This window comes from Megascapheus bottae, chromosome 13 (assembly GCF_031878675.1).
Source record: "Megascapheus bottae isolate mThoBot1 chromosome 13, mThoBot2.hap1, whole genome shotgun sequence".
NCBI lineage: Eukaryota > Metazoa > Chordata > Mammalia > Rodentia > Geomyidae > Megascapheus > Megascapheus bottae.
This window is the reverse complement of record NC_143521.1, coordinates 6,258,106-6,330,194: the sequence shown is the minus strand read 5'-3', so window position 1 is coordinate 6,330,194 and position 72,089 is coordinate 6,258,106. Positions and strand designations below refer to the sequence as shown.

The 72,089-nt window shown below is 38.4% G+C and overlaps 1 protein-coding gene across 1 annotated transcript; it reads left to right on the top strand.

Moving 5' to 3' along the window:
* The first annotated feature begins 40,102 nt into the window (after nucleotides 1–40,102).
* Gucy1a1 (guanylate cyclase 1 soluble subunit alpha 1) lies at nucleotides 40,103–70,782 on the top strand. Its single transcript, XM_090343210.1, has 8 exons — nucleotides 40,103–40,394; nucleotides 42,783–42,844; nucleotides 46,274–46,332; nucleotides 48,563–49,272; nucleotides 55,684–56,169; nucleotides 60,443–60,586; nucleotides 64,042–64,196; nucleotides 68,900–70,782. Exons 1-8 carry the CDS (start codon nucleotides 40,140–40,142, stop codon nucleotides 69,102–69,104), a joined length of 2,076 nt encoding a protein of 691 aa, XP_090199336.1. The 5' UTR covers nucleotides 40,103–40,139; the 3' UTR covers nucleotides 69,105–70,782.
* The last annotated feature ends 1,307 nt before the right edge of the window (nucleotides 70,783–72,089 follow it).

The following is a 72,089-nucleotide window of genomic DNA, read 5'->3' as shown; positions in this document are numbered from 1 at the left end:
TGAAAATGACAATCTTGCCAAGGGCTATCTACAAATTCAACGCAATACCCATCAATATACCAATGGCATTCTTTAAAGAAATAGAAGAGGCAATTCAAAATTTCATATGGAATAATAAAAGACCCCGTATAGCAAAAACACTTCTTAGCAGAAAGAACAGCGCCGGAGGAATTTCAATTCCAAACTTTAAACTCTATTACAGAGTTTGGTACTGGCATAGGAACAGGCCTGAAGACCAATGGAATAGAACTGAGGACCCAGATATTAAACCACAGACCTATGGCCACCTAATCTTTGACAAGGGAGCCAAAACAATAGAATGGAAGAAAGACAGCCTCTTCAACAAGTTGTGCTGGCAGAACTGGTTAAGCACCTGCAGAAAACTAAAGTTGGATCCTTCTTTGTCACCCTGCACTAGAATTAACTCCAAATGCATCAAAGACCTGGAGGTAAAAGCTGACACACTGAAAACTTTACAGGAAGGAATAGGAGATAAACTAGGCCTCCTTGGCACAGGCAGAAACTTTCTTAATTAGGACCAAGAATCACAACAAATCAGAGAAAGGCTGGATAAGTGGGACTACATTAAACAGCGGAGCTTTTGTATGGCAAAGGACATAGCTAGTAAATTAATTAGGAAGCCTACAGAGTGGGAGAAGATCTTCACCAACCAAACAACAGACAAAGGCCTCATAACTAAAATATATCAACAACTCAAAAAATTGAATTACTCCAAAACTAATCTCCAAAGTAACAACCATTCAATTAAAAAATGGGCCAAAGACTTAAAGAGAGTCTTCTCTGAAGAAGAAACAAAAATGGCCTATAGACACATGAAGAAATTCTCCACATCTCTGGTCATAAAAGAAATGCAAATCAAAACAACTCTAAGATTCCACCTCACTCCAGTTAGAATGGCCAGGATCAGGAAAACAAATAATAACAGATGCTGGAGGGGATGTGGCCAGGAGGGATCATTACTACACTGTTGGTGGGAGTGCAAACTCCTTCAACCACTATGGAAAGCAGTGTGGCAGTGCCTCAAAAGGCTAAACATAGAACTCTCCTATGACCCAGCAATTCCACTACTTGAAATTTACCCAACCATCCAGAAACAAGGGCACACTAAATCCACTAGCACAACAATGTTTATTGCAGCACTATTCACCATAGCAAAGATATGGAACCAACCTAGATGTCCCTCAGTTGATGAGTGGATCAACAAGTTGTGGTATTTGTACACAATGGAATTCTATGCTGCTGTCAGAAAGAATGACATCGCCCCATTTGTTAGGAATGGAAAGACTTAGAAAAAATCATATTAAGTGAAGTAAGCCAGACTCAAAGGAACTTAGGCTCAATGGTTTCCCTCATTCGTCATAATCAGTAGAAACCTTGGGCTCTACTAGCAGAGATTTGCAATAAAGCAAACTTTGATACATAAGGCCATTTAGTATGAAGCTAATTGAAAGGACCTCCAGGATATTGAAACAAAAGCCATATAACGAATGATTGTTGTCCCTAATGTACTATGTTGTCTCTCATCTCCTTTGCTGTCCCTTGGTTATCTCATATTGGTATAGTATCTCACTTTGTTATCTGATATATTGAATTTATTTGTATTTGGTTATTTGAAATTTGATAGGGAAGGGGAGAAAACCAAGACGGGTGGGGGGTGTTGGGGGGAGGGTAATGGGTACCAAGACATGTGAAGGGGTATCAATGTATGTGAATTAATGCACCTTCTATCTGGCAAATATCATGTAACCCTTTTACTAATTACAATAAAAAAAGAAAATGCGAGTCAAGAAGCAATGCACCCAATACCTGATGAATGTAACTGTACCCCTTTGTACATCACTCCAACAATAAAACTTTTAAAAATTGGGAGTCAAGCCAGTAACACAGGCCCAAGCCTATTATCCTAGTTACTTGCAAATTGAGATCAGAAGACTGCAGTTTGAATCCAGCTTGAACAAAAAGGAATTCCATAGACTATCTCAACCCATGGCTGGATATGGTGATAAACTCTTATTTCTCTAGTTATAGGGGGAACATTGCCCAGATTCCAGAAGACACATGCTTTTTTCTGTTGCTTCATTTTGTTTTAATAAGCTCCTCTTTATCGTTAAAGCCAGAAACTGTCCCTCAAGTCTGTCAGCCACTGATTTCTCCGACCCTGACTGTAATACTGAATATCTTGCTTCCTTCTTTTCCTTTCACTAGGACCCTGATGAGCTCATTGAGCCTGCTCAGATCATCACATAATCTCCCCTTTTTTTTTTCACCGTCAATTCTCCATTTGCTTCAGGCCTAGGCAACATGAATGTTTTCTATTTTCTTGTGGAGGACGTTTTATAGACATAGAATCATCTATAGTCTCTTATAACTGCATTTGTTACTTAGTGTAATGTTTAGAAGGATTCTCTACCAGCAGTATATATCAATACTTTGTTTCTTTTTGTTACTTAATCATATTCTAATATATAGATATAAACTATTTTATTTCTTAGTCTAACTAAAAAAATCTTTCAATTTTTTTTTGCCAGTCCTGAGCTTGAACTCAGGGCCTGAGCACTGTCCTTGGATTTTCTCAAGGCTACAGCTCTACCACTTGAGCCTCAGCTCCACTCCCGGCTTTTTTCTATGTATGTGGTACTGAGGAATCAAACCCAGGTCTTCGAGCATGCTAGGCAAGCACTAGGCCGCTGTTGATTTTTTTTTTTTTAAGAACTAACTTTTGGTGTTTTTATTGTTTGTTTAGTTTATTTGAACAGATACAAAAACAGTAATGTCAAAGTGGAAGACATTATTCTAAAACACTAAATTTAGAAAGATTCATAAAAACCATTTTAAGCTTAAACATATTTACTCATGAGTTTCTTAGATTAGTGCTTCTCATACACACACACTTACATATATGGTCACATATTCACATTTCTATTAGCAACAGTTAGTTATACAAGGGTATTTCATTTTGCTATGACCATTATGCATATTGTGTATCTCAATCAGGCTCACCCCTGTGTCACTCTCCCTCAAATACTTCTTCCTTTCCCAAACTTACCTGATAAATGTCAGGTCAAAGGGAACATAATACCACCAAGTCTTCATACAATTACATAAATGGCAAACCATAATTTTTGTTTTTGATTTTTGCCAGTCTTGGGGTTTGAACTCAGGGCCTGGGTACTGTCCTTGAGTTTTCTCAAGGCTAGCGCTCTACCACTTGAGCCATAACACCACTTTCAGCTTTTTCTGTGTATGTAGTTCAGGGGAATTGAACCCAGGGCTTCCTGCATGCTAGACAATCACTATGCCACTAGGCCCGCCTCTCGGGCCCCCAACCATAACTTTTAAATCCAATAGATATCTCTATATTTTTCTGTGCTTTCCTTTTCTTTTCTTTATTTTCTTCTTCCTTCTTTCCTTCCCTCCCTCCTTCCCTCCCCTCCAACTGTCTCTCTCTTTCTTTTCTTTTTTTCTTTCTTTCTTTCCTTCTCTCTCTCTCTCTCTCTCTCTCTCTCTCTCTCTCTCTCTCTCTCTCTCTCTCTCTCTCTCTCTCTCTCTCTCTCTCTCTCTCTCTTTCTTTCTTTTGCCAGTCCTGGGACTTGAACACAAGCCCTGGGCACTGTCCTTGAGCTTTCTCAGGGCTCTCCCTCTATCACTTGAGTCACAGCATAACTTCCGGCTTTTTCTTCATAAGTGGTACTGAAGTATTTATCCCAAGGCTTCATGCATGTAGGCAAGCACTCTACTACTAGGCCACACTCCTGGCCCTAAAACCCTGGATTTCTCCTCCTATGCTTTCCTGTACATGTATAAATAGCTATCCAACAGAGTCATCACCTATTCCTCCATATTTTTTTCCCACGTATTTGCTTCAATCAAAAGAAAAGCCGCTTCCTCAATTTCACCCTTTCCTGGTTATGAACAAATCCTTTAAGATGTAATGCTCCTTATGTTTTCTAGGGACTATTTTCTTCTAAGAGAGTATATCTCCTCTTCTTTGGAGCACACATATCATTTAGTTTAATTCAAAAATAACAGGACTGTCCCGTTGTCACAATGAGCAATTTTCTCTGTGTTTGTCTTGTGTTAAATCTCCAGTACTCTAAAGACAATTTTTTTAAGATCATTAGTGGAGGACCAGAATTTTCTGTCAAGGCAGAGAAAAGACTGAAGATGTGCAATTCCAGCTGAGAAGTTTTGTTGTACACTAAAGAAAAAAAGTTCTGATATGTGTATGTATATGTGTATATCATCTGATATATGTCTTACATATAATATATATATATATGTATATATATGTACTGAGGTCAGCAGAGGCAGACCTCGCTAAAGGCATAAAGTTTCTTTAACCTTAGAACTATATTCTTCAAGGAGAAGCTTGAAGTCAAACTTGAAATGCAGGAAAAGAAACCCATCTCATCAGCTATCAATTTGCCAATTAAAAAAAAAGAAAGAAAGAAAAGAAAAAAGGTTGCTATTTTAATTATGGAAAACTACAGTGTTATTGTGAACCAGAGCATACTGGAGGAAGAAACTATTTTTGTTTGTCTTTCAAATGTGTCAAATGTTCCTCGAATCCCCTGCCTTTCTCTTGACCCCTCCTTTGACCCCCTTCCCTGGTATCTGTCACTCAGGAATAAGTTCTGGGATGGCTATTGGGCTGGCAGCAGACCTGGGGATTCAGTTCTCTGGCACTAGGCTAGGCTGGAACGAGTGGGAGGGACCCAGCGCAGCCAGTGTTCCACAAGCAGACTTGCCAGAGGCTTTCCCACACTTTCCAGCGCTGCAACCCCAGGGCAGTGGACAGCCTGCGGCCTGGGGCTGCTCCCTGGGCCGAGGACACCTGCGTGGGAGGACGCTGCTGCAGCCCAGTGGCTCGGGCCTCGCGTGGCCTCCCGGTGGTGGGTTTGGCCACTACTTTCCTTTTCGGTTCAGGAGGGGGGAAAAGAGATCTAGGGCGGCAGAGAAAGAGAAAGGAACCTCAGGACATCCTGAGGGGCGGGGGTGGTCATCACAAGGAGCAATGCCCACAGACCTAGGCCAGGATTGGCTGGGGGGGGGGGGTGGGAGGTGAGGGGGGGTGGACTGGGAGCAATTGGCAATCCCTAGCCGCATCCCGCCCAGCCTGTTGAGCTGGCTGGTCCGAGTGAGCTCGGGTGTGAGCGCGGGCTGCATAAGCCCAGGTGCCTGGGAGCGGGAGGGGAGAGGAGACCCACAGGTGCCACCGCAGGAACCCTTGTCCCACCTCCGCCCGCCGCCGACGCCCTCTTTCTGCCTTTGCAGTGCCAGTTTGCGCGGCGTGCCAGGGAGCCGCCGGCGATCGCGGGGCGCAGTCGGGAGGTCTGGGAAGCCTTGGAGTAAGGGGTCTCGGGGTATTCCTGTGGATCGCGGCGCCCCTGCCCGGCGACCCCTCTCCCCGGGCCTTTGGCTGGGCCTCTTTTATCTTCTCCCATCCTGGGAAGAAGCTGTTCCAGTGATTCCAGCTGCCCAGCACCGAGGAGAGCAGGGGCGCGGTTCCCACGCTGCTGATCTAGGAAAGCTGCCCCCCCCCATCCTCCACCCCAACCCCAGGGCGGAGCAGGGACGTGGAAGCTGCGCCCGCGACGCTGCGCCTTGAGAACGTGCAGGGTGCACAGGGCTGCAGGACGCCCACAGTGGGCACCAAGATCCAGCCCCGACACCACCAGTCGGCTTGGCGCCACTGCCTCCCGCTCCACCGCTGGCGATCGGAGGTGCCCAGGCACCTAGGGGGACCTTGGAGACCCGCCGCGTCCTGTGTGCTGCCAGGGGTGGGTAAGCAATTTGTCGTCCTCCTGGGCAGAGCCCAGCTGCTGTGGTCTCGGGATTGCCTGGAGGAGAGTAGCCTGAAAACTTCCAGCCAGCTGCTGGGGTGCCTGCAAAGCGTCACTTTCCTAGCTTGGTTTCTCTGTTTATTTTGGGTGTCCCCCCACCTTCTGCGCACCTCTTGTGTGGCTGCACACCCTGCACCCTGTCCAGGGAGCTATCTCTAGGTGGCATTTGGGTGAAGGACAGCCTGGCAGAATGGTCATGTGACTCCAGGCTGTGGCTTCCCTGAGCCTTTCCTTTGGTTGGTTTTCTCATGGTTGCTCCTTCCTTTTGCATTTGATAAACAGTTAACATCTCCCAAAGGACGCAGAGGTTCATTAAGCAGCCCTCTTCATTGTAGGCATGTTGGTTTCCAACATCTGGCAACCTCACTAGGTCCAAGGTACTTTTTATTTTTTCATTAGAATTGTGTTTGTAATCTATTGGTCTTCTAATAATCTAATCGGTCTTCTAGTCATGATTTCATTCAATGTCTCTATATCAAAACTGTTAGCTTCCCTCTAGTTATGCACCCATACTGAAATACTTTATCATAAGAACTTTAGTAACTTGGTTCAGAAGGTAGCAGTAAACTGCGGCTTTTTCCTGTGGTGGTTATGAATAGATTTTTCCATGTCTACCTCTCCTTTATAAAGGTGGTAGAAAACAATGCAAGCAACAATAGAGTTCCAAAGCAAAGTTTACTTGTCAAGATATAGTGAGTTTTTCCTCAGTGGAGTTAAAAATGACCAGTCTTGAAAATGTGAATTTGCTCCTGATTTAGAGGATAGAAAAGACTACCCAGATAGAGAAAAGAAAGCTGTGATTCCCAGAGAACTGTGGAGTTCAAAATATGTAATCACACATTCTCCCCAAAACACCAGGCTGTCCACATGAGTTTTGCTGTTTTAGTAACTTGTAGGAAATTTTCTAAAGCCGTGTTACAACAATTAAACATTTTCTATAGTCCAAAGTAAGTTCTGTAAAATTTACTTAGTGGAACTGTAATGGCTGTAATATTTTTTTATTTTTTTAAATACTGGAAGATCTTTCTACAATATGACAAAACAAAAATAATTTTCCTGAAATATAAAGTACTTGTACCTGGCACAGTTTTTCTAGGGAATAGGATATAAACGATCCCTTGTTTGTAAATATTCAGATATTAAATAACTCATTTAAGGTGAATTTCTGTCTTCTGAGAACAAGGACAAACTGCCATTATTTGATTTGTATCTGGCAGCCTAAAAGAAAATAGAAGTTTAAAAATCTTAAAAATACAGTGCTGCAGCCCCTCCCTGGGTCTTACCCGATCAACAACATAAACTTTATATTATTATGAATGATACATCAATAGACATTTGGGAAACAAAATATAGTAATTTTTTCACATATATTTTCTCAGACTTTCAAACACATGTCTTTTAACTATTGTCACTTTTATCATATATCCCACTAGGATATGTATAAATTTGAAAGTTGCCAAACACCATACAAATAATTAATCTACATTTACACATGCTAGACATGTGGATATGTGAGCATAAAAACAGAGTTTGTTTACAAGATAGTTTAAGTTAGCATAATAGGTATCCACCCAAGTCCATAATTATTTTTTTTCCAAGCAGAAAAATAGGCAGTCATAGGAATGAGTATCTGCCTGTAAAAATAAATTGAAAGGTACAGCAATATTTAGATAAAACAAGCCATAAAATATTATTAGTGGGAAACCTTTTAGGGAAAGTGATTGAGCTAACTCGCCTCTATGTCAGATTCATTTGGAAGTTGCTTGACTTTTCTTCCCTATTCTAGGATAATTAACTTTCTGGTTCCGTTTGTTTGTTCGTATTTATTTATTTATTTATTTATGGTGCCTTTACTAGAGATGAAATTAAAGGCTTCATGCTTTTGCTTGATGATTTCAAGTCTGTTGTTTTACCAATACTTCTAGCTTGTAGGTGGTTTATTGGAAGTAAGAGTTTCGGGGACTTTCCTTTTCTGGGCTACACTCAAACCTAGCTCAGATGTCAGCCTAGCCAACTAGCTAGTTTTACAGGACAGAGTCAACAGTGAGTGACGATAGCATTGCTTTTATGGCACTCAATTAGAAATGTGGGTCCAAGTAGATTTTACTTTCTCACACTACAGAAAGATTTGTTTGTGTATTTTTCTGTGTGTGTGTGTCTCGGGGGGTGGGGCTTGAACTCAGGACCAGGACATGGTCTCTGAGCTTCTTTTGCTCAAGGATAGTTCTATACCATGTGCTGCATATATCCACTTCTGTTTTTTTTGCTAGCCAATTGGAAATAAGAGTCTCATGGACTTTCCTGCCCAAGTTGGTTTTGAACCTTGATCCTCAGATCTCAGACTCCCAAGAAGCTAAGATTATAGGCAGGAGCCATCAGCACATGGCTAGAAACATTTAGTCTTTGTTTAACAGTACTAATTGCAACACTCTCCCTTTGTTGATCACCTGGATTCATTGCTACTTCTAAGTGATTTGTTTTGAGTGTCTCCATGTTGACTTGATACAATAAGAGCTTTTTTGACAATTTTGAATTCTCTTTTTGAGTCAGTTTCTTTGCCTGTAAAAGCGTTAGTTGATTTACTGGGGGTGGAGTAATTTCTTGGTCATACTTCATTTTCTGGGCAGTTTTGAAATACCTTGTCTATTCATTTTGTCTTCCTCTCCACTGGGATCAGGCCCAGTAGATCTCATCTTCCTGTAGCCTGGGGGGTTAGCAGGCAAAGGCTTAAAGTATATGATCAAATTTAATTTGGAATTTAGTGCAGGCATCTCTGTCTCTGCCCAGCTTCTCTTTCAGACAGAGAGTACTACCTTTTAGAACTGAACAGGCTCTGGGGCATGGTCTGTCTTCCCACAGACAGGGAGATTCATTGCTTGTCGTTTCTGGCCTCTCTTACCTGGCATGCTTTCTTGCCATGAATAAAATGTGCATGCCAACATACTTTCCTATTTTTATAAAAGCAAATCAAAGTCTAACTCATATTCTAGTTCTTTTGTCTTACCATGCATGGGAAGAATGAACAGGAAGTTGAGGCAAAAAAAAATAGCCTTAGAAATTAACTCTCCAGGAAAAGGAGGGAGAACCCACTAGCCTCTCAATATCTTGCACTATACCACATTACATTAGTCGTGACTACATAAAAGTCCCAATCTTCTGCCAATTTCTCTCTCCCTCCCTTCCTCCCCCTCCCTCCCTCCCTCCCTCCCTCCCTTCCCCCCCCCCACTCTCTCCCTGTCTCCATCCCGAAACTCACCTTGCTGCAATGATTTGGTAGATGTCTAACCTCACTGCTTCCATCCTTGTTATCACTGTCTTAAGGACTTTGCGCCTTGATGGCGTAAGTAATCTTTATGATGTAAAGGGCAGCACTTGTTAGACAAGGACCTTGCATTATGGTACTGGCACTCCAGTGCTTTTTTTCTGACAGATTTTGAACCCTGTTCAGACCTGCTTGAAAACTGGTGTTTCACTCACTGATTATTTACAACCATCATTTTGTGTTCCTCTCTCTAACGTTGCCAGTGTGTACTGACATCTCAAATATTTCTTTTTTTGAGACTCTAAAATTGTAGGAGTGTTCTTTTTGCACTTTGACAGGCCATGCATGTTCAGTATTGACATGCCATTAGTGTTCAGGATTTTTATTCTGCACAATCAAACCTGTGAAAGATTTGACTTCCATATATCTGACTCTGAGTCCTCTCTTCAGGTAACTTTCCACCCCTGGGCCTTTGCAGCAATTCAGATCCCCAGTAGAATCATCCTGACAGCAGTCTTCTCATCTTCTGACATATCACTTTATATTCTAACTACTCTCGTTTTCCTAACACTCCTCTCTTTATCACACTCATTTGGGGCAGTAATTTCTACTCTGACTAACCTTAGGTATGTTCTTTGGCACAATAGACCTCACTTTTCCAACCTTAACTCTTTTCCTCAGTGACAAATAGGCCATCTTCAACTATGCTTTAAGGGCTAATCCACAGGGTTACAAAGTAATTATATTTTTTCCTTCTAGAAATTCTGTATAAAATTCCGCATAGTAAATATCCTGAATATTTACTGGTTTATTAATCTGTTTATACTCTTACATGATCTGTATATCATCATCCAAATTAGGAATGGTCGGGTCATTTTCTCCTTCTGGAGTGCTTATACAAAATTCTTTCATATTTAATAATTGCTGTAGATGCTAATAAAAATCAGTTATTTTAACCCATTTTTTTCTGTCTGTGTGTGTGTGTGTGGAGAGAGAGAGAGAGAGAGAGAGAGAGAGAGAGAGAGAGAGAGAGAGAGAGAGAGAAAGAGAGAGAGAGAGAGAAATATAACATTCAGATCTCAGCTTCCTATGTAGCTAGGATTACAAGTGGGATCTGCCAGCACCTGGCATTTCAACCCATTTTTATTTGTTATGGTTTAATGGCTTCTTCAATCAAGAATTTTCTCTTTTGGGTGGACTTCTGTTTTTCATTAAGTGTGGTCTCTATCAGTAAACATACAACACCATCTTGGGGCCATGGGTTAGTGGGATTATCTTCATTTGATAATATATAGAAAATCAACCTTTTCCCCTTCTCATTTCTAACCTTCCATATTTTTCTATTTTTCAGTCATATTACAGTAAAGGTCTCTGTACATTTTTCAAATATATTACTCATCTCAATTTTATGTTCAGCTTGCTTATTTATTTACTTTTCTTTTTTTCATATATTTTTTATTGTAATTAATAGAAGGGTTACATGATATTACTTTTCTGTACTGAGGCTTGAGTTCAGTATAAAAGAAGACTTGAACCCTTGAACTCTAGCTTGGCTTTCTTGCTCAAGAATGGCACTCTACCACTTGAGCCACACCTCTCTCTTAGGCTTTTTGATGATTAATGGCAGATTAAGTCTGGCAAATTATTTTTGTGCAGGCTGGCTTTGAATTGGTATTCCCAGACTTCAGCACTCTGAGTAGCTGGGATTACAGATATGCACCATTTATTTTCTGCCCAAATCATTTTCAAATGATGCCCAACCCAGCTTTGTTTGGCTGTTTTTGGCCTTAGAAAACCAATTTGAGTTTTTGAGACAGTGGAGTGTTATAGTCCAGGCTACTCTTAAACTCATTATCCTTCTGTCTCAATCTCCCGGGTAATGGATTAAAGGTATATGCCACATGTTCAGTTCCATTTGGAACTTTAAAATGAACTTGCACTCAACCTTTTCCATTAGTTCATTTCTTATTCTAGAAAGTTGTAGGTCTGGGTGATTTTGGTTCTGTAAAACAGATTAGCCATTTCCTGAAGATTGGAGGCAATAAGAGAGTTTTTCAGTTTAAAATGAAGATTTCATTCAAATAGCTACAAGACATGGAACTGGAAGACATTTGGCAAGATTTTTTTTGCTTTTATCCAACACATGACTTAATATTCTTTTGAAGGCTGTTTTATATGATGCATAGTCAAATACCTTTTTTTGCCATTAGAGTTTGTTCCTTTGTGTGGCCCAAGAGTATATGGTGTGATGTATTTTTTTCACTCTGAAGAATAGACATGAAGCAAGCAACCTTATTAAAAATAAGAAAATAGGGCTGGGAGTTTGGCCTAGTGGGAGAGTGCTTGCCTAGCATGCACAAAGACCTGGGTTCCATTCCTCAGTACAACATACATAGAAAAAAGCTGGAAGTGGTGCTGTGCCTCAAGTGGTATAGTTCTATCCTTGAGAAAAGTCCAAGGACAGTGCTTAGGCCCTGAGTTCAAGCCACACAACTGGCAAAAAAAAAAAAAGGAAATAACACTAGGTTCCTTTATATGATATTTGGCATTTCATACAATCCTATAACTGCTCACTAGAATAAAATAATACTACTCCCCATTTTAACTGCTGATACTACATTTTAAAGAATGTCTTTTCAGTAGGCCTGGACTTCATGTCCAGCTCCCAGGGTCAACGTGCTAAAGTTTGTGCATCTCTACTTCCTACTTTGAAAACTGGGTTACCTGACTAGGTTTCTCACACTTTATTAGCCCTCAGATTTATAATAATTGTGACTTTTTGTGTGTGCTGATACTCAAGGCCGAACTTAGGACCTTATCCTTGCTTGACTGTTGGTCTAATGTTGAAGCCACACCTCCCCTGCATTTTTGTTTGTTAATTAGAGAAGGACTTTGGGGATTTTTCGGCCCTGGCTAACTTCAAGCCTTTATCCTTCAGGTTTCACTCTCCTGAGAATATTTAATTACAGGCATGAACCGCCAAAACCAAGCCAATCACTATGCATATGTACATATATGTAATACATACACACACACACACACACACACACACACACACACACACACATAGGTATGTATGTATTTTTTTCCATCCAGGTACTTGAACTCAGGGCCTGGGCCCTGTCCTTGAGCTTCTTTTACTCAAGGCTAGCACTCTACCACTAGGCCACATTCCCAGCCTGGCCACAATAAGGATGATTTAATGAACTTCTTTGTTCACAAATACTTTCAGTACTTTGTAGTCTTATTTTTCCCTATTAATGTATTGTTCTCATTTAGAATATTTTATGTCACTTTGTATCCTGAGTATTATATTTGTCACTTTCCATTCTTTCTTGTTTTCAAATCAGTGAGGTTATTACTTTCCTAAGGAACAGAAATGAACCACAGGAGAGAGTATTTCAGCCTGTCTAGTCATGTCCCAACTATTTGAATTTCTGTATCACAACTCCTGGCCCCTGACTGGCAGGCAGAACACTTCCTATAATATCTAATGAACATGCCATTGTTACCACTTTATTTGGCAGTCACTGCAGAGATTAAAAAGGTCTTTTGTACTTTTTCACAATTTTAAAGCTTTAGCTTAATTTCCTGTTTAGTATTTACCATGTTATTTTTAGCACATCAGTCTCTCTCTTTGCACTTTTCTCAATACAGTTTATTGTAGATTATACTTGTCATTGGAGTGATACAAGCTAAATTAGACAATTCCTGACTTGAAGAATTTTGAGTCTGTGCAGGGCAGATAACACAAATAAGAAGAGTCTCAGAGTTCTATATGTCAGAGCTAAAGCTCTGTGGAAAGTTTTCATCAGCTGCTTCTAAAGATCTGAGAAGAAGGGATGCGGTTGTGTAGCATAGAGAAACTGAGGAAACAATCCAGAGATGATCCAGGACTCAGATGCAATTTAAAAAGAAGTCCATGATGTTGGAATCCTGGGATTCAAATGTGAAAGGTAATGGGGAGAGGTTTCTAGGCAGAAGTTGCAGAGCACTGTAGGGAGAAGGTGAGTGGCTTGTGGCCATTTGTACTTTGGGGAATGAAGAGGTGGAGACAGGAAGGAAAACGCTGTGCCTTTGTAAACCACAGCTCTGACATCCTCTTTTTATTTTCAGGTCTCATTTCTCTTCTTGATTTTTTTTCTGGTGCTTCTGGAGCTTGAACTCGAGGGTTCATGCTGGCTAAGCAGCTGCTGTCATTTGAGTCATGCCCCTAGCTCCTTTTGCTTTAGTTTCTCAAGTAGGGCCTTGCTTCTTTGCCCAAGGCAAACTTCTTATTTGTTTTTGTTTTTTTTTACTATTATGAAACCTTTGTTTCAGACTTATCTGAAACCCGGATCTTCTTATTACTATCTTCGAGATGTGATATGTCTCTCTGTCAATTTCTGTCACTTTTCCTTAATATGTTTTGAAGAGATAAAAATGGGTTGGATTGTCCTCTTCTGCAAGAGGGCAGAGCTGTGTGACTATTTCTCTGTGTTCTTACTAGAGAAATCGAGTTCTAGTCTAAACACAACTAGCATTGGTGGTTCACCTCTAATCCTAGCGATGGAGAAATTTGAGAATTGAGGATTCAGGTTCAAAGCCCGTCCAAGCAGAAAACTCTCAGAGACTCTTATTTCCAATTAACTTGTAAAAAGCTGGAACAAAACCATGTTTCAAATGGTAAAGTTCCAGCAATGAGCAAAAAGACAAATGAGAGAACAATGCCCTAAATTCAGACCCTGCAATGGGCATACAAATTGTATAAATATACACATATGTGTGCACATGCGCATATACACACACTCACAGAGGGAAGCATGATTAGCTGCTTATTCTCTATTGTTGATCATGTTGCAACTTCAAGTGTGTGCTACACAGGTAAATAAAATGCTTTTTATATAGAATAATCCCCCTCATCTATGGTTTTGCTTTCTGTGCTTTCAGTTACCTACAGCAAACAGGTAAAATTGAATACATTACAGTGGAACTTTTCAGCAAGAAATAATTTTCAAGTACTAAATAGCATTTGTGGCAATATATTGTTATCTTTTTTGTTGACATATTAAAATCAAAGAAAGAGTTTTTGTTCTGGTAGGTGCATATATGTATATAATGCAATTTGATCAAACTTAATCCCTTCTATTGCTTACTTATCCCCACTCATTTTTTTTTTCTACCAATCCTGGGCTTGAACTCTGGGCCTTGGTACTGTCCCTGAGCTTTTTGTTCGTGGCTAGAACTCCTCCACTGGAGCCATAGCTCCACTTCTGGCTTTTTGTTACTAATTGGAGATGAGTCTCAGGGATCTCAATCAAATTTCAGCCTCCTGCGTAGCCAGAATAATAAGCATAAGCCATTGGTGCCAGGCCCATTCTCCCTTCAATAAAAAAATTTCTACAAGCTTCCTTAATCATCTCCATCCCCCTTCACCATCTCCTAAGCCTTTCACTTCAGGCTGTTTTCCACCCAAAACCGTCCCACTTTACACTTTCATCATTTATGTTTTTAAGGTCTAGATTCCACATATGGAAGAATACATATACTTATGTTTCTCAGTATAGTATTCCTCAATATGATGATTTCCAGCTCTATCCATCTTCGTGAAAATGGCATAACTTCATTGATGGGTAAATAATATACCATTCTGTGTGTATAGTTCCATATATTGTTATATATATATATAGTTGGATCTGATCTCTCTATATATGATATGTATATGGGATCTGTATATCTACAATGCATATGTATATAGAAAGATTTGGTTTGAATATTGTGTGCCAATACTGAGATCAAATCATCTTAACAGGGCCTTTCCTGCCTCTGAGCAGAATCTTTCCTGCCTTCTGCCCCTGAGCTGTAACTTCATCTTCCCTTAAACTGGTTATGACCTGCAGCATACTTGCTGCTTTGGCCAGGAGCAAGCAGGCCATATATATGAGTCCACCAGTCTATCCTCCACAAGTTTCTAATCATGGTCCTTCCTTAACTTCTTTGGACTGGTGATTTTTTGTGTGTGTATGGAGGTGGCTCTCTTGGAATTCATATATTAATTGCATGTGGTTCAATATCAGAAAACACTTTTATTGAATTACATTCTACCTGCAATCAAAAATATGCAACTTAGAAACAGATTTTTGAATTAATTTAGTGGTGATACAAATTAGACTCTACAGTAAAAATTAATTATAAAACTTGGTGTGGGTGGGAGGGAAAATCTCCAATTAGCCACCATAATCTGGCAGTGGAGCTGTGGCTCAAGCTGTGCCTTAGGTGGTAGAGTGCTTACTTAGCATGCACGAAGACCTGGGTTCAATTCCTTAATACCACGTATGTAGAAAAAAGTCACAAGCAATGCTGTGGCTCAAGTGGTAGAGCTCTAGCTTAGAGAAAGTTCAGAGTGCTCAGGCCCTGAGCTCAAGGACCAGGACTGGGGAAAAAAAAAAGCAGGGTTAATGCCTAAATCTTGAGTTCAAGGTTCAAGCACCAGGACCAAAGTGTGTGTGCGCGTGCGCATACACACACACACACACACACACACACACTAATAAGAAGCTGATTTAATTCTTGTCTGATTCACAGAAATAACCACAGCATTAGGATCAGTAAAAGATCCCAATTATCCTCAGGAATGAAGAAAATCCATAGCCAGGGAAAGTAGGAAAAAACATCTTTATGCAGGACTTCTGTGTTCTCTTTCAGGATGTTCTCTGATTTCTCTTTTCCTTTCAGAACTTTGAGTTTTGTGATATTGTTGCTTTAAGACCAAGTATTGCTTTGTAGCCAAAGTTAGTTTCTAACTCTTCATCTTCATCCTCAGCCCCCTGAGAGCTGCGATTACAGGAGTGTATCATCATGCTTAACTTTCTCTTCACCTTTCCATTCCTGTTCATGGAACATATTGTGCTCACTCTTCACTGTGTGGACCTACCTTCTTTATGTACAACCTCAATATGGTAGGCTTTTCATTCTCCCTTTGTCTTAACTTTATTCTTTTAATTTATTTTATGATAAAGATGATGTACAGAGGTTACAGTAATATAGGTCAGGTAATAAATATATTCTCATTTTGCTTATTATTTGAGTTCACTGTCCATGATAAATGACCATAGGTCAGTCTACACATATCTCTACAATGTGTGGTGCACACTGTGGACTAAGAAGCATTTTAAGTGGTGGAGGAGTCATGTGTAACTCCAGGCTGGCAATCTTACAGTCCTATTTTCCCATTATCTCACAGGAATACAATGTTGCAGACAATTGTTTTAGGTATAATTTGTTGACAAGCCCTTTTTGATTTTTCTTTACTTTTCTTGTCAGTTGTGGGGCTTTACCTCTGGATCTCTTTGTGCTCAAGGCTAGTATTCTACCACAAGCCACAGTGCCATTTCTGGCTTTGTCTGAGTAGTTTTTTCCTGCCCAAGCTGGCTTTGAACAGCAGTCCTCTGATTTTGGCCTCCTGGGTCGCAAGGATTATAGGTGTGAATCACCAGCTCCCAGTTGCTAAATTGTTGTATTTATTAGCATACATTTACAAGAGAGGTTTCATTGTGACATTTATTAAATATATTCTGATCAGCCTCAACCCTTCTATCATTGCAAAATCCCATTCCCCCTTTTTAGAACAAATTCAGCAGATTTTGTTGTTTTATTTTGATACATGGATGTAATCTGTTCATCATATTTATCATTATTCATCTCTTCCTTGGACTTCCTACTTCTTCAATCTCCTATTGAGCAACAACTTCCATTGAGGTTTCTTATGCTGTCATTATCTATATTTGAAAGATATTTCAAAATTACTCACTGTCTACCTCTCCTTTTTCTGCTTCCCTTCCCCTCATCCTCCAGTATAATCCCATAATTAGAATAATGTTCTATGAATCCAAATCAATTCATGTGTGTAAGTTCATATACCTATGCAGCTATCCATGAATGTCTTTTAGGCTTTGCTTCCACATATGAAAAAAAAAGTGACATGATTTTTGAGCCTGCTTTGTCTCAAACAATATTGTTTTCTAATTCCATCTCTTTTTCTATAAATAATACAATTTTATTTTTTAAATTACTGTGTAATATCCTATGGTAGATATGTATAATATCTCCTTTATCCATTCATCTATTATTGTCACTTCAACTGATTCCTCTATTTGGCTACTGTGAACATCATTGCAATAAATGTAGGTGTCCTGGGATCTTCTTTGTGTACTGATTTACATTGCTCCAGATATATACCCAATAGTGAATGGCAGCCACCAAGAAAACAAACAACAAATGCCTGCGAGGAAACAGGAGAAAATGGGAGTCTTCCATGCTCTGTTGTTGGGAAGGTAACCTAGTGCAACCATTATGAAGGCAATATGATGGCTCCTCAGAAATTAAATCTGGATCTATCTTATAAATTGCCAAGTCTTTTTCTGCCTCTATGACCTCGGCTTTAGCACATACCTGTGTAGTCTTAGATTGCCTTTTTAAAAAATTTGGTCTCCCTTGTTCCTAGTCCACACAACTCAGATTAAATATTGCCTTTTTGTTGAAAGTCATTACCAATATGCCACATGGACTGACGCAAAGATTCTTGATGTCTCCGTCATTTTAGCTGAATTTGTATAGTTTTAGTTTCTCTACCCTAAATCTTGACTTCAAATGTTTTTGTGAGGGTTTAAGATTTACTTGTTTTATATTAAACTCCTGAAATTCTTTTCTATTTAAAAAATTGTATTTTATTGTCAGGCTATATAGAAAAGGGTTACAGTTACCTTCATCAGGTAGTGGGTACATTACTTCTTGTACATTGATATCCCTTCAGATATTTTTCTCCCAGTTTCCCTTCCCCACCCCTCCCAATCATCTTGTTTTTCCTCTTCCCTTCCTTATTTCAAATAAACAAATACACATATATACAATATACCAGGTACCAAAGTCAGATACAGTGATAACATGAGATAAACCATAACAAACAAAATGAAAAAACAACCAGAAGAAAAAAAAAGGAGGGAGGGAAGGAGAGAGGGAGGGAAGAAAGGAGAGAGAGAGAGAGAGAGAGAGAGAGAGAGAGAGAGAGAGAGAGAGAGAGAGAGAGAGAGAGAGAGCTAACCTTACACAGTAGGTTGAGAGCAATAACATTCCTTCTCAAACATTGAAACACTGAAACCCTTTCTCATGATTTTGTCCCCATTTCCCTTCCTCCCACTCCCTCCCAATCATGTTGTTTCCCCCTTCCCTTCCCTATTTCAAATAAACATATATCCAATATACCAAGTAACAAAGTCAGATACAGTAACAACATGAGATTAACCATAAGGTACAAAAAAGAGAAGAGACATAACATAGTACATTAAGAACAACCATCACATAGGATAAACCTTTTTTTTTTCCAAATCCTAGAGTATATTTCGTTTAGTCTCATCCTATATGACCTTATGTACATAAGTTTTGACCTATTGTAATTCTCTAAAGACCTAGAAATACAACAAATTAAAGAAAGTTTGGACAAATGGAACTGCATTAAACTGCAGAGCTTCTGTATGATAAAGGATGTAACTAGCAAGTTAAATAGAAAGCACACACAGAGTGGGAGAAGATCTTCACTAGCCATACAACAGACAAAGGCCTCATATCTAAAGTATATCTACAACTCAAAGAATTAAACCTCTAAAAAACAAGTCCTCAAAGAACCATCCTATTAAAAGGTGGGCTAAAAAGTTAAAGAGAGACTTCTCTGAAGAAGAAATAAGAATGGCCAGCAGACACATGAACAAATGGAAGACATGTCTGGCCATAAAAGAAAGGCAAATCAAAAACAACTCCGAGATTCCACCTCACTCCAGTTAGAATGGCCAGGATCACGAAATCTAATAACAACAGATGCTGGAGGGGATGTGGCCAGGAGGGATCACTACTACACTGTAGGTGGGAGTTTCAACGAGTTCAACCACTGTGGAAAGCAGGATGGCAATTCCTCCAAAGACTAAATATAGAGCTCCTTTATGACCCAACAATATTCAAAGCAGAGCATCAAGTATAATATGGAGGAAAAGAGCACCATGGGTTCAATATCAGTGGGAAGGACTAGTTTGCAAGTACAATGTGGCCATGCAAGAACTAAGTATTGCCTAAAGAATGAATGATATAAATGTAACACTTTAAAATACTAACCACTAATTGTGTTTTGGCAAAGGAATCACAATTATAATATTATTCGAAATAATTTTAAAAATATTTTAGCACTGAGCAAATGAGGGCTTTGGGGCAGAAATGCATGACAAAATCTAGCTATCCATTGACACATAGTTGAGAAAGGAAGTATGGTATTTTAGCATACCTATCAGAAAATTATAGATATTCTCTAGCATAACATCAATCAAGGAGTGCTCATTTTATAATGGGGAACTGCAATATGAGGTATAAAATTGACAATACCCATTGTTCTACTAGATTTTTTAATGGGCCCATTATTAATCATCATGATTATGTTATGTGATAGTCATTTGGAAAATATATGCCCATTAAAATTGCAAATTTCCCATGTGTGTCCCAACTCACGGTGTATTAATATTAAGAAAGAGTCACACTAATCGATATCATGATTGTTTCATTAGGAACTTCTGAGTTTTAAGAAGCAATGGAAACAAAATAAAAGGGCCGGAACCTGGCCTAGTGGTAGAGTGCTGGCCTAGAATTCACAAAGCCTTGGGTTCAATTTCTCGGTACCACATACACAGAAAATGCCAGAAGAGGTGCTATGGCTCAAGTGGTAGCCATGATATAACCCATGAACAATGACCAGGCCCTGAGTTTAAACCCTAGGACTAGACACAAACAAACAAAAACGATATGAGTTTCATCATGATAGATGTCCACACATCTGTGGTTTGATTAAAATCTTTCATCCTACTCTTTCTAAACCAAAAATACCTCTTTAAATATAAGAACGTCCTTTACATATTCAAATATTTAAGACTAATTTAAATGGTCCTTTTTTGGTATGTACTGCTACTAGAGCTTAATCTCAGGGTATAGATGTTGTTCCATAATTTTTACATTCAAGACTCTCTATCACTTGAGCCACAGCTTTACTATCAGATTCTCAGATTTCTTTGTCTTTTTTTTTTTTACTATCAGATTCTTAGTAGTTAATTGGAGATAAGAGTCTCATGAACTTTCCTGTCTGGATTAGCTTTGGACCATGATCCTAAGTTCTCAGCCTTCTGAGTAACTAGAATAACAGTTATGAGTCATTGGAGCCTGGAAAAGGATAAAAATCTTAAAGTTAAATTAAATTTTTCACATTTAATATTGCTACAAAATAAACAGCTCAGTGTACTTACCTCTCGTACACACACTGAAGTTTGAGAAAATACAAGATTCTCCAACTATTCATTTATTAGATAGAAATGAGATTAGAGGTTAAACTATTATAATGATAGCTAGGAGGAACTGAAGTTCTGAGATAAATTATGCTAATCTCTAAACCTACTAATTTGGAAATCTTTACACAAGCATGCATTCCATTAGCATGACTAGATCGTCACATGTAGTCTCTGGACTAGCTCACTATATTCAAGACAAATCAGATGGAGAAAGACTCACAGCATCAGGATGTTGCCATGGAGACATTTTGGAAGGTCTAGATTACGTCACTACTTTTGATCAGCTGTGTCGTGGACACAGCTGTGGTAATGACTATGGGAATAGAATCATATTCAGCTAATGATTAGGAACAGTTACTGATCTATGATCTAAGCCCTGACTTGAGTACATTACTTCATCAGATCCTTAAAGCACTATTCCTTTCCCATGGCTATTTTTCAGATGAGGAAATAGTGTACATCATAGGATAAACTGGAGTAGTGGCACATCCCGTATCTATAGACATAACAGATCCTTCCTTTTCATTACTATTTTGCCTACATCCAAGTTAATACCATAATACAAACTCTATAGTATATGAATTATAGATCAGTTTCCAGGTTTCAAGATGAAATTCTAGATAAATGCATAAAGCAAGAACAAAATTAAAACATTTAGAAGGACTTCAACGAAGTCTAGTCAAATTAAAATAAACAAGTAATCTTTAATACCCCCCTTGACCTATATATCTCTTTATAATTAAAATGTTTGAAAAACTGTTTACATTTTTTGTTTGATATTTGTTTTTGCTTATATGTTTGTATAATTAATTTTATTTTTGCCAGTCCTGGGGCTTGAACGCAGGGCCTGGGTACTGTGCTTGGCCTTTCTCAAGGCTAGCACTCTGCCATTTCAATCAAAGCAGCAATTCTGGCTTTTTCTGTGTACGTGGTACCGAGAAATTAAACTCAGGGCTTCGTGAATGCCAGGCAAGTACTCTACCACTAGGTCTTGTTCCTGGCCTGTATAATCAATTTTGGGGGAGAGGGTTTGGAGGAAAATACCTTGCTATAGAGCTCAAGCTGAACTCTAACTCATAATAATCTTGCCTCAGCTTTCATATTCTTAAATACTAAGGTTATAATTGTGCACCACTCTATCTGGCTCATTAAATATGTTGTTAAATGTAGTAGTTAAAGTAGAGAATTTTTTTGTTTTGGATTTCTTTATACTCCAAGTGGTTTTGATAAATTCTTAGTCAAAAATCTTACCATTTTCCATTTCTTCATTATGTCTTTTCTCCTTCCCTCTTTGGCTGGCAAGGGGAGAAGTTTGTTGTACTAATTGTAGTTTTGTGAAGTTAGATCTTTATATATCACTCTGCATCAGAGTCAATTCCAAATGGATCAAAGACCTCTAGGTAAGATCAGATATCCTCAAAAGATTACAGGAATGGATGGGGGATACACTAGGCCTCCTTTACACAGGTCAAAACTTCTTAAAGACACAAAACTTCCCAAAACACAACAAATCAATGAAAGGCTGAATAAATAGGAGTGCATTAAACTGTAGGCCTTCTGCATGTCAAAGGACATAGCTAGCAAGATAAATAGAAAGCCTGCTATGGAAAGCAGTATAGCAGTTACTCAAAAAACTGAACATAAAGCTCTCCTATGAGCAATTCCTCATCCAGAAACAAGGACTAAATCCACTAACACAACGACGTTCATTACAGCATTATTTACCATAGCAAAGATATAGGACCAACTCAGATGCGCCTCAGTATGTGAATGGATCAAGAAAACATGGTATATATACACAATAGAATTCTCTGTTGCCATGAAAAAGAATGGCATTGCTCCAATTGTGAGGAAATGGAAAATCTTGGAAAAAGTTGCATTAGGTGAAGGAAGGCAGACTCAAAGAAGCATAGGTTCCATGGTTTCCCCTATTTGTAATAATTAGTATATGTCGAGGATAGTCCTCATAGAGGTTCACTATAGTCCAATAGTTATGTACATATGATCATATAAAATGATGTTAATCAAAATGATTTTTATGAATGGAAAGGAGGTTATTTTTGTTTGTGTGTGTGTGTGTGTGTGTGTGTGTGTGTGTGTGTGTGTGTGTTTAGATTTTGATTTCAGTTCCAATACCAGGGCTTGAACTCGGATCCATATGCTCTTGCCTGTTCTTGGCTGATTAATTTGGAGATGGGCTCCCATGGACTTGTCTACCTAGACTATCTTTGAGCAATGATTCTGTGGATTTCAGCCTCCTAAATCGCTGGGATTATAGGTGTGGGGCAAAAGTGCCTGCTACTTTATTTAACACAGCTTCACATGCATGATTTCTGAGGAATGCTGTTAATCCTGAGCTTGCATAAGCTTGTCTAGCTTGCTGTCATTATGATGGATGGAATTCCTATGATTTTTCTACAACCTGAAAATATATATATGGTGTAACAATTATTTCTATACAGAAAGCTACCAATAGAAACAAGAATTGAAGATTTCCTATCCTCAAAACCCTTGCTTTCAAATTTGCTGCACCTTAATTCAATGAACTCCACATAACCTGTAGTGGATCTTGGCATCGTCGTATTATTGTCCTCTAACCCCTTATTCTCAAAGCTCACTCCACTATTAGCATGGAGGTTTATCTCCAGAGTGTCATCCATTTCCTTCTACTTGAAAACTGAAATTTGTGTTGGTTCCCCCACCCTCTCCCAGAACACATGTCTTTTAAAACATATTTCTTCTCAGTTCATTCCCATCATACTTTTCTGGTTGCTGCTTCTATCTCAATCACAACATCCTTCTTTAATTCCTAAACCTAATTATTCCAGAGAACACTAAATTTGGACATTTTCTGTTTCTGCTTATACCACTGAGACATTGACCATTAATTTCTTGACTTTATTGTCTTCCTTCATGGGGTGAACTACAAATTTATGTCAGTTGTGTTTTGAATTAAAAGTTATAATATTCAACTAAGACTCTATATGTAATTGCCTTTCTGATAGTTAAAAGCACACACAGGGGCCGGGAGTATGGCCTAGTGGTAGAGTGCTTGCCTAGCATCCACAAAACCCTGGCTTCAATTCCTCCTTACCACATACACAGAAAAATCGGGAGTGGTGCATTGGCTCAAGTGGCAGAGTGTTAGCCTTGAGCAAAAGAAGCTCAGTAACAGTGTCAAGACCCTGAGTCCAAGCCCCAGGACTGCCAACACACACACACACACACACACACACACACACACACACACACACACACACATACACACACACACACTATACCTTTGGACCTACTGCCATCCTTGTGTTACATCTGTCTAGTAATGCCACGGTTATCATAATATAAAATAGGCTAGAGTCACTGTGCTCTTATGTGTAGTGAGCTGCCACTTCACGCCAGTGTTAATTTTGTAATATCTCCTTTCCTGCCTCCTCCCCACATCCTCACAGCTTCCTTTGTCCCTTCCTTTCCCTTGGGGCTATTCTCCTTTCTTATCACCAACTTTTGCCACAGTCTTTATGTTCAAACCCTAGTCTTCAATGTAAGCTCAAGTTCTGTACATTCCAAGGAAGCTTTCCTAGCATCTTTTTGCGGTCACTGCGATAAAATGATGTTTCTTATTAACTTTGCTCACTGCCTAACTCTGCTCACTCCTCATTTTTTTTATTAAAGCCATTCTGCCTTTATATTATTACTACTCAAGAATATTCTCTCTTCCATATTAGACTTTGAAGAAGATTAAAGGGTAGTTAGTGTTTTCAGAAGCTCAGTAAATTCAGAACAAAGTAAAAGTGAAACATTTTGTTTATTTTTATTTTTCTCCAGTCAGGGGGCTTAAACTCAGGACCTTGGATCTCTTTCTGAGCTTGTGTACTCAAGGCAAGTAGTCTATCATTTCAGCTTCCAAAGTACCCAGGATTACATGCATGTGGCGCTACAGAAGAGCTGTTTTCATTATCTATTTTTATTACCTTTAAGGAAATGAATAGAAGAGGAAGGGTTGACAAATATAATCATAATATCCAATGTATGTATGTGGAAATGGAATCTGGGAATGTGAACAGTTAGTTGATGTTGGGAGAGATATAGAAGAGAATGTAGGAAAGGTGGCAGTGATTAAAATGTATTATATTCATAAACAGATATATTGAATTAAGCAAACTTATCATCTCACTTTAAAACTTATTACCAAGAAACAATGTATGAGCCAGAGACCACCAGTGGCTTTATGCCTATAATGCTAGCTACTCAGGAGGCTGAGATTTGAGGATCATGGTCCAGAGCCAGCCGGGTAGGAAATTCTGTGAGACTCTTATCACCAATAAACTACTCAAAGTTGGGGTTGGCCCTGTGTCTTAAGTGGTAGAGGGCTAGACTTGAGTACAACAAGGCTCAGGGATAGTACCCAGAGCCTGAGTTCAAGCCTTAGCACATGCAAAAAATGTATTTTGTAGACTCTGATCTAGCTTGATTTTTCTTGTATTTAACAATTTTTCTTGCCAGTGTTTTGTCCTCTCCATCACATAGAATTAGTAGTTTAACCTTAATATGTTTTATTGTTATTGAATTACTAACAAGGCATGATACTGCACTAAGAGCTTCTCAACAAGCAATTTTCACTAGAAAGCACCTGTGATTTATCATGCAGATGACATCACAGTGAAACCAGAGAAAATGATGGGGAGTTAAATTATAATTACATTTAATTTTTTTTCTTTTTCTTTTTGTGCTTGCGCTTAAGCTTGACCTCAGTGCCTGACCTTGAGCTTTTGTACTGAAGTCTGGCACTTTAACACCTGAGTCAGAGCTCCCTTCCGGCTTTTTTTTTGTGATTAATTAGAGATAAAGGTTTCAAAAGTTTCCTGCCTTGAGCTGACTTCAAACCTCAATCCTCAGAACTCTGTCTCCTAGGATTACAGGCATGAGCCCTCAATGCCTAGCTCAACATTGTTGAGCTGGTTTGTTGGCCCAACATTTTTGAGCTAAGTTTGCTAAAGATAGCAAAACATAGGCCTTAATGATATTAGTAAATTTTTATGTATGGTGAAATGTCACCTTTCAAAAAATAACTACAGCAAAGAAAAATACAAGAGACAAGAAAATACATAAGAAAAATTAAAGTTTCTTATCTCACATCCTGGACCATTTTATGTATGTTTGTATGTGTTATCTTATCCAAATATCTAGGGAGGGCTGAAGTTCAAGTGACAGAGTATTTGCCTAACAAATTAAGGCTCTGAGTTCAAACTTATGTACTACTAAAAATTAAATTTAAAGAAACAAAAAGGAGAAAGATTGAGTTAATTAAATCCCTTTATATGCATGCCAAATGACTTGGAACCAAAAATCCTGACTTAATTTTAACAGAAAACTCACTGGTAGTCCACCCATGTTAGCTACCAGTCAGGTTCTGGTTCACTTCTGTCACCTTAACAACTTAGGAGACTGAGATGCATAGAGTTGAGTTACAAAGCCAGCCAGGACAGAAAAGTCTATGAGATTACCTGCAATTCACTGGGGGAAAAAGCTGGAATTGGAGATATGGCTTGAGGGGTAGAGTTCAGCCTTGAGAGGAAAATCCCAGTGAGATAATAAGATCTTGAATTCAAGATCCAGTACTAACACACACAAAAAAGTCGAAACATGTATAGTTGTGATCTACACTGATTGGTTAGATGAAGTGACCAATAGAGGTCAAGAAGTAAGGGTAGATAGAGATTGTGTTTGGAGAATTGAAAAGGGATTAAGACAGCTTCTGGAGAAAGTGAGAAAGTTAAAGAGAAAAATTACACACACACATACACACACACACACACATAATGAAACTATATACCGGGAGCTAAAATAGTTTTGTGATGTGTGCTAGTATTTTAGTATTTGTGGGATATATAAATGAAATATAAGAACCCTCTGCACAAATTGAAGTGAAATATTTCTAAAACTAAAAATTTGCTGTGTATTCAACTTAAAAGAAGTGGGGGATTAGGATAGCACCTCAATGGTAGAATGCTTGCTTAGCAGGTGCAAAGTCCTTACCAATAAAGAAATAAATAAACTGTCAATGTTTCTTAAAGCAGTCTCTTCAAGGGGTGGATGTCCAGTTAAGATGAGAGTTTGTCCATATTTCAGTTGAGGAGGTTATGAGGGTGACTGAAGGAGCATGCTCAAACCTTGCTTGTTCCAGGCTCACCTCTGGCCCTGTGAGCTTTGGATTTATATTCATCTCTACTCTGGGAATTTCCATCATCTGCAAGGGCAGGAGAAAGCAATAAAATCATCTCTAAAATCTCTTCCAGTTTTAACTGTCTCGTTGATCGATATTTGTGTTTTGTCATTGACTTTTATGTAAGCAACACTGAAATAAAGGAATACTGGGCAGATTTCTTTTAATTCTTTTTTCAACTCAAGGATAGAAGGAATCTAAAAGCTGAAATTATGGTTTGGGAAAAAGGCTTAGCCTTTCTCAACATGTGCTTTACAAGTATCTAAATATATATGTTAAGTACGGGTTCAGAAGTCATAATTCGTGTCTGGTAATGATATTTTCCAAACTAATCATTATGTAAAAAGTCAGAATGGATTGAGTTTGTGTTGAAATTGGCTGAAGAGCTTTTGCTAAACTGAATTGAGCATAAACATCAAGAGTTTGTTCTAGTCTCAGTGTTGGTGATAAAAGATCTTTTCTCTTTCAAGAATCAGAAATCACTGTGCTGCTCATTAGAACACTTAGAAGATCAATGATGCCACATCAATATCCTTTCTCATGAATACCAGCCTCTCCTTGCCCCCAACCAAAGAAGCATCATCTCCTGGATCCCCAAAGCTCCATAGAGCCTCCCCTCTTTCCATCCACATTTTTAACTTGTCCCTCTTGGTTTCTGTCCTTGCTACTCTCTGTTGCCAGGCTTGTCCTTCATGATTAATTAATTCTTTTTTTAATATTTTTATTGTAATTAATAAAAGGGTTACATACTATTTGCCATATAGAAGGTGCATTAATTCATATACATTGATACCCTCTCACATGTCTTGGTCCCCATTACCCTCCCCCCAACCCCCACCCCCGATTAATTAATTCTTAATCAAGTTTACTAAAGTTGTTTCTAATAGTGAAAAAATGCTTATTTCATAGCTATATTCATTTATGGTACCTTTTTTATTATCCACTGCAGAAAACTTCCAAAGTCTAGATTAGAAGAAGCATGGGTGTCACCATTTTCTCTTACTCTAGAACTTCTGTTTCAAGTAGAACAAGTTAGAGCCCAGATAATTTGGTTCATTGTTTATTTATTTTAAACTACTGACTTTGTAGTTTGGACTGCCACTTCTGCCTTCCTATCAAGAATCAACTGGCCTTGAGATGATGTTACTTCTCAAAGATTAATTCAAGAGTGTCACAGGTCTGCTTATTAACTCTAATTGACTCCCACTTTGTCAGGGATCCCAGTATTTCCTTCCTGGTCCTATTGAATATTGGATGATTTTACAAATATGCAGAAATGAACATGCTAATCAATGTCATGTCCTCCTGCCTATCATCTCAACCTTTCTAGAAAATAGTCAATCTTCAAGAAGTAAGTATATAAAGGAGAAAACACTAAATTGATAATGGATACTGAAAGGAGGACTTAGAGAAGCAATGGTTAGACATGAGATTCTGTGCATAATAAAAGTAATCATTTTTCAGTCTTATCACTGAGTTTTTGTTTAAGCTTAGTCAATATTATTACATATATATACATATACATGTATATATAATTTCCACATTGGATTTATAGAAAACTGTATTTCAGTGTCATAAGATTTTCATGATTTCATGTTTTTAGTTTTATGAACAGATAAAGGTTTGAAAATTAAGCATGATCCATCGGTTTTATGTACTGAGGCCTTATTAAATGAATTTTTAATGTATTATTTAAGAATATTATACGGGATAAAATCAAAATAGAATTTCCAGCTCTACATTTAATATGAGGAGTTGTGACTATCCATATGAATATTACTTTTGGTATTCATTCAAGTTTTCCAGATTTGTAGGATACCAATTACTTGGTACATATTCCTTAAATAGGTTTTGGTAGATGATAAATTATGTAGTTATAGGTATTCTATCTTCTTGAGAAAATAGAATACATTTAATAACATGTATTAACATGGCTGTCAGGTAGAATGTGGTGGCATGTATACTTGGTTGTATGTGCTCAAAGTAAGGATTGGATGTGATCAAAAGTTATATACCATTGATAATTGGTTATCTCTGTTATAATTTTCCCACATATCTAGTAAACGAGATATCATGTCTTTGTGAAGCTTAAAAGTGGCTCCTTTTCTCATGCTAATTTGTTGATCTGAAGTTGAGCAATAGTAGCTCATACCTGTAATGTTTTACCTACTTTGGAGACTGAGAACGGGAGGATTGCAACTTGAGGCCAACCCAGGAAGTCTAACATAGTTGAATCTCTCCTAGGCAGGAAGAGAAACCCTATCTTAGAAATACCAAGAAACACCAGGACTGTAGGTGTGGCTTTAGAATAGGAGCATGAGCCTAACAAGTGCCAAAATAAGAGGGCAGAACCTCAGTACTACGAAATCAAATAAATAAAATACATTTTTAAAAAGTGACTAAAACAATTGTGGATCCATGGATGCCAATCAAGGCTAGACACTTGCACATATATTTTCTCTAATTTCTTACTTAGGCCCACTTATCCAGTGGAAAGATAAAAAACTCACCAAAGTTCTACAACTTGTCCAACACCGAGATGAAGTAGTGGCCTAATGGGAAGGGTCACATTGTGTTCCTCATGTACTTGGCGCCAGCATTTTTCAAGTGCCTTTCATTTATTGCTTTGTTTAATCTTGTAACACTTTTATGTGATTGTTGCACTAGTGTTTTCATTTCCCAGGTGGAGAGAATTGAGACATAGGTTAGTGAAGACCTTGACTGTGGCGCCAGACCTAGGACTTGACAGAAGGCATCCAGACCTTCAGACTGAGCTCTAACTACCACATAGCTCCACTGCCTTGGGCCACAATTGGGCCTGGCACCACCTTCCACAGACCCTGAGACTCCAAGTCATAGAGTCTGACCCAGAGTCTCATCCCAATTTCCAGCTTTCATGAGACACATGCACAGATCCTTTAAATGGCCGCATCCAGGCACATAAAAGAGTACTATCAAAAAAAAAGGGAGAAAACAAATGCATATATCCAAGTGTATGTATGATGCATGCAGTTGTATTTATGCATGTGTCTTTATGTTTGTATATGTATATATGTGTCATATGATAAAACACATTTAAAAAGATGTAAATAGTATAATATCTGCCTTCTTGACTGAATGAAAGTTTAAAAAGTTACAATTACCTGTAACCATTTATTTCATTAAATCATTTCAATGAAATGTGCCAGTCATCCCAGTTGCTTAATGATAAAGATTTGTTTGTATTTTAAAAGCCACATAGGGCTACATCATCTAGATTACAATCAAATGTGAGGGAAATGCGATCTTATGTAATGTTTTGCCAGGGAGCTTAGTCAGACTTTTTCCAACTTTCAGATCTCAATACAACATTGTGGAGGGTAGAAGAATTTGTGACATGACATGGTACACACCCAATAAAACTATGCCCTACAAGTAAAATGTCTAACAGGCAGAAATGTGTTAGGTGAAACCTTCGAGTACCTCGGAATACTAATAAAAGCAATACCAATTCTAAAACTTACATAAGGTCAGTTAAAATATATTTAATTTTAATGAAAACTGCCATGCAGTAATTACAGACCTTGACTTAAGAAATGAATTGAAGGTATCAAGTTCTTTAGGAAATAGTTTAAAAAACAAAAACATGCAACATATGCTTCAATATGGGAGCTCTGGTCACTTTGAGCTAAGAGAAAGAGCACGGGACTGGGGAATCCAGCAGACCTTTACTCTCAAAGCATTCCATATTGACAGATGTATCTGAGCCGGTTCATGCTGTAGATGTACACAGTTAATTCATAAGTAAAATTAAAATCTCCCCATAAAATTGTGTTTTTTAAAGTAATAAGCATCGCTATATTTCTCTTTTATCCCATTTTATGATAATTAGCCTGTTTCATTTTGTTTTAGTCCATGTACTCAGATTTATGCAGGGCTTCATGTTTTCCACTCAGACTGGTGCCTTGTACGCTATTTGAGCCACACCTCTACTTCCAGCTTTTTGTTTTGTTGACTAATTGGAAATAAGTCTCTGGTTTTCTTTGTGAGCTTGGCTTCTAATCAACATTCTCAGAATTCAGCCCCTGAGTGGATAGCATTATAGCAGGATATTTTAAGTGGCCATGGTAAGGCAATTCTAGGGAAGATCTTCAGAGAATTATTCTGTACTTTTCAGGAATGAAATCTTGAGAAGATTATCCTGTTTCTTCCTAGGCAACAAGACCCACCACAAGTAGTAATATTACTCAATTTCAAGAATTTTTAGTTATATGCTAATGAAATAACTTTAGTTATTATCACACGAAAAAGTTTTAAACATTCATGCACTCAGTATTTATATTCTCAAGGATTTTGTTCTTTCATTAGTTATAAAGCATTGTGCAAGGGCTGGGAACGTGGCTTGGTGACAGAGTGCTCGCCTAGCCTGGATGAAGCCTCAGGTTCTATTCCTCAGTGCCACGTACACAGAAAAAGCCAGAAGTGGTGCTGTGGCTCAGATGGTAGAGTACTAGCCTTGAACAAAAAAAAGCTCAGGGATAATGCTCAAGCCCTAAGTTCAAGCCCCAGGCCTGGCAAAAAAAAAAAAAAGCAAACCATTATTTTTATTAGTCCTAGGGCTTGAACTCAAGGTCTGGTCACTCTCCCTGAACCTCCCTTTGTGTTCAAGACTAGCACTCTACCACTTGAGCCACAACATTACTTCTGTTTTTTTCTGAGTAGTTAATTGGAGATAAGAGACTTACAGACTTTCCTGCCTAGCTGGCTTTGAGCTGTGATCCTCAGATCTCAGACTTCTGAGTAGCCTGGATTACAGGCATAAATTATGGCCAGCTATTCCCTCATTCTTAACATTCTTAAGTCTTTTTTACCTCCTCATTTATTGGTAGTCCTCTGTCCCCAATTTTGTTGTTAGATGAGATTTGTTTTATCATTTTATCCTATCTGCAAGATGTATAGCCTCAGTTCCCTGACTGGTTATTTTTGCTACTAATTTGTATAGATTTCTCCTATGTTTTAGCTTTTGTAGAAGTAGGAGAAATAACTTTCCAAATAAAAGTTTCTGTTCCTTTTTTTCCCCTTTCTTTCGCTTTTCTTGAAATAGTGTCTCACCACTATGTGGTATAGGCTCGCTTTGAACTCCAGTTCTTCCTGTTTCTATGCTCTGAGTACTGGGATTGAGATTGTAGACATGTGTGGGAAAGATTTTTACAGAATTGAATTGCTCCAACTCCCACAAGGTTTATATAATATCAAAACCTCAACATCTGGGTTTTGTAATGATCGAATAAACCAAGTCGTGGGAAATGTTTTACTTGCTATTTTGATGGCTCCTTATGGGTCCCAGAGTTTTTCTTTGGCTGTGGTATTGAGGGTGATGTTACAGGAATGCAACCTCTAAGCCTCATGGCTATTCCTTCACCAAGGCCTCTGGATTCCCTCTCTAGTGGATACACACATTTGGCACTTTTCTTTCTTTTTTCTTTTTTTTTGGGGGGGAGTCGGTTGTGGGGTTTGAAAACAGTACCTGGGCTCTGTACCTGAGTTCTTCAGCTCAAGGCTAGTGTTCTACCACTTTAAGTCACAGTATCACTTCTGGTTTTCTGGGGGTTAATTGGAGTTAAGAGTCTCAGGACTTTTGTGCCCAAGCTGGTTTTGAACCCTGATTCTCAGATATCAGTGTCCTGAGTAGCTAAGATTGCAGGCGTGAGTCACCAGAGCCCAAGTTGTTCCATTTTTCACCAGTTCCCATTTCCTCTCCAACCAGCTCTGCCATCTGCCCAAGTTCGATCTGTTTTTCCTTCTACATCTTCAATAGTGCTTCAGCTGTGCAGTATCTATTCAATCCTTGTTTCTGTTTAGTCAGTTAGTAGCCCATAAGATAGTTTTAGCTTGCTCAACATGCTTTCAGCACCCTCAGGTCTGGTTATTTATCTTACCACTCCTACTTAGTTCTCCCAGACACCCTTTACCACCTACTCTAGAATTAATTTCATCCTTAGATGACAAAGTTACGTCAGTCATCTGGCTTAGCTCAGACTAGGTTTGAATCCCTGGTTTGCATTTCTAGGGTACTATGTACTTTTTCTTGAATACATCTCATATTTGGGACTGATTTTACATATTTAGTTTAGATGGGACCCCCAGTTCCACGAGAGCAGGATATGGGGCTGCCTTTCACACATCATTCTGTCCCTTTATCTAGAGAATATCTAGCACATAGAAGGATATCTGCAAATATTTGTGGAAGAGAATAAATAAAGAGGATGAACCAGTAATACCAAAGAGTCAATGAGAGTCCAATTAGAAAAGGAAAAACACAAATGAAAAGAGATTTGAACATGAAAAGTTCAAAAGGTTTTTGAGCTTTGATATCTAGGCCTCATTAAATTTAACAAAGAAGCTTAAGTTACATGCTGGGAGAAAAAGCTGGATAGCTGTAGACTTTGGAATCAATCTGATATTAAGAAACAAAGGCTTGATCTCTCAAGAAGTGACAGTAAAGAAATGACAGTGAGACTTAGACCCCAAGCCTAAAGTCTAGGAGTTCCACATGTCACATCCAGCGACGACTCTCCCCTGTATGCTAAGTAAAGAGACATGGTAAAGGGTGGAGAAATGAGATCTATAATTCACATGGCACGAGCAGCCATCCTCAGGGTGCAGGTATTCGTATAGGTTTGAATGATCAAAGAATCAGTGGCAGAGGGCAAAAGGTAAGCATTAATAGTGTCAGTCACAGGTGTGTTCCTGCATCCAGATGTGGTAGCAGAGGTGTTCCAAGTATCCACTGTCTCAGGGCTGGTCAGGGGGCTGGGAGTCTGTTACACTTTTGCCAGGTATCTGATTCTCCTAGTGTTCCAGTAGGGCTGTAGAGTGAATGCGGGAGAGAATGGCCCAGGACAAAGGACCCAGAGACAAACCAGAAGCTGGGATGTCTAGTGTTTATGCTGCTTTCAGTCAATTTATCGGTCCAAGGAAGGACTCAGTGCTTTTCCACAAAAGTAGTTTAAGTTTACGCCTTTAACAGCTTGGCTAAAAGGGGAAGATGTACCAAGGATTCTGAAGTCTTCCTACTTTATTTTGTTTTCCTACAGAAAAAATGAAAACAAATACCTTTCAGAGGCTAGGTTTTTTTTTTTTTTTTTTTTTTGCCAGTCCTGGGCTTGAGCTCAGGGCCTGAGCACTGTCCTTGGACTTTCTCAAGGCTAGAGCTCTACCACTTGAGCCTCAGCACCACTTCCGGCTTTTTTCTATGTATGTGGTACCGAGGAATCGAACCCGGGTCTTCATGCATGCTAGGCAAGCACTTTAACCACTAGGCCAAACTCCCGGCCCCGAGGCTAGGTTTTTTTCACTATATATATTTTCTTTTTTAGTGGTACTAAGATTTTAAATCAGGGTCTCATACTTGTAAGGCAGGCACTCTACCACTTGATCTATGCCTCATTTCTTACTTACTTTAGTTATTTTCTGGATAAGAGGTTGCCTTTTGTGTGAGGCAGGTCTGAACAACAATATTCCTGCCTCAACCATAATAATAAATGAGATCACAGGCTTGCATCAGCATTGATTGAGATAGAATTCACTAACTTTTTACACAGGCCGAACTCAAACCACAATCATCCCAATATCTTGTGTTCTGAGCAGCTGGGTTTACTAGGCTTCAATCTCACCAGGACTGACCCTTGATGCATTTTCATTATTTTTAAGGCAGAAAATCCTAGTTTTCTAGTCTAACTGAAAATTTAGCTGCTTTCTTTATTTCTTTAATTAATGAAAATGGCTGTAAAAATTTCTGCTGGGGTTTGCAAATTTTACTCTTACCAAGGCAATGAGTTTTTAATTTTCTAGTCTTCTGGCTAGTATTAAAACTCTTTGGCATTTTACATGAAAACATTTAGCTCTGATAGGCATTGATTATCCAGTCTGTCAGACATTGGACTTTGGTTAGAACTATTTACTCTTCAGATGGACACTTAGTATTTATTTTTCCCATCCCATTCAGACAACTTAGAATTTTTTTAGATTGATTGATTGATTGATTGATTGATTGATTGCCAGTCCTGGGCTTGAGCTCAGGGCCTGAGCACTGTCCTTGGACTTTCTCAAAGCAAGAGCTCTACCACTTGAGCCACAACATCACTTCTGGCTTTTTTCTATGTATGTGGCACTGAGGAATTGAACCCAGGTCTTCGTGCATGCTAGACAAGCACTCTACCACTAGGCCAAACTCATGGCCCCCACTTTGAATTTTGAAATATGCTTCATAAGTGCTTCTGTAGTAAAAGAGATAGATATTTATTGTCACAGAGTACCTAAGCAGTCTTTAAACTCAGGTCTTTATGACAGGATCAGATATAGTAAATACGCTGTTGGTGCTTAAATAAATCTCACAGTTTAAATGAGGGTGAGGGTCCTTACCTGAACAATGATTTATCTGGTTCATATAAGATGGCTGGGGCATTGTCCTCTCTAGAGAAAAGTTAGTCATTCACTTTCTAAATGGAGAGAGCATTCAGCATGCTTGGGGCTATTCAGTTATCAACTGTGGGACACCATGCACCTGTCCAGATTTCTGTGAACTATTATCTCACTGCGCGCCAATGCCTGGTCACTAGATTTGTTATTTATTTGTCTTTTCTTCAACACGTTACCTACTTCTAACACCAGCTTTGCATTGATTTCATCAACTGATCAAAGTATTTGAGAAGTGAGAATGTGGGTAGGCTTGATGGGAACCCAAGACAAACTAGGGTAGCCATGGAGGTACCCAGTTCCTGGTACAGTGTCACCAGCAGCAGGTGAAGAATGGCAGTTCCCTGGGTATACAGATAAGACTTGATGAGGCTAAACACTTATTTAATGAAGCACCACTTGTTTTCCATTGTTTGCAAGTTACTAAGAAGGAATGTATAAGAAGCAATGTTAAGTACATTTCTGAGAATTAGAGCAGTGTGTCATATGGGAGGAAAAGGGGAATCTAAAGAAATTTGACTGGTCAGCTATAAAGAGCTGTAGCCAGATCGGTAGGAGATAAGAACTAAATCCTTGAGACTGAGTTACCAGGGTTGGAACCCAAAATGGAAGATGAAGTTTAATAGTAAGATTTATCATAAACAGAATTATGACAAATCTCTATGTCCAATACTAAATAAAATGTATTAGCAGCTGAATGCTGGTGCTCATGCGTTTAATCTTAGGTACTCAGGAGGATGAGGTCTGAAGATCATAGTTCAAAACCAACCCAGGCACAAAAGTCCATGAGAATCTTACCTCCAATTAATCACCAGAAAACTGGTAGTGATGCTATGGCTCAAGTGCTAGAGTGCTAGCCTTGGGCTGAAAAGCACAAGGATAGCGCTCAGGACCAGAGTTCAGGCCTCATGACCAAGCAAAAAAATAACTGTACTAGTTAATTTTAGGAATCTGTCCAATCAAACTGATAATTTTTCTCAATCTTCTTTTATGTTTTTGAGTAGCCTTTTCTGTTTTTATATATTTTTTGCCAGTCCTGGGCTTGAGCACTGTCCTTAGACTTTCTCAAGGCCAGAGCTCTACCACTTGAGCCTCAGTACCACTTCTGGCTTTTTTCTATGTATGTGCTACCAAGGAATCAAACTTGGGTCTTCGTGCATGCTAGGCAAGCACTCTACCATTAGGCTAAACTCCCCAGCCCTGTTATTAATTTTTATATTTTAGGATAATAGAAACTATGACGATCAGTTACATGTAGTTTTTCTTCTTCATACTAATATAAAATAGTAGTATATATAATAGAGCATGCATTCTATAGTCTAACCTGATATGCATTATCTTATATGACCCATAATACCTAACACATTATGCAATTATATACTGTATATATTCTATACAAATTATTTAAGATTATCTACTACACTTTTGATTAATTTCAAGTTCTATAAAACTGGATCTATGGCTGGTGGTGTAGCATGCAACCCCAGCAACCAAAACAAAAACAAAGAAAGCCCCAAACACTGCAGCTGGATCCACATAGAAGGCTATTTTTGGAGACAGGAGGAAAGGGCAGCTAAGATACTGAGTAACTGACTCAGAGTCAAAATTACATTTGGACTAAAATGTTTTGCCAAATTTATGCAGCTTTATACATCCAAGCACTGGCAAACATAGGCTCAATTCACAGCCTGCTTTGGCAGATAAGGTTTGGTTAGAATATATACATGCCCATTTGTCCTTATATGGAATATTACTGTCTTCCTTCTGCAATAGTAGAACTGAGTCGTGGTGATCAAGGCGCGCGTCCTTCAATACTGAAAATAACCACAGTTCTTTACAAAAAGTAAAGTCTGATTATGGATTTAAACTAGGAATCAGAGCTGAATTTACTAAGGAGTGACAGGTAGTGAACACTGAGACATAGAGTTTTTCTGAATTGAACCTCCAAAGAAACTGAGGTGAAAGTCATAGATCTTCAGGTCTTTGAGAATCGACATCCCCATTTGCCGTGGTACCTTATGACCCTTGGGCCAGTGAGTGGGCTGTGAGGGAAACAGGAAGAAAGCACTTCTAGTTCATGAATATATCAATACTGCTTTATGTCTTCGTGAAGATGCCTGAATTATGGATAATAACAGATTTGGGCGTAACTTTAAGTAATAGACCATCTGGCAACTTCTGCCTGTGGTCTATACCTCCATGTCCCTTGATACGCCCATTTTTGAACTTACCTGCTTCAGTTAGAAAATAAATCATCTGGCTGGGTGCTGTAGCTCATGCTTATAATCCTAGCTACTCAGGAGGCTGAGATCTGAGGATCGTGGTTCAAAGCCAGCCCAGACACAAAAGACCATGAGACACTTATCTCCAATTAATCACCAGAAACTGGGAAGTGGGGCTGTGGCTTCAGGGGTAGGGTGGTAGCTCAATGGTGGAGCTCAGGGACAAGGCCCAGGTCCAGAGTTCAAGCCCATGATCCATAAAATAAAAGAAGAAAAGAAAAGAAATCATCTGTTCTTCTAACCTGATTAGTCAATGCATTGATTAGATAATTTGCAACCAACTGCTGAACCTATTGAGAATGTGTTACAGCTACTAGGGAGCGGAGAAAAGAAAATAATGGTATTATATCTATCTTTCCATCCTGCCTTAAGGATGACTGAGCATGACTTTCAGTTATAGATAGCTGTAGCCATACTGAATAGGAGATAAGAATTAAAACATTGAAGCTAGGCAGCAGTGACTCATGCCCATAATCTTAACTTCAGGAGGCAGAAATCTGAGGATTGTGATTTAAAGCCAGCTCAGAAAGGAAAGTCCATGAGACTTATCTAATTAACTACCAAAAAGCTAGAAGTTGAGCTGTGGCTCAAGTATTAGACGGCTAGCTTTTAGTAAAAAAAAACCTCAGGCACAACAGCTGGGCCAAGAGTTACAAGCCCAAAAACAAGCATTAAAAAATGTACATCTAAGTACCTAATATTGAAATTGAGTACTAAGATGAAAATTCAGTGAAATCAAAAGTGAATATTAACAGTAGGATAGATCATAAACCATGTTATGACAAACCACTAAGTCCGAAACTAAAATTCTACCAGCCAATGAGTAGGAGTTTTATATCTTGATTAACTTCAATATCAATTTGCAATCCATATTTTCAAAGTTAATTAATTCCTTCTCTTTAAATAAACAGGGTTGGAGAAAATGATGAATTTTTCCTTTTTTCTTTTTTTTTTGGTCTGTTGTGGGACTTGAACTCTGGGCCTGGGTGCTGTCCCTGAGCTCTTCAGCTCAAGGGTACAGTCCTACCTCTTTAGCCACATTGCCACTTCCAATTTTCTAGTGGTTAATTAGAGATAAGAGTCTCACATTCTTTAGTATCCAGCCTGGCTTTGAACCATGATCCTCAGAACTCAGCCTCCTGAGTAGCTAGGATTACAGTCATGAGCCAATGCACGAGGCTAAAATTATGAGCTTTTGAGGCTCAGGCCATTTAGAGTGAAGATGACCGGTGTCAGATGTTATCTGTGAGGACTGAGTGCACAGCTAGACTGCCTAGTTCTATATCAGCCACAGAGGAAACAAATCATAGATGCAGATGCTATAGAGCTCATTTGTGCATTTTTTGTCTTTGTTTTCATTGTTGCTTTTGGCAGTGGGTTTTTGTTTTTGAATTTTTCCAAGAGTAGGAAATAATTGATGGTTCCAGTCAATCATAATTATTAATTAGTATTGTTGATGAGCTGAATTCACATCAGACAGTTCCAATGACAATTAGCAATAAATGGGATGTGAACTATGAGGATTTATAACCTTGACATCAACACAGACTGACTGTGTAGGGAAAACATGCAGAGTATCTGATTTCAGTGCGTGCTTGCGTGCTTGTATATACAGATCCAAGAAATTCTGGGATGTATTCCTTCAGATGTTCTTTGAAAAACAATTAACTTTTATAGTAGCATTTTCAAATTACTTTACCATTTATAGTAAAACACTGTGTGTGTGTGTGTGTGTGTGTGTGTGTGTGTGCACGCACGCATGTGTGTGTGTGTTTGCTCTCTGAGTTTGAACTTGGGGCTTTGTGCTACCTAGTATGCAGTTTACCACTTGAGCCACACCTCTAGCCCTTTCCGCTTTGTTACTGTTTAGGCAATTTTGTGCGTTTATTTTCCCCTCTTCAGACTGTGATGATTCATCTCTATTTCTCAGATCACTGGACTATGGGCATGTACAACATTCTGGCTAGTTTAACTCAAATCACAATCTGTGCCACCCCAGTAGTTGGGATTACAGATGTGAGCATTGTGCCTGGTTGAGACACTTTCATTGCTTTGTTTATTTTTATTTTTTCTATCTAAGGCAGTTTCACATCTGAGAGAATATTCTTTAGCACCACTCCATATGTATATTTCCTTCAAGTATTTCTAGGACACAATGATTTCTGCTATTCTATGGTTGATAAGGACAGGATAGTGGCTTATAGGGGAATTAGCACTAGAAAATGTAAACTTAAGCTTGGCTCTGTCCTGGTTTTTATTCTGGTGATGCCTAATGGGCCAAGTAGAATCCACAGTTTGGGCTAAGACATCTTAGTGAATGTATTTTATCTGAAAATGTAGGAGGAATACTAAAGGCAGTACTCTGCCTTTACTCTGACAGTACAGTGGAAAGTGTGCACATGATGCTCTTTACTAGCAGTTCTGGAAATAGCCACTTGGAGCAGAATTTTCTTCCACATGAAAATGACATAGGACTGTATGCTCTCTGTCTTTTTGCAACTGTATTTTCATCTTCATAAAGGTAAAAAGTCACGTTGTCACGTTGTAAAAAGTCACTCCTCTTTCTGCTCTCATTCTGCGGTCTGTAGACATCTGGGTGCCCTGTGATCTTGAACTGGTAGCAGCTGCCAGCCCCACTCCAGACAACAGCTGTTCTCGAGGAAACCAGAACACCACATCGAGCACCAGCGCGGCATCATGTTCTGCACAAAGCTCAAGGACCTCAAGATCACAGGAGAATGTCCCTTCTCCCTGCTGGCCCCTGGTCAGCTTCCTCAGGAGCCAGCAGAGAAGATGGCCGGAAGCTCAGAAAGCTGCAAGACAGCTTCACCCATCTGCCAGGACGTCCCTGAGAAGAGTCCACAGGGGAGTCTGCCTCAAAGAAAGACGAGCCGGAGCCGTGTCTATCTTCACACACTGGCCGAGAGTATTTGCAAACTGATTTTCCCAGGAGTGAGTACCTGCCCATTTGAGATATTGGTGACAACAAAATGCTTTTCTAAAGAAAATGCTTTGGGGCCGGGAGTTTGGCCTAGTGGTTAAAGTGCTTGCCTAGCATGCACAAAGACCCGGGTTCGATTCCTCGGTACCACATACATAGAAAAAAATTGGAAGTGGTGCTGAGGCTCAAGTGGTAGAGCTCTAGCCTTGAGAAAGTCCAAGGACAGTGCTCAGGCCCTGAGCTCAAGCCCAAGACTGGCAAAGAAAAAAAAAATGCTTTGGGAACACTTGCTTTCTAACTTGTAGGAGTATAACAAGTACAGAATATTTCTTTGGAATACATGAAAGCAATTTCAAAAACTGTTACTCTGCATTGCATTCAGCCTTGAAATGATTAATATTATGAATTCTTTCAAAAGTGTCTCGTGCTCAGAGAAACTACTTAATTTTGGGCAATGCTGCTTTTTTTGTATTAGCCTCACTTCTCTCCTTTGTATTATGAAAATAAGAACTCACCTTCCTCCTGGAGTTTCAATCAGTTCTTGCAGGAGCCCAAGTGTTCAGCAGTTGTGAGTTATTAATGTTAGCTCTTAGCTATTATTTAAAGGTAAGTATTCGTTGAGGAAAAAGGAGTATTTTCTGCCAGACTTCTTCCTTCAGTTCTAAAGTACATTGTATATTGCTTGACAATTTTTTGTTTTAGTCGGTTGTGGGACATGAACTCTGGGCCTGGATACTGTCCCTGAGCTTTAGTTCACTAATTCTTCCATTTAAGGAAGTCTGTATTTAAAACTTATTGTTGACTTTTTAGTTCAGTTCAATTATTTTTTCCACTGCAGAATTTCTGTTTGGGTCATTTTTATGATTGTATCCCTTTACTTGTATTCTCATTTTGTTCATAGTTTTCTTGGCTTCCCCATCATATGTTTCTGATGGTTGTATAACTAGGGATAGAGTGCTTACTTGCCTAGCAAATACAAGGAAGGTCCTGAATTTGATTCCTGACAACAGAAAAATGAAAGATTCTGATCAGAACAGCAAGTCATGCAAAAAATGGAATTCTTAAGTAGTTTTCTTTGGAAGCGATTAGTTATTAAGCCAGTTAAGAAAGTAACATCTATAGGTCTGATTATACAATACTTTTTTTGATTAAACAATTGCGGATTAAGCCTTCAAGGCTTTGAAAAGCCAACATAGATAAGTTTGTTTATTTTATCATTCACTCATTATGTATGGACATTTCTTCTAAGTAGTTGTTTCAGGTAGTGGCCATATAAGGTACTTTCTGTCATATAGGAGCTTCTACTTTCATGGAGAGAAATAAGAAGAGGTAGCAATGTTATGAAGTTTGGGTTATACTCAGGCTCTATATTAAAAATGCCAAAACAACTTTGCCAAGTAGTTGAATTTATTTCTTTTTCATACTTCCTGACTGATAAGCCTCTTCTATTGATTTATCAGGTAAATTCTGTTCTTTTCCTTGATGTGAAAACCTGCTAAGAAACATGTCTTTCTTATCTTGTTCCTAGCCTGTCAGCTTTTCTGCCCTTTGTCTTTACATATTCCATTAGGACAGGCCCAGAATCCACTGTCACATGGGGACATGTCTTTCATGTGCCTTTCTTTCCTCCTTTGGCAAATGCACTTTTTCTCTTTCTTCCTAAGGGCCAGGAAAAAAAAAAGTTCTACCCTGTATATTTAAATGATCTTTCTTTCCTGGGATTGCAGTCTCTTCCAGAACATTTTATTTTATTTTTTTCATATATTTTTATTGTAATTAATAGAAGGTTTACATTATATTCACCAGATAGAAGATTCATTACTTCACATACCTTGATACCCTTTCTCATGTCTTGGTCCCCATTTCCCTCCCCCACACCTCCACCCCTCATCTTGTTTTCCCCCCTTCCCTATCCAATTTCAAATAACCAAATATTTTTTTTTCTTTTATGGGTCATGGGGCTTGAACGCTGGGCCTGGGCACTGTCCCTGAGCTCTTCAGCTCAAGGCTACCGCCCTACCTCTTCAGCCTCGTTCCCACTTCTGTTTTCGAGAGGTTAATTGGAGATAAGAGTCTCAGGTCCTTTTGTGCCCCGGTTGGCTTTGAACCATGATCCTCAGATCTCAGCCTCCTGAGTAGCTGGGATTACAGGCATGAGCCACTGTACCTGGCTTTAAATTTAATTTTGTTGTCAAGATAATGCACAGAGGGGTTACAGTTACATAAATAAGGTAGAGAGTACATTTCTTGTTAAACATTGTTACCCCCTCCCCCATTTTTCCCCCCCCATTCCCTCCCTCCCCTCAGTTCTATCCCAAATTGTAAAGTTCATTTCTAACATATCATCTTGCCAGTTATCACAGTGGCAAATGGTTAAAACATTTCTATTTCATTTCCAGTTTGAACAGCTCAACCTTGCCCTCCAGAGAACATTGGCAAAGCATAAAATAAAAGAAAGCAGGTAAGTTAAATCACTTTAGTTGGATGAGTTCACCACCATTTTCATAACCAATATTGATTTAAAAAAAAACAGATCAAAGCCCCACTTCCTCAACAAGATATGTTCCAGCTTCCTGAAATTCATTTTGTTATGTAAATTAGTTGTTTAGTGAGGTCACACCACTGGAATTCTCCTCTGAATATAGTGTATTTTCATTAATGTTGAGTATGTATGTAAATGATCCTGTTCTTCCCTACTGTGGGGTGAGGTCTACACTATTCATCAGCTGACAAGGCATGAATCCCCCCCGTGTCAGAACTTATTTCTTGTCTGAAGAATATTACCAGAATCTAAGGAAAGTGCCAGCAGGCACTCTATTCTAACACCCACACCTCTATATGGGGAGCTTTCAGCTACCTGGTCAGGAAAAAGGGATGAGAGAGGAAGACTCTGGGACTACTAATTTTTACAGTTTTAAATTTTCCTCTAAAAGGGTTTCTAAAGAGACTTCATGTAAAATGATAATTTAAAAAGATCTGATTGTATGGTTAATTTTTCCAATATAATTTGGCACTTTTACTGTTCGATAATGGACAACTTGATTGGCTAACGACATAACTCAGTTTCCTAAAATTGCAAAAATAATTAATTTCTGAATGATAGACTACATATTTGCATTCAAATCTATAGACTACAGCAGTAGAAAATTGCACATCTTTGCCACCATTCCTGTATTTTACTGGTTTTTTTCCATATTAAATTTCAATTTTTGTTAAGCATTATATTCAAATAATTATACAAAAAGGTTCCAATTCAACATGCCAATTTGTGGGTACAGTACATCTTGATCAATGTCATCCTTTTGTTCGTCTCCCTAGACAAATTGAGGGAAGGGTAGGGTTGGAAGTAACTACCGAGAATGGGTGTATTTTATAACTGGCTTCTATTCATAAGTAAATAATCTGCCATGGAGATTATCTGTGCTGGATTTTCCTTGCTGACAAACTGGTCCCAGACGTGCAAGCAGTAGGACCAGTCTAAGAAGGGGTCATGGCCAGAAGGAGGGAGTGTGAATTAAAGTCTGACAGGAGCTTTGCTTATGGGACTGATAGTGAAAGCCTTCCAGATCCCTCTGACCTTATTTCTCAGCCAGGCTGATAAGATAGCCTCAAGTCACTCTTGCTGGGCTACTGCTCCTGTCCTTGGCAGACAGTTCACTCAACATTTATTCTCAGACCTTTATGTGTTCTGGAATGTTCCCACAGTTACAGACTGATATGCAGTAAGGATGTTCTCAGTGTGTAGTTCTTAAAAGGAATGTCAAAAACAAATCACTTTGGGAGTTCGGGTGGAGGGGGGGGCGGTGCTCATGGAATTCCTGCCATTTCCTCATTTCTGAAGGAGTAGATAGTACTGGTTATTTAGTATTACAGTGTATGTGTGAGAGAGAGAAAGAGAGAGGGGCTGAGGGGGAGGGAGACTGCATTGCTCTTTGTTTGGATCTGGATATCACTATGCATTTCCTTAGCTGGTTGGCAGCTCAGCCACTGCTGAAAGCTTACAGCCCCTCTGTGTGCTGCATATTAGTTTCTGGGACTTGGAAAGCAAACAAACAACAATTGCTAAAACAATATATTAAACATCGTCCTTGGTTAACAAATTGAGGTCTTCCCTACTCATTTAACTCTTTCAGTACCCACTGCTATATATCTCTCCAGTATCTGGTTGATCAGATAGCTTCTTATATTTTTTAGAATTATTGAGTAACCTTATTACGTGTTCATACGCATACGTGTGTGTGTGTGTGTGTGTGTGTGTGTGTGTGTGTGTGTGTGAGAGAGAGAGAGAGAGAGAGAGAGAGAGAGAGAGAGAGAGAGAGAGAGAGATACAAACATTTACTGTTCACACACGTGTTCACACATTCCTGTGTTTTCTAAAGGCAAGGACAAGAAACTGGGCAAGTTTGCTCTCTACTCTGCTGTTCAGAAGAACTTACTAAGCTCTGCTTTCTATCATGGATATAGGAAAATGGCAGCCTTAGAGTAAAGAATTTGTTCCTCCAAAAGAATAGCAGTTGCTTAAATGAAAGAAAAAAAAAACCCTCTAAAATGTATTAATATGGGTAAATATCTCACAAAGGATCTGAGGATCTCTGAATTCTAAACTGGATAAAATATCATTTAATTATCTTCAGCCCCCTTACAGAATATATATTTATATGCCTAGTGTTTTATATAACTATAAACATAATACCTTTATGTGATAAAACAGTCTGCTGAACAATTTTTCTTTCTGAAAATACTTTCTTATGAAATTTAGCATGTATCACATTTTACTAAAATTTTGAAAATTTACATGAATCCTTACTATGAGTATAGTTTATCAATGACAAATTACATGACAAAGAGTACGTTAGATGACTTTTAATAGACTTGGATACTCTGGAAAATAGGGTAATTATCAGTTATCATTAATAAAAAATAGGCAAAATTGGTTCTTCATCTTGTTCAGTTTAAATGGTTGAAACCTGTCAGTCAAAATATATTGCATCCCATTGCCATTTTCCAGGCTATGAAAACAAGCTCAGTGATTTATTAAAGAACGTATTTCTTTCACTATTAATATTTTTACACAAAACTAAAGATAAAAGCTGAAGGCAAGTGATATCTGATAGGTAAATATAAACTCCCAAATTTTTATTTATTTTATTTGTCATCATGGGGCTTGAACTCTGGGCCTGGACCCTGTCTCTGAGCTCTTAGCTGAAGGCTAGCACTTTACCACTTGAGCCATAGCACCACTTCCAAATTTCTGGTGATTAATTGGAGATAGGAGTCACAAGGACTTTTGTGCCTGGGCTGGTTTTGAACTTCAATCCTCAGATCTCAGCCTCCTGGGTACCTAAGATTACAGGTGTGAGCCACTGGCATCTGGCTTAAAGTCCTAAATTCTTTAAAAAGCAAAATTACTATATTTGATTTAGAGAAAAAAAGTGTGTTTTTAATTTGACTTGTAAGGTAAATTACATTATGCAGACCTTTTCTTAATTGGATGATCGGAAAACACTTAGGATTTGGAGATTTCTTGTCATGTTCTATTTTGGTTTCTTGAAAAAATATTGATGCTGGAAATAGAACCCTGGGCCTCAACCAGTGAGATAAGTACTTTACAAAGGAGCTATTTCTACCTAGAAGAGGATTGTTTCCATGTAGTTTAAGTAAAGTAAAACTAAGGCATGAATGCATTTCTGATGATGACTATACATTGTTTCTTGTCTATTTGATTTTTTCCACATTGATTTAGATTGAACAAATCCTGTGTCTTTCCTTTATAACTGCTGGTCGAGATTTGCCTCTACAAAACTACCTAACATCATTGCTATATAGATATGAGCTGACTTATTAGTATTTCTTTATCAATTTACAATGGAAACTATTGGATTATTTCCAGGAAACCCTTGGAAAGAGAAGATTTTGAAAAAACAATTACCGAACAAGCAATGGCAGCAGGTAATTCAATTTTATAAGTATGTGTGGTTAGAAAATATGTCTCATGCCTGTAGAACTAATGTTCTCCAAAAATATTCCTATTTACTTGTTAGTGACTGCCAGTATGAAGTGTTCAACATATATATTATGGTAATGTAAAGAGAAACCTCATTTTTATACTACATGTTTTTGTGGGACCTCAAACATTTCCTCTTTGAATCATTGTTTATTTGCTAAGAAGTGGCTAAGCCTGAATGGGTATCTGTCAGACATTCACAGGCTTTGGTGTTGAGCTAAGTGTTCCTCATTCAGATATGAAAAATTCTGCTCAACAAGATAAAAGATGATTTTGAAAGGTTGAACACAACCATGGGAAAAATGATTAGCAGTGTTCTCACATTAATAATTACCTTGAGAGAAAAACAAATCGGTGAATGACTTTTCTGTGCCCACTCTTTAAATGTCTGGGTAGAAGGACCAAGCAGAAACATGCTTTTGAAAGTACCCTGTGCTAAGAATTACAACTAATCAGGTATTTTGGGCTCATTTCTGAACTCTGAGGTGGTCAGGAGGCTGAAATCTAAGGGTTGTATTTTTATATTAGCTTTGGCAGGAAAATTTGTGAGACTTTTACCTTGAATTAACTAAAATGCCAGAAATGGAGTTGTGGCTCACCTGGTAGAATAACATTCTTGAGTGAAGAAGCTAAGGAACAGTGTCCAGGACCCTGAGATCAAGCCCAACTATTTGACAAAAAGAAAAGTACTATAACGGTAACAATGGCTAATTTATATGAAATACTCCTGTCTCCACATATTACAATACTACCATTGAGGATTGTATTATTTTCCTCTATCTTATAGTGAAAAATGTGTATCCAGAGTGTAAAGAGAAAAAGAAGTTTGGAGTCAAGAGCAGTGGCCCAAGCTTGTAATCCCAACTACATGGGAAGCAGAGATCTGAGATTTCAGTTCTATGCCAGCCCTGTATAAATGTCTGAGAGATTCCTTTTCATCCAGTGGATGGGTGTGGTAGCGTGCACCTATCTCGGCTACAAGGACGAGCATGGTAGCTAGAAACAATTGCACTCCTGTCCTGTCTAATAGCATGAGGAAGCACAAGTAGGAGGGTTGCAGCCTAGCTGTCCCAGGCATAAAGCAAGACTCTACCTTAAATTGATCAATGAGAAAAAGGGGTTGTTGATTAGCAAGCTCAAGATCATGAGTTCAATTCCAAGGTGGGGGGAGGAGAAGCTGTATAATGTAAATACTACATTTAAGCCAATATTCATACAGAATGGGAAATAACAAGAACCCCATTTTACTCAGAAAACTGTCTCAAACTTGATAATCAACTCTAAACACAATTGGGTTTTGACAGTATTGATTTTAAATTGATTCCAGTAAGTGAAACAGATCCCTCCAGGCTCTGATAAGAGAGATGCCACATGAAGATGTATTGTTTCCTTTGTTAACAGAATGGCAACAGAAAGCATAGGACTTAATTCTGGAATTTTAAGTATTCTTTGATAGTCAAAGTTTAGGAAAGATAGTAAAAGAAAGCAGTGTGTTAATCATCTTTAAAAATTAACTGTGTATGGGCCTGGAGTTTGGCCTAGTGGTAGAGTGCTTGCCTAGCATGCACGAAGACCCGGGTTCGATTCCTTGGCACCACATACACAGAAAAAAAGGCAGAAGTGGTGCTGAAACTCAAGTGGTAGAGCTCTAGCTTTGAGAAAGTCCAAGGACGGTGCTCAGGCCCTGAGCTCATGCCCAGGACTGGCAAAAAAATAAAAAAATTAACTGTAGTTTGTTGGATGCTGGTAGCTCATCCCTGTAATCCTAGCTACTCAGGATTTTGAGACCCAGGGATCGCACACTCAGGAATCGGAGACCCAATGAATCATGTTTCAAAGCTCACCTGAGCAGAAATGCTGTTAGCCTGCAAAAATAATGGGCTAGAAATGTGGGAGAGTGCCAGCCACTAACAAGAAAGCCAAATAAGAATGAGATGTCCCGGGTTCAAAGCCTTATGCTGGCATACACAAAATGCAATTGCCTAAGCATCTTTACTCAGAAGTTTAGCGGCTTGTCTAGGTGGATAACTTCAAAATATTGGTATTGAGTTTGGCTTGGAACTCTACTTATAATAAATAATGAGTCTAATAAGCCACTAACACAACTGAGAGCAGGCGAGGCACGTTGCTCCCAGCTGAGGTGTTTCATGTGTGAGGGTGTGCTCTTCCTTCTAGGAGTTCCGGTAGAAATCATCAAAGCATCTCTGGGAGAAGAGCTCTTCAAGCTGTGTTATGAGGAAGACCAGCACATTCTGGGTGTGGTGGGGGGCACCCTGAAGGACTTTCTGAACAGCTTCAGCACTCTTCTGAAGCAGGGCAGCCACTGCCAAGATGCCGAGAAGAGGGGCAGGCTAGAAGATGCTTCCATCCTCTGCCTGGATAAAGATGATGAGTTCTTAAATGTGTATTATTTCTTCCCCAAGAGAATCACATCCCTGATTCTCCCAGGCATCATTAAGGCTGCTGCCCACATATTGTATGAAAGTGAAGTAGATGTGTCTCTCCTGCCTCCTTGTTTTCGAAGCGACTGCACGGAATTTGTCAACCAGCCCTATTTGCTGTACTCTGTTCATGTGAAAAGCATCAAGCCATCCCTGTCTCCAGGCAAACCCCAGTCCTCACTGGTGATCCCCACATCACTCTTCTGTAAGACGTTCCCGTTCCATTTCATGTTTGACCGAGACCTGACCATCCTTCAACTTGGAAATGGTATCAGAAGGCTCCTCAACAAGAGGGACTTGCAAGGAAAGCCAAGCTTTGAAGAATACTTTGAAATTCTGACTCCCAAAATCAACCAAACCTTCAGCGGGATCATGACGATGTTGAACATGCAGTTTGTTATACGAGTGAGAAGATGGGACAACTCTGTGAAGAAATCTTCCAGGGTAAGGAAAGTAGAACAATACCTCTAATGTGAGATAAGTCACTATCTCTAGATAAGTCATTATCTCTAATGTAAGATCAGTAAGAACCTGAAATCAATTGTAAAAATATATGTGTGAATCAAGTCACATTCTTTGATGAATAAAATAACTCTAGAAGGGGTGATCCTGCCCAAGATACACTACACTCATAAGTTGACATGTTGAATTGAAACTCCTTTGTACACTTAAGGATAATTTATAGTAATAATAATAATAGCAACAATAAACTCACTGTAAAATTAAACTATGATAGAATTAAGACAAAATCATTCCTGTGTTTGCTTGCTTACTTATTTAGCTGATTATTTCACAAATCTTTAGTGAACATAATTGCCTTTAAAAATCCTAATGCATTATAATTAAGTTAGATAAATGTTTATATTAAAAACTCAATTATTTTTATTGTGATTAATAGAAGGGTTACATTATATTCACCAGATAAAAGGTGCATAACTTCACAAACACTGATACTCTTTCTCATGACATGGTCCCCATTTCCCTCCCACTCTCCCCCCATTTATCTTGAAAAGTAGAGAAAGGGAGAGGATAGACAAAGGAAAAGAGGAAGGGGAGAGTATAGTTATAATATTCAAGGCATATATCCTATAAAAGTAGGAAAATTGAAGGGTTGGGAAGGATGAGGAGGAGGATGGAAGGGGTGATATTGATTGAGATGCATTGAACTTCTGATTTGTTGAATGGCAAATTGTTTACACAGTGACTTTATTTTCAAATAGCTTACTTTTTTGAATAAAAAAGGTATTGCTTTGCAATAAATGAACAAAACTGCATGTTAAAGGAAATAACTAAATGGAATTTTAATCAGTATTGATTACTATAGAATGGGGGTAGAGAGCATGACAGAGAAGTTTGGTAATCATTATTTCGTATTATAACTCTTTTATTGAAAACAAGGCTAGGAGAGAAACTCTAGAAATGTATGACCCTAGCAAAAGCACAATTGGTTCTAAGAAAATGAATAGATCCTAGTAGAATGTGATAGTGAATCCTGTAATCTCGGCCAGTCAGAAGTCAGAGATACGAAGATCTCAGCCCAAGGTCTTTTGGATGATGGCTTGAGATCCTATCTAGAAAGAACATCTATAAAGCAATGGAACAGGGGTGTGGCTTAATGGCACAGTGGGAGCCTAGCAAGTTTAATATTCTGAGTTGAATTCACACCCCCCCAAAAAAAAGAAGAAAGATGTTTTATTATTTTTATTACAAACATTTTCTAAATATTTTAAGGATTAATAATGGCAGAAGCATGAGCTTTCACAACCACTTCTGTCATTAAATGATACATTTTAATCTTCCTTTAATCCTGGTTTATTTTTTGTTCTCATTTTGTGTCAGCTGTTGACTAGGTGCTTAAAGCAAAATTTATATAGGAACAAGTCCTCTTCAGTGAAGGCCCAGAGAAGTCAATTATATAACATCTGGAAAACAGCTTTGTGAGCCACTCAGCACAAAGAAATCAAACTATCTTTAAAGTTGGATATCAATCTATTTCCATTTCTGGAAGCTGTGCAGGATGCCATTTTTTATTGTTATTGTAAAGATACTGTACAGAAGGGTTATAATTACATGAGTCAGGTAATGAACACATTTCTTTCTGAACAGTGTCATCTCTTCCCTCATTTTCTCCCAGTTTTTCCCTTCTGCTCCCCCCTCTGTAAATTGTAGAGTTCATCTTCAACATAGAGTCTAGTGAGTATCACTGCGGTGTCTATCACCCTTTGTCCCATCATTTCTCTCCTCCCTTCTTACCCCTCACAAAACAGAAAAAATAATTTACAATTGAAACAAACACTATAGAAAACAAAAACAGTGACACAGGGAAAATGAAAACAGAAACAAATAGAAAATCGAAAACAAAAACTGTGACAAAGGAAAAATCAAAATAAAACAAAACAAAACATAAACCTTGTTCGACCACTCTGGCACCATTTCTGTGCATTTATCCACTAGACCACAAATATGGCCCTACTAAAGCATCCAGCACAAACATGTTCATTGTACTATCGTGAACCTTAGCCAAGGTATGGAATCAACCCAGATGCCCTTCTATGGATGAATGGAGCAAAAAATTATATGTCTATATATATAGACATATAATTATGTATATAATTATGAATATACATGCATATATATTGCATATATGTATATATGCATGCAATTCTACTCCTCCATCAGAAAGAATGGTATTGTACCATTCATAAGGAAATGGACAGACTTGGAAAAAAATTAAATGAAAAGAAGCCAGGCTCAAAGAAACTTAGATTGCATGGTTCCCCTCATTTGTTCTAACTAGAATGTGCCTATAAGTCTACAGCAAACATACTGGATGGTAAAAGAAAAAAATATGCTTAGACATGATAACTTATACAGGACTCTAGACAGCCACACAGGGAGACCGAAGGAGGATATTGTTAGGACAGAATCACAAAGCCGTACAAATAATTGCATAAAATGATGTTTATTGAACTGAATTCTAAGAAATTTTGACAAGAGGTTTTTGATTATTTTACTTTGGGGTTCTGTTTTTTGTTGTTTTGTCTTTTCTCTTTTGTTGTTTTCGGTCATGTGTGTAAGGTTTGTTTCAGGGAGGGTTGGGGGAGCACAGAAAGGTGAGACCAAGGTGAACAGATGCAGCAGTGACACTCACTAAGTTAAAAATGAGCTCTGCAACGTGTAGGGGGACGTGGGAGAGAAAAACTGAGAGAAAATAAGCAAGAGATGACTCTGCTCAAAAAGAAAAGTACTCAGCACCTGACTCACATGACTATAACCCCTCTGTACATCACCTTTACAAGAACAATAAAAAAGAAAAAAAACAACCCTCAATCCTCTTGTTTCCATTTCTTGGAGTTCATCACTAGAAACACCATTTTATATGATCACATGGGCATAGCTATTGTGCCTTTGTGACGGTGGCACAAAGTCCTGCTCCACTTTTATTTAACCAGTTTCCTTATATGTGGGATCCCCGCCCCACACCCCCCACATGTGTATTTCTTACTCAGCTTGATTGTTGTTTAGCTGCTTAGTAAGTGCTCTATCACTTTAGTCACACCTCCACCATGCTTTTTGCTTTGGAGATGGAGTCTTCTGGACCTCAATCCTTTAGATTTCAGCCTTCTGAATATCCAGGGTTATATGCATGAAAAATGGGCACCTGGACATGAGTTGATTTTCTTCATAGCTATAGAGAACACCTATGCACACATGTTCTCACAGCTGCCAGTAAATCTACTGAGCAGGAAAAGCAAGCATTTGAAGCCTCATGGCTGTCAATCCCCCCAAATACATCTCTCTTCACCAGCTTATTTGTTCATTTGTTCCAGTGAAATTGAAAAGTAAGGACAAGGCCTCTCCAGTCAAGGCTCTGGGAAGTACCTTGTAAAATGACTTCTGAAAGACAGTTCTGTTTGCCTCTCAACACAAAGACAAAAACAAAACAACCGCAAAACAAAACAAAACCCTCCACAATACTAGACAAATATTTGAAGGTTTTTTTTTTTTAATTTTCCACATATGACAGAGGAAAAGAAGGGAAAAGAAGAGAAACTTGATAACAATAGAGCACAGAAGAAGAAAAGAGAGACAGTGAAAACGAAATAAAATTAAAAGTAGGCAGAATATAAGGGAAGAAGAAGAGAGAGTGGGAGTATGGAAGGAAGGAACAAAAGGAAAAGAAAGGAAAAAAGGGAGAGGGAGGAAAAAGATCAAGAAAGAGAAACAAAGAAACAGAGAGAGATAAAAGAAAGAAAGGGAGGTTGATAGGGGAGGAGAGAACCCTTCCCCCCCAGACCTAATAATTACCAAACATCTCTATCATGCAAAGATCAAGGAAGGAAGGAAGGAAGGAAGGAAGGAAGAGAAAAGAGGGAGGGAGGGAAAGAAAAAGGGAAGGGAACTGGGTGCTGATGTCTTACACTGATTTTCCTATCTACTCAGGAATCTGAGCTCCAAGGATCACAGTTCTAAGCCACATTTCCAGTTAACCACTTTTTTTCTTTCTTTCTTTTTTTTTTTTTTTTTACAATTAACCCCAAATACTAGAAGTGAAAGGAGTGGATGCACTGGTAGAATACTAGCCTTGAGCATAAAAATTCAGGGACAGTGCCAGGCTTTGACTTCAAGTCCCACAGATTGCTATAAGTGACTTTTTCTTTCTAATTATTATTTTTTTTGCCAGTCCTGGTGCTCGAACTCAGGGCCTAGTCACTTTCCTTGGAAACTTTTTGCTCAAGGCTAGCACTCTGCCCCTTGAGCCACAGCACCACTTTTGGCTTTTTCTGAGTATGTGGTACTGAGGAATCAAACCCAGAGCTTTGTGAATGCTAGGTGAACACTCTACCACTAGGCTATGCTCCTGGCCCCTGCAAGTAACTCTTTTTTAAAAATATTTTTATTGTAATTAATAAAAGGGTTACATGATATTTTCCAGATAGAAGGTGCATCAGTTCACATACATTGATACACTTTCACATGTCTTGGTCCCCATTACCCTTCCCCCCAAACCCCCCACCTGTCTTGGTTTTCCTCCCTTCCCTATCAAATTTCAAATAACCAAATACAAATAAATTCAATATATCAGATAACAAAGTGAGATACTGTAACAATATGAGATAATCAAAGGACAGCAAAAGAGATGAGAGATAACATAGTACGTTAAGGACAACAATCATTCATTATATGGCTTTTGTTTCAATATCCTGGAGGTCCTTTCAATTAGCTTATGTATCAAGGTTTTGCTCTATTGCAAATCTCTGCTAGTAGAGCTCAAGGTTTCTACTGATTATGACAAATGAGGGAAACCATTGAGCCTAAGTTCCTTTGAGTCTGGCTTACTTCACTTAATGTGATTTTTTCTAAGTCTTTCCATTTTCTAACAAATGGGGTGATGTCGTTTTTTCTGACAGCAGCATAGAATTCCATTGTGTACAAATACCACATCTTGTTGATCCACTCATCAACTGAGGGACATCTAGGTTGGTTCCATATCTTTGCTATGGTAAATAGTGCTGCAATGACCATCATTGTGCTGGTGGATTTAGTATGCCCTTGTTTCTGGATGGTTGGGTAAATGCCAAGTAGTGGAATTGCTGGGTCATAGGGGAGCTCTATGTTTAGTCTTTTGAGGCACTGCATACTGCTTTCCATAGTGGTTGAACGAGTTTGCACTCCCACCAACAGTGTAGTAGTGATCCCTCCTGGCCACATCCCCTCCAGAATCTGTTGTTATTAGTTTTCTTGATCCTGGCCTTTCTAACTGGAGTGAGGTGGAATCTTAGCATTGTTTTGATTTGCATTTCTTTTATGACCAGAGATGTTGAGCATTTCTTCTTGTGTCTATAGGCCATCTTTGTTTCTTCTTCAGAGAAGACTCTCTTTAAGTCTTTGGCCCATTTTTTAATGGGATGGTTGTTACTTTGGAGATTAGTTTTGGAGTGATTCAATTTTTTGAGCTGTTGATATAGTTTAGATATGAGGCCTTTGTCCGCTGTATGGTTGGTGAAGATCTTCTCCCACTCTGTAGGCTTCCTATTTAATTTACTAGCTATGTTCTTTGCCATACAAAAGCTCTGCAGTTTAATGCAGTCCCACTTATCCAGCCTTTCTCTGATTTGTTGTGATTCTTGGTCCTTATTAAGAAAGTTTCAACCCGCCGCCATCTTCCTGATTCTCTGCAAGTAACTCTTAAAGCAAGATGTTTGCATTCATCACAAACAATCTCTGTGACACTGGTCCGAAATGCAAAAGCAAGGTTTATTGCGGGTTACATGCCAGGCAAGGAACAATGAAGGAGTTCCCAATTAGGGTCTACACAGTCTTTTTAAAGGCAAAAATCACAGATTTACAGTCATGGGGGGGGGGGGTCGGGTCCGGTGAGATAAGGTAGGGATTAGGGAACTCCCTGGGCTAATGGCCCATTCAACTGTCAGAGAGTAGTTTTATGGCTTAGAAAACAAATGCCATCCCTTGAATTTACCTGAGTTTTGGTTAATTTTAACACAGACAGGTCAGTTCCTCGGACTTAATGGCAGCACAATTCTGTTTCTTTAATGTATGTGCCCTTTTGGGTCACTCATAGTTTATATAAACAGCAAGATGGTTACTACCTGGGGATGGGGGCGCTTTTTTTTGGCTCCTCAACGTGTATGTTTTAATATATTATTTAAATGCATATTAGAACTCATAGCAAACTGATGCAGATCAAAAACAAAAATAAAAGCATGCTTCTTTAGCAGGTTGGGAAAAAGAGGTTAAGCATAAAGGGCCACTGTCTCTAACTCCTTCTCCCATCGGAGAAAGTTGTTGGGAACTTGCAAAATCCACAGAAATTGATTTTGCTTTGCTTTACAGGTTATGGATCTCAAAGGCCAAATGATTTACATTGTTGAATCCAGTGCCATTTTATTCCTGGGCTCACCCTGTGTGGACAGATTGGAAGATTTCACAGGACGCGGCCTCTACCTGTCTGACATCCCAATTCACAACGCACTAAGAGATGTGGTCCTGATAGGTGAGCAAGCTCGAGCTCAAGATGGCCTGAAGAAGAGGCTGGGAAAACTAAAGGCCACTCTTGAGCATGCTCACCAAGCCCTGGAGGAGGAGAAGAAAAAGACCGTAGATCTGCTCTGTTCCATCTTTCCCTCTGAGGTGGCTCAGCAGCTGTGGCAAGGACAAGTTGTGCAAGCCAAGAAGTTCAGTAATGTCACCATGCTTTTCTCAGACATTGTGGGGTTCACAGCCATCTGCTCTCAGTGCTCACCCCTGCAGGTCATCACCATGCTCAATGAGTTATATACTCGCTTTGACCAGCAGTGTGGAGAGCTGGATGTCTACAAGGTAGGAGAAGGCAAAGCAATGACAATATGATAAGTAGAAGTCACTGGGGAAAAAATTATTAGGCTCTGACCCTGCACTGCTATGCAAATGCAAAGCTTTCTCTGCTGGGTAACTTGGGCTATATCCCGGAACAGGGATTGTGTACTAATTACAAGGGTGTTCTCCAGCCAGAAATAGCTCTGAATCTGCTCTGAAACAGAATTGTTTCAGGAAGGGACAGTGCTATTATCTTCTCAAAGAATGAGGATAGAATGGAGGGGAGATAGGCTGAATAGAAGACCCAAGAAAAGGTAGTGTTTAGCAGTCAATGGACCAGCCATTTCACTGTGGTAACTGAGCTGGATTGTTATGCATGAGGAAGTACTTCAAGTGAAATACTTTATTCTTTGAATCTTTAAAAATAAAGAAGCAAGGCTATTATAAAGCCTCTTTTCAAGTAGATTCAATGTAGAGTTTACATGATAATATTCATAGCCAGTTAAGATAAATCAAAATCACCTACTTAAGCCATTTTTTACAGCTTTGCCAAGTGCAGAGCCAATTTTGAATCTTGTCCTTTCCTTGTTTTGTAAACTGAGAAAATGCAATGACATTTCTAGAACAGAGAAAGCAATGATCAGAGTTTAAATGTATGAGTGACACACTGCATCCTATGTTTCACAAACAGGATTGTTGTAAAGATTGTAGTAGGTGATACACATTGTAGATCGTACAATCTTCCTAGACACTGAGATAACGTAGGATCTTTAGACACCAGTCATTGTATGTTCTCTCTCTCTCTCTCTGTCTCTCTCTCTCTGTTTCCCTTTGTCCCTCTCTCTCTCTCTCTCCCTCCCTCCCTCCCTCCCTCCCTCCCTCCCTCCCTCCCTCCCTCCCTCCCTCCCTCCCTCTCCCTCCCTCCCTCCCTCCCTCCCTCCCTCCCTCCCTCTCTCTCTCTCTCTCTCTCTCTCTCTCTCTCTCTCTCTCTCTCTCTCTCTCTCTCTCTCTCTCTCTCTCTCTCTCTCTCCCCCACTCTGGCCCTCTCTGTTTTAATGTAGCAATTTTTAGGAGGAAAGCTAAGTCATTTTAAGTTCTACCCGAGTCCTTAAAATTAAGTTTTAAGCATTTAAGTTCTACCCAAGTCCTTAAAATTAAGTTTTAAGCCACACATGGTGGCTCAAAGCAGAGCTTGGTGGCTTATGCTTGTAATCCTGGCTCCTCAGGAGGCTGAGATCTGAGGATCGTGTTTGAGAGCCGACCCAGGCACTAAAGACTGTGAGACTCTTATCTCCAGTCAACCAGTAGAAAACCAGAAGTGGTGCTGTGGTTCAAGGGCCTTGAGCTGAAGAGCTATGGGACAATGCCCAGGCTTAGAGTTCAAGCCTCATGACAGACAAAAATAGTAATAATAATAATATTTAATATTAATAATAATTTGTTTGCTGAATGCTCATGGCTCAAACCTGCAAGTCTAAGTACTCAGGAGCCTGAGATATTTTGGTGTTGGTGGTCTCACACCTGTAATCCTAGCTACTTGAGAGGCTGAGAGCTGAGGATCATGGTTCAAAGCTAGCCTGGGCATGAAAGTCCATGAGACTCTTATTTCCAATTAACCACCTGAAAACTGGAAATGGTGCTGTGTCTCAAGGAGTAGGGTGGTAGCCTTGAGGTGAAGAATTTAGGAATGGGATAGCATCCAGGCTCAGAGTTCAAACCCCCACAACCACCAAAACCAAAAAAAAAAAAAAAAGAAAGAAAGAAAGGAAAAAAAGAAAAGCAAAAAGCCTGAGATCTGAGGATCGTGGTTCAAAACCAGACTGGTAGAGTGACAGACTTAACAATAAAGCCAAAGGAGAGAGCACGAGACCCTGAGTTCAAGCTCAAATACAAGCACCACACGGGAAACATTTTGCCTTGTTTTATAGGTCATGGTATTAATTGCATGGCACTCATCTCATTGGTCAGACTTAAATCATCAGCTTAATTCATCACATAGCACTCTGTCACGCCTGAGTTTAGCCCAACAAGAACTAAATGAATTATTGAGGAGGAAACAAATGTAATTTATGTTTTTATTTCATTAGACATGCTAAAATCAAAATCTTCTCTTTTGAAATTTCTAACAGGAAATTCCAGACAGAGCCATGTTTTCCCTTGGGGAGAAGAAAAAAGAAATCCCTGTGTAATTATAGATAAAATAATTGGCTTCAGTTAGGTTAAGTACTATGGCCTCCTGTGGAATTTACTATGTTTATTTGTAGTCCTTTTTTTTTTTTTGGTCTCTTGAGAATGTCTCCTCTCAGAACTGTAAGAAGGAAGTTACTTTTTTTCTTCATTGGGAATTGCTGTGATTGCTAAACGAGAAACAATTCTGCACTCTCAAATACCCTATGAATGATTTTGAAACTGCTCCATCCTACAACGATGAAGTTATAGAGCTCTCTGACTAACCAACTTCATCTAGCTATACAGGATAGCTAGACAGGACAGAACCTTCCCACCCATACTTCACTTCCACATTTTGACTCCACATTCACACCAAAATGCCTAGAGACTGCGGAAAGTAAACAAGGAAGAGCCTTGTTCATGGATTCTGTCTAATTTATATAATGTATATAAACAGCATTGAACTGATGAATGTTGTAGTATAGAAGGAATCATCAATCATATTCCTTTTTGAATCTGATTGTCCCAGGACTTTATTTGATTTCAATTTTCTTCCTATCAATATTTTGAGTGCCACCTTACTATTTGATTGGCTAGCATGAGTGGGCCCAGTTTGCAGGAGGGTGCCTCCACTGGTCCCTGTGATGGAAGTTTAATTCTATTCAAGTATGCACAAGATATTATAAGCACAGAGAAAATCAATGCTTACTCCAAGTAGTTATGGATGGTAGGACTTCTCCTATATAGAGATGTATGCAGATGAGCACATCTTTGAATTAGTTGCTGGAAAATTACCCAGAAGGCATCACTGCCTGTTTATGAATAGGCAGTGGCTATATGGAAATGAACACAAATATCCACTCAGAGTTCTTACATATATTTAGAACACACACACACACACACACACACACACACACACACACACACACACACACCAAGAGCCAAATTTACAATAACTTAGTGCAAGCAATATTTTGGAGTTAAAGAAGGTCAAGCATGAGAAGAAATGCAAATGTTTAAAGATGATAGCTCCTTGCAGGAAGTGGTCCAGTAGAGTTTTCTTAAAGGTGATGGTCCAGTAACTAAGGGAAACCAGGGAAAAGCCAAATGTTTATTGGACAAAATAATAGCAATGAGAGTAGGTGTGGTTTGTTTGAGGAATATAGCAGGAAGATTGAGACAGTGAATCAACATGACAAAAGGAAGACTTAGGAGATAAAGGCAGAAATTAGGAGGAAGACCCCTTGAGGCCTTTTAAAATCCTTGGCATTTCCTCTGAATGATTAGGATATCGTTACAAGTCATTACTTAAAGTTTGCTGACCTCACCTTGTTTATTTTTCTTTCTTTCTCACCCTCGTCTCTTCATAATAGAGTCCTATGACAGATAAGATCCAATAAGTTACAATACATATCTGAAGCAGAAAAATGCAATTGCCTCAAAATGTGCTGATTTATAGATTTTAATTAACATGTTGCTCTCTGTAGTCAGTATCACATATGGAAAGCAAAGATGGTCTGTAAAAAGGATAATTTGTGTAATGATTTGATATCCTATAGCCTTCCAAGTACATTGATTTCCTCTGCTGGTTTAACTTTATTTCTGTCCCTGTAATTAATATCTCCGTAGATTAATTATTACTGTAAAAGGCCCAAAAGTCCATAAGAAAACAATATTTTATATTCTGATGACATTTAGTGTCTTAGATTTACATTACACATTTTTCCACACTTATGTGTTACTTATTGAAGAGATGATTTCATACAAAACCCTCCTTTTTTTGGTGGGTAAGTGATTCTACTCTCTTAACATATTATAAAAGATGCACAAAGATATATTATTATAACATTTGTGCTGTATACCCTATTTTATATAATTAAAAAGAAGAAGATAATGACATGCTGAGCCAGTGGAAGTGTAAGGAAAAGCCACTTGATGTTGTGTTAACAGGGCTGTGTTGGCCTCATGAAGTCCTGAAGTACGAGGGCGGTGGAATTCTTAAAAAGGGAAGTCACTACTAAACATATCAGGTTTTCCCTATGATTCCTACTGTGTGATTATTGATTGCTGCCCAGTGATTTTTTTCCTAAGCTTTCTTCATAATATGTCCCAAATCTTATGTGTCCAGGTGGAGACCATTGGGGACGCGTATTGTGTCGCTGGGGGATTACACAGAGAGAGTGATACCCATGCTGTCCAGATTGCCTTGATGGCCTTGAAGATGATGGAGCTCTCTGACGAAGTCATGTCTCCTCATGGAGAGCCTATTAAGGTCAGCAGATGATAGAGGCTCTAGGAGGTATCATTAGAGCAAGAATTTATTAGTAGAGTGCCGAAAACACTAGATTATTCGTTATAATTTAACTGTAAACTCTTCTCCAACTTGTTTAATCAAAAAACACATTTGCTATAGTCTATCTAATGACTTAAGGAAACAATATGACTGGGGAAGCCATTAATAACCTGGGCTTTCAAAAAAAGTCTCCAGAAGTTACCCTGCTAGACCCTTACCTATTCATATGGTCTAGAAACAGTCCCATTTCCAAAGTCAGGACAAAAAACCATGCTCAGAAAGCTGCTGCTTTGAATCAGCAAGATAGAAATCCTTCATTATAAACCATCATTCTAAGATATGTGCCTGAAAACTGGACTCTGTTCCAAGCATTCTATAGAAACCCCAGAAGTTCACTCACCAATGAAAGCAACAGCATATGCATTAACAACAGAGAAGCTAGTCTTCCAAATTCCATGCAAGTGCTTCTGTTTTATCAAATCTATATGCATCTAGAAAGTGCCAGATGGTTTAGTTTCATCACTTCCGGTACAGGACTTTATATTAATATAGATGTGATGGCTTTGAATTCATCAATATTTTCCAGGTCCGTGATATGGCACAAGTTTCATGTTAGTTGATCCCCAGATAATGCTGTAATGATCACAAATAATCAAATGAACATTCTAGGCACTGATTTAATAAACTATGAGTAAATTCCACAGAATGGGCTTTCCCCATTTACTGAGAATCTTCCCTTATTAGTGTAGTACAATCCTTAACAGATACCTTTCAGAAAGTTTTAAAGTGAATGTAGAATCTGATTTGGAGAGCTATAGCATTCATAAAATGTATATAATCATTTCAGTTTTAGCACTGGCTTCCCTTCACCTTAACAGAAGCCATTGTTCTAAGCTGTCCTTTTCTAAACCAACTGTGCAATAGTCTTCAAATTTTGTAGTGTGAAAGCACCAGCCTCTTAAGTCATTATTCTGAATATTAGGAATTTGAATACATTTAGGAATGCTACTGTGCCTTTAATCCAGAATATCTAGGATCTTAGCTGGGAATTTTTAAGTAGTTGAAGGAACTTACAATAGCTGGGATTGTATCACTCTGAGCAAGACACATTCCAAGATGGCTACCTCTCTTAGTTGCATAGTTCTTTGATGAGTATGAGCAGACATCTGGGACTCTACTGGTGTTTTGCATCTCAAGGGCCACAAGATGAAGCATGCATTCTCAGAGTAGTCCCATTTCTTACATGGGGACTGAAATCCAAGTGAATAAGAAAGGGTACGGCTGCAAAGCCTTTTATGACATAGTCTTGGACAGTACAGATCAGTGCTATCCTAAATCTGGACAGGGAAAAATGACTTAGACTCCATATCTAAAGAAGAAGTGTGAAATCATTTGCAAGTATATTTTAAAAGTATCACAGCATCTCACTTTCTCAGACTTCATTTCTGTAATTGCATTTTTAGGCTAGGAGAATTATATATTTCTTTCTAACTTTTTGTAACAGAATTCAGAGCCATGAATTAAATATATCCAGTTTATCAACAATAAGACCAGTTAATTCTTTTTTCCATATATTTTTATTGTAATTTATAGAAGGGTTACATTATATTCACCAGATAGAAGGTGCATTACTTCACAAACATTGATACCCTTTCTCATGTCTTGGTCCCATTTCCCTCCCCCCACCCCTACCCCTCATCTTGTTTTCCCCCCTTCCCTATCTGATTTTAAATAACCAAATAAGTATATGTACAATATATCAGATAACAAGATAAAATACTGAAACAATATGAGATAACCAAGAGACAGTAAAGGAGATGAGAGATAACATAATACATTAAGGACAACAAGCACTCATTATATGGCTTTTGTTTCAATATCCTGGAGGTCCTTTCATTTAGTGTCATACTATATGGCCTTATGTATCTAGTTTTTGTTCTGTTGTAAATCTCTGCTAGGAGAGATCAAGGTTTCTAATGATTATAACCAATGAGGGAAACCATTGAGCCTATGTTCCTTTGAGTCTGGCTTACTTCACTTAATATGATTTTTTAAAGTCTTTCCATTTCCTTACAAATGGGGTGATGTTGTTCTTTCTGACAGCAGCATAGAATTCCATTGTGTATAAATACCACATCCACATCTAAGGTGGATTCAATCATCAATTGAGAGGCATCTGGGTTGGTTCCATATCTTTGCCAAAGACCAGTTAATTCTTAAAAAAATTAATTTTATATTTAAAAAGTGTATATGTATTGGTGAGGAAGAAATGATGACATGACCATTGTTGTTTTTGAAAATGTATTTTTAAATTTTTTAATAGCTTTGAAGTTGATATCAGAGGAATAACAGGTTAGCTTTAGTAGTGTTCAAGTTGGGATATTGAATATAGCTTTTTATGGGTCCTGGGAAAGATCTGAGGGAGTTATAAAAGCTTATAACATCTCAGAGAGAGTGGAAGGCATGTTGACACCAGGAAAGCATGCATGTACAGTGGACATGAAGACTCATATAACCCTGTATTTTATAGAGATGATAAAGACACAGAAAGACATATAATCAGTTTGTCTTTGAACATGCATCTCCTAACACCAAATGTATTATGGAATTCATGACAGGACATATTGAAAACATGACTCTGCGTACATGAACCTATCATCCCAAACTGCATGGGATTCTGAGATTGGGAGGACAATAATTACAGGCCAGCCTGAGAAAAGTGTTTACAAGGGCCCATGTAAACAGGAAAGAAGACAGGTGTGCTGGAACACATCTGTTATCCCAGCTCCCAGCTAAGGAGGGAGGTATAGAGGGGATAACAGCCAGCCTCAACAAAAATGTGAGACCATCTCAAATATTCAGAACAGGAGGGGCTAAACATGCAGCTCACTCAGCAGTACTACAACAGTGTAGCAAGCAAGTAGCTCTGAGTTCAAATACCAGCATTGCCAACATTGTCTTTTAAAAACTTATTTTTTTGTTGTTTCTTTTCCTTTTTCCTGTTCTGGTATTTTTTTTTTGTTTTGTTTTCGTTTGTTTGTTTGTTTGCTTACAGTACTAGTACTACTGGATCTCTGAAATCAAAGCCTTATGCCCTCATTCAACTTCCCCCCTCCACCCCCTGTTCATGGCTGGGCACTTCCTTACTTGAACCTCTACTTCCAGTCTACCTGTTTGGTAGTTAATTGGAAATGAGTGGATTTATCGGCCCAGGCTGGCTTCAAACTGCAAACCTCACATATCAACCTTCTATGTAACTATGATTACAGTTATATTACACATGTGAGACTCTTGCATCTGGCTTTTCTTTTTCTTTTTTTTTTTTATAAACTAGCGTGTTGAAAGTTACTGCTAGAAGTATTTAGATAAGAGTTTCAGATGGCTGGAAGTGATTTTCTAAAGATGTTTAACAATGTGTTTTTTTCTGCTTTTAGATGCGAATTGGACTGCATTCTGGGTCTGTTTTTGCAGGAGTTGTAGGAGTTAAAATGCCTCGTTACTGTCTTTTTGGAAACAATGTCACTCTGGCTAACAAATTTGAGTCCTGCAGTGTGCCAAGGAAAATCAATGTCAGTCCAACAACCTACAGGTATGAAACTGCACTAAACATCTGAAATACGGTTTTATTCATGCACATTTTTTCTTTCTATCTATTAGTTTGTTGATTCTCCCTCACTCTCTTCTACATTGATAATCATATAAGAAAATGAAAAGCAGTTGCCTTTTATCATCCTCAAACAACCAGTCTCATCCAGGTGCCAGTAGCTCACACTTATTCATGAGGCTGCCATTTCAGAATTATAGTTTGAAGCCAGTCTGGGACAAGAAAGTCCATGAGGCTCTAATCTCCAATCAACCACCAAAAGGCTTGAAGCGGAGCTGTGGTTTTAGTGGTAGAGAACAAAACCTCAGGGATAGCACTCAGTACAGTTTATCAGTAAACATTTGATATATGGTATCAGCTGATATACTGAGGTACAATCCTAGCAGTTACAACCCAGAGGTAGTCTACTGTTAACACAATTTATGGGACATATTATGAACAAAACTGTCATTATTCAGATACCAGCCACAAGTCTGGGGTCTACAGGCTATAGCACTCAAACCAACTGTTAGTATACTGGGATATAGCTCATGATCTCTTCAAGTCAAAAAATTGTCTACATTGATTCCCAGTATTCAGATAAATGTATTTACAGTTTAATTCTAAAGCACATAAATTATGACTAGCTACATGGAATATGAAGTCTGGAGGATCTTAAATGATCATAACTGAGTTCCATTCCAATTCCTCCTCTTGGGTCAGGCTAGCCCAGAATGCCAGCCTTCCTATTACCCAGTAGATAGCTCTGGAATCCTAAGTCCATTCTGAGTCATGTCATTACTTCAAACTCAGGTAGGATCCAAACAGCTTATGAAAAATAAAAATATTCCTATAACTTGGAAAATCCCAAGGATTTTAAAAGCTCACTTGCTAAGGACAAGGGCTAATTCAGTCAGAATTTACTAGGGAAAATCTTTTAAGTCACTAAAACTTTTCAGAATTTGCTGACATGTGAATCCCTGGCAGATGTTGACAGAGCAGGAGTCTACTGCATTATCTACAATGAAGACGACCTCTTGTTTTCCCTCTCCTATATATCACAACCTTAACAACTACCATTGTGAGGTACCTTGACTTCTGCTAACCAGAAAATGAGCCATTTCATAAAGAAAGAAATTATTCTGTCCTAAAACTTTGTCACATGGTAGGCACTGGTGACTCATGCCTCTAATTGTTATTCAGAAGCCTGAGATCTGAGGATAGAAAGTCTGTGAGATGCTTATCTCCAATAACTACCAAGATGCCAGAAGTGGAGCTATAGTTCAAGTGGTAGAGCATTATCCCTCAGAAAAATAGCTCAGTGACAAAATCTTGCCCTAATGTTCAAGTGCCAGGATGGGAAGCGGAGGGAGGAAAAGCTCTGTTTCATAGCTAAATGACACCAAGAAAATTATCTTTCCTCTTCATCAGGATAAATATTTTTGTATATTCTTTGGTTGGTTGTTTTAGTGACATTAGGGTTTGAAGTTGGGACCTAGTGCTTGTTGGATGGGTGCTGTAGCATTGTGATAGATGCACCAGCCCTTTTTGTTCTAGTCATTTTTTCAGATAAGGTCCTGTGTTTTTGCTTGAAGCCAGACTAGAACTCCTACTTGTCGCCTCCTGAGTAGCTGGAATTACAGGTGTAAATCACTAAGCCTAATCTGAGAGAACCTCTATAATTCCAGCAATACTTCATGTCTAATCAGACACAAAGCACAGCAGTTTGATTAGAACTGTCTGCCGCCATGCTGTAAGTGCCAGGAGAGTAGTAACCTCAGTGCAGAGGCACTGGCTGCTGTTCTAGAGACTCAATTTCCTGTTACCTTCTCAACAACTTTTCTGCCTAAAAACAACTTTTCTCCCTATGAGCATTTTCTCTTAAATACAATGATTATTTCCTATAGAACTCACACATATTAATTCTTGAAAACATATTCTCAAATCAACTATCATCTCAGATTTCTACTGCTTTCTATAGCAGAGTTTGAAGCACCTGTCTACATCTACTAGTTTTGTTTCCTCTTACTTCTCTTTAACTTGCCGCTATCATTGCTTATCTCTTATGCTTCACTGGATGGAGTTATTCTTACAGCAGGGAAGCATCATATACCTTATTAATATCCTGGTCCACTCTCTCCTTTCCTTCTCCATTTCACAGTCACAACTGCATAGGCTTGAGACGCAGTCTTACTGAACCAATCCATTTGCCTTTGTGTATCAACTTGAAATGATGCCATACCTCAGATAGGAGTAAGGACTGAAACATAAGCTAAATATAATAGCTATAGAATGTTACCTGTAGTCCCACTTAAGACATACCAGATCTAGTCTTCTTTTATAATTTGTAGGAAGAACGGAGACCTTATACTCTCTGCAGACAGGCAGGATCCCCAATACACAGGCAGGAAGAAACCATACCAGACATGTTCAGCAGCTTCTCCCAACATTTCCAATAATATATACCATATTTCCTTAACTGAAAGGAGAAAAGCCACAGAGAAGGGAGAAATGCAGTTCTTATTCACATCCCTTCAGATAGAAATTCAAAGCCAGAGAAAAATAGGTTCCCAGATGGGTCCTGGTGGCTCATGCCTCTAATCCCAGCAATGTAGGAGGCTGAGATCTGAGGATCACAGTTCAAAGCCAGCTGGGGCAGGAAAGTCCATGAGACCCTTATCTCCAGTTAACCACCAGAGAACCAGAAGTGATGCTGTGGCTCAAAGTGGTGGTACACTAGCCTTGAGTGAAAGAGCCAAGGGACAGCAAATCAGATTCTCAATTCAAGCCTCATAACTGACCAAAACGAAACTAAAGAAAAAGGTCTCATTCAACATATCCATGCCCTTTAATGGTATTCTTTGAATATAGCTGATATTAGTTTTGAGGTGTGTGTGTGTGTGTGTGCGCGCGCACGTGGACGCGCGTGGTAGGCCTGGGGCTTGAACTCAGGGTCTAAGCACTGTTCATGAACTTTATTGCCCAAGGTTAGCACTTGATCACATGAGCCACAGCTCCACGCGCCTGCTGGGAATGGCTTCAAACTGTGATCCTGATTTCTTAGCTTCTGAGTTTACTAGGACTAATAGTTTTGTGGTGTTGTTTTTTTTTTAGCATGAAATATATTTAAGGTTAGTACGTAAATTTTAAATACTCCTAATTCAGTGACATTTCTGGAAAAACAGCTTTGGGGCATGAGATAATTCAGCTTTGATTCATAACATTTATCAATCGCTGTGATTTTAACATGCCCACTTCAACACATCCCATACCATATTCATACCAATAGTCTGTCTTCTAAAAGCTTTGAATATTTAATAATTGAGCCACAAGCTAGTGGGAGCCAAATCAAGCATGTCACTACAGACTCATACTTGTTGCATATGTATTTGTTTTCCAGAGTCTGAGTGAGCTAGTCTATCTTCTATCCATGGTTAGAGTATATTCAATTAATGGGCCTTATGCATAGTATAGCCACTTAACAATGTTGTTGTTCATGATGAAAGCAAAATATCTTTTAGTTTTATTATTTTTATGACTCCTATTTATTATTTTTATGACTCCATATTATGCACTGATAAAAATCTTAGTTGACAGATGCTTCTCATGCTATATTCTTTCAAAGACATTCTTGAGATGTGGGTTTTTATCCAATTGACTTCTTCAGTACATAGAATAGCACTGTAGTATAGAATCTAATTCAGCTTCAGTCTCTTTCATTCAGACATAATGTCATGGACTGGAAAACAGAGGGTCGTGATCCGGCTGAACAAAAATGATAAAGAATATTCCTGTAGAAGTTTGTTTATAGCCTAGAACTATTCACAAAATTTAATTTATGTCCTGAATAGTACATTATGAAGAATGCTTATTAACTTTGTCTTAAATAAAAATGTAGGGAAATAGAGGAGAGAGCCAGTAATGTAATCATTGAGATTAGAATTTACAGTGAATTAAACATAATGGACAAGTCATAGTAACCCAAGGTAGACAAGTTGGTTAGAGAAATGCTTTCAAGAAGACAAATGTTCCATATATATACCAAATAGTGCACAGAGAGCCAGTATGGCGGCATGAAGCTGATTTGCATCCTAGTAATCTGGAATACAAAAAAGTGTTATTAAAATGCTCAAACATTTTTCACATAATGTTTAATTCCTTATAAAAGGAAAGATGTTTTTGTAACTCCTTGTCCTTCATTTGTTCTTTGTGATATATGTACAATTAATGAATTGATAAATGGGCAATAACATACCATGTTCAATTCAGAAAACCTTACCAATCCTATTATAATTATGTGTGAGAATTACTTTGCTATTATTAAACGTGCAGCTATTTTTATTCTATTTTATTCATTTGTGTGGGTGTGCGTAAGCGTGTGTGAGTGTGTGTGTGTGTGATGATCTCAGGGTTCAAACTCAGGTACTGGGTATTATGCCTGAGGATCTTTGACTCAAGACTAACGCTATCTCATTTAAGAAACAACTTAATTGGACACAAGTCTCATGGATTTTTCCTGCTAGGGAAAAGCTTGAGCCCTAATCCTCAGAACTCAGCCTCCTAATTAGCTAGGATTACAGTGTGAGACACTAGCTTCTGCTTTCATTAGAATATGTTAGTAAAATTCAATTAACCATGTTATCTTCTCTTTCCATGTCAAGCATTTATAACATCATCAAATATTAATATCATTATTTTAATTTGTTTAGATTGCTCAAAGAATGCCCTGGCTTTGTGTTTACTCCACGGTCAAGAGAAGAGCTTCCACCAAATTTCCCCAGTGAAATTCCTGGAATCTGCTATTTTCTGGATGACTATCAACAAGGAGGAACAGATTCAAAACCATCTTTTCTAAAGAACAACATTGAAGATGGCAATGCCAACTTTTTAGGCAAAGCTTCAGGAATAGATTAGTGAGGCGGATGTTTGTTTGTTTGTAAGTTTGACTCCTGTGAGGATGTATGGAACTTCTGAAAGCACTTTAGGATTCAGAAGGCTAAAGAGCTAAGTCACAATCTACTCTTCTGTGTAACATGACAACACAATCACTCAGTGCTTCGGCTCTTCTGTTTAAAGAAAACAAACCTCAAAGTTTGACTTTGGGGTGCATGTTCTATTCTATGACAACCACTAACTTCCGGCACCTAAAATTCAGTACATTGTACATATGTATACATGAGTTAGTTATACTCACAAGTATAGAGCAATGGAGTCCCCTGCTGACTTCTGCCTTGGGAAAAGCCCTTGGTTTTAAAGTGGGTTTGTGATAGTGTCACTCTGAATAGCACCTCCACTCCTGGGTACACTATGATCTTTCAGTCTTTCAACTGTGCATCTGATTGTCATACTTAATTTAGCTGTTAGCAGTATAATCAAATAGGCTGAGATATTTTTCCTCAGTTGCATCTTTATGATTCTTTTTTAATAGAAAATAAACAAGTCTTAAATTACTATATGTTACAAAATTGTTCTGTCACTAAAAAATAACATTTTCAGAGCTTCAAGGTAAAATTATTCCCCATTACACAATGTGTCATTCAATAATAACTTTCTTTGGACATTTATTATTTTTTACTCTATACATGACAAAGACTGTGCTATTTTTTTTTGCCAGTCCTGGGCTTGAGCTCAGGGCCTGAGAGCTGTCCTTGGACTTTCTCAAGGCTAGAACTCTACCACTTGAGCCTCAGCACCACTTCCAGCTTTTTTTTTCTATGTATGTGGTACTGAGGAATCGAACCCGAGTCTTCGTGCATGCTAGGCAAGCACTCTACCACTAGGCCAAACTCCCGGTTCCAAAACTGTGTTATTTTTTAGTAGCAATTTAATTTCTGGTAATTCATTTGAGTATTGTAATAGAAAAATATTTAGAATACAAGAGGTTCATAGCTTCTAATAAAATGAAATAATATTCTAATTTAATTTAGCTAGGAGTAACATGGGATTATTGAGAACATCCAAGGGATAAATTATATAGAATGGTGCATTCACATTGATGCATGCACATGTTCATACAAATACACACACAAACACACACACATACAAACACACATCCTAAGAATAATTTGGATCTATTCAGCAGATATCGTCATTGCTTTGCTGAGCCAAAATGGGGAAAACTCAATTCATGAATGGAAAATAGACTTTTTAAAAAATGATTTTATAGCTCATTTTTCTTAATTATTTGTGCTAAACATTTTGGTGTGTGTATATGTATATATATTTTAATCAAGTTTTTATATTATTAAGTGTATATCTGTGAATTGTTTTTATTCTACTTGAAATACCTAATGATATTTTCTTAGTATTAGTAAACCAAACAAGGCTGAGATTGCATCACAGAAGTAACTAACAACTTTTCTGGAGCTTGAACCTTACAACCCTACAGTGAAGATGAAACCCAGGGTCTTATGAATGACAAGTCCTCTACCACAGTGTTACATTAATGGAGCATGAACTTTTACATTTACTAATGTCAGTCTAAGTTTTCTGATGAAGTATAAAAGTCACAGTTTGATTTCAAAAAAAATGGATTGGATTTTTAAGCAGCAGTCACTTTATTGGATACTCATTATCTGTGCAGTGTGTTCATTATCATAGCTTTATTAAAGTTAATTAACTCAAAACAGAGATCAACTTGAAGGCAAAAGAGGATTATAGTATTTAAATGAGGATTAGCAGAACCATACAACGTGTATATATACCGACTTCTGAGTTAGGGTTCTGAGAAGTAGCTCAGCTTTAAGTTCTTTAAATATGTTTCTTGTACCTGGGCTTGTCTGTGGTGACAATGGAAACAAAGTCATCCCTAATTGGCCTCTATATACCAGGAGCACTACTGTAAATACTGCAATCATTACTGTTCAATAAATGATGCTGATGTCTTGAAGGACTGGAGATGTCTCATGGAAAATCCACCCTGTGATCAGATATACCTATGCCTGAGGACAGTATATTTGTAATTGTGCAATGTTAAGAAGCTCAGTAAAATTTCTTTTAAAAAGGAAAGATGGACACTTTCTTTTTGGAACTGAACTTTTATCATAGGGGAAAATGATAGACATAGAGTAATAATTATCTTCATCAAATATTTGAGTTTCCAGCTTGATAAATCTGTCCTCTAAAAGTTTATGTTACAATTTAAGTGTATTATTTCAGATTTGGCAGTGTAACACAGTGGCAGAGAATTTTCCTCACATATCTAAGACCTTGAATTTGAGCCCCAGCAATGCAAAGAAGATAAAGTTATCTTCCATGAGTATATGATATATTACTACGTGAACACATGTATGCATGCACACAGAACAATTGGAGAAAATGTATAAATTTGAGTTAAAATCTGTATTGGAGTTTCTTGAATTCCTATTACTACAACTTTTCTATAACTTTGACATTTTATTTAAATGAAAAGATATCAACCATGTATGTTCCCAGATAAATTATCTGTGATAAGTTCCCTGTACAAATAAGCCAAACCAAGTTAATTGTAGAAAACAAAAAAAAGCAAAACAGAGGAGTGTGGTGTGAGCCACAGTATCAAAGACTCTAGACAAGGAAAAAATCCTTAAATGATGAAAGGTGGATGGGATGTATATTTATGAACAGAAGTTTTGGAAAGTACATGAAAATAATAGATATCTATTTATGCATGTTACCCAAATATTTGTCTATATTTCAAAGTAAAAGAAGTCATGCTATCCTCTTGATATTTTATCAAAAGTATGAACAGAGATTTGGCTGTCAATCAATGGAATTTCACAGAAAATTTAAACCATTAGGATGTCATGGTATGGAAGAGTAAAGAGATAAATATTTTAACTACTATTTCTCTGAAATGGCTTCTCTTATTATTGCCTGTCACACCAATGCAGTCCTTTTTAGAACTTTCTTCTGCTCAGG

Excerpts from the sequence above, each read along its gene's own strand:
- Gucy1a1 (XM_090343210.1), top strand. The coding sequence starts at position 40,140 with ATGTTCTGCACAAAGCTCAAGGACCTCAAGATCACAGGAGAATGTCCC. Across the intron at positions 49,273-55,683 it reads CTGTGAAGAAATCTTCCAGG|GTTATGGATCTCAAAGGCCA; the intron begins GTAAGGAAAGTA and ends TTTGCTTTACAG. Across the intron at positions 64,197-68,899 it reads GTCAGTCCAACAACCTACAG|ATTGCTCAAAGAATGCCCTG; the intron begins GTATGAAACTGC and ends TAATTTGTTTAG.